The 60,948-nt window shown below is 46.7% G+C and overlaps 1 protein-coding gene across 2 annotated transcripts; it reads right to left on the reverse strand.

Annotated features, from left to right (window-relative positions):
- Positions 1–33,523: 33,523 nt before the first annotated feature.
- RPS28 (ribosomal protein S28) lies at positions 33,524–45,414 on the reverse strand. 2 transcript variants are annotated; one of them, XM_069649706.1, is made up of 4 exons: positions 45,260–45,370; positions 44,722–44,769; positions 42,484–42,638; positions 33,524–33,682 (listed from the first exon to the last, which is right to left on the reverse strand). In XM_069649706.1, the coding sequence occupies exons 1-3, from the start codon at positions 45,296–45,298 to the stop codon at positions 42,516–42,518; spliced, it is 210 nt and encodes a 69-aa protein (XP_069505807.1). In that variant the 5' UTR covers positions 45,299–45,370; the 3' UTR covers positions 33,524–33,682; positions 42,484–42,515. The 2 variants fall into 2 exon arrangements, with proteins under 2 accessions (XP_069505807.1, XP_069505806.1); XM_069649705.1 differs by lacking the exon at positions 42,484–42,638 and having other exon boundaries at positions 45,260–45,414.
- Between the last annotated feature and the right edge of the window lie 15,534 nt (positions 45,415–60,948).

The raw sequence follows: 60,948 nt of genomic DNA on the forward strand, positions 1-60,948 counted from the left end.
AACTAAAGGAAACTTAGCTTCGACTATATTGTTTAGAGGGCAAATGTCCTGTATAAATCTCCACAGCCCACCCCCTTTGATTTTTTCACAGGGTACACAGCCGTTTTACATGATGAATCTGATGGCACCACTATGCCCTGCTTCATTGAAGTGGAAATGGTTTCAAATATACATTCACCCACCTCTCTGGACAATGGGCATTACTTTACGTGTGGTAAAAGACTACTGGTTTTAATTTAATTTTAACTGGACCCATCCCTTTTAATAGTCCCACATCATATGGGCTTGTAGTCCATAATATTTCTGACACTTTCTCTAAGTCTTCCTGAAAGAATAGCGGTCTTCTTTTTACCAATGTGATACTTATAAAAAACACAAGTTCATCGTCAGAGTAGTAATCTCTAAACAGTTCTGCGTCTTTCAAATCTGTCAACCTGTATCCTTCACTAAGAGCCATCACTGTCCTCCATCCCCTTCCTTCATCATCTGTCCCATGAAGCATCACCCTTTCTTCTCTGACCACTGCCACTTCTAACTCCAAGGGAATGATCTGTCCTTCCTCATCATCCATAGGGATTTCTGGCCTGAACAAAAATGAGTCACGTATTCTCAGTATTGTATCTACCAACCTCGGTAACCATGACAACAGAATAGTCACTCTATACAAAAATACTTCTGGATCTAAAGATACTCCTCGTAATGCCTTCTGGCCTGTAAAGGCTAATATAGACTCTCCCACATTCATACAGTGTATCCTTGTGTCGGTGGTCGGTCAAAAAACCGAAAACAAAATATCGAATCACAAAAATATCGAATCTAAAATCTCGAAAAAAAAAATCTCGAATTATTTATTTATTTATTTATATGTATTTGTGGGTTCAGGTAAGTATAAAAAAAGGGTAAAATAAAAAAAAAAAAAGGGGGGTTGGGGGGGAACCCCCCCATTTCGAAATAAAAATGTATTAAAAAAAAAATTAGAGATTTTTGTTTTCGATATTTTGGATTCGAGATTTTTGTTTTCGATATTTTGTAATTCGGTTTTTTCACTATAAACCCCTTGTGTCATGGCCACAGGCCCCAGAAAACAAAAACCACACCATCTAGTGATGTGGGCAATGGGTGACTTGACTCACTTATGTCCCTTTGGGACCTATAACCACAGGGGCCTTGGCTAAACTCAGTCCTGGTGCCTTTGGTGCCAGGCTCATATAGAGATGTGAGCAGGAACACTTAATTTCAGTGCAGGAGTGCTTTTACTTTATTTCAGTGCAGGAGTGCTTTTATTTTACAAGAACTTTCCAGGAGCTGAAAGCCTTTATTCCAGAGAACATCCTCATGTGCTGACTCATCGGGTGTGGCTCCCTAGGCCTGCTCTTCATGTGCTGACTCATCGGGTGTGGCAGGGTGTAGCAGGCAGGCTGAACCTGGTGGACGTGGCTTCAGAAGTTCAGCTATATAAGCTGCTCCATCCTTAAGGCCGGTGCTTCGTGTTACTGTGCACTTGCGTGCAACGTGACGCTGACCGCCGCTTGGACCAGTTTACTTACCTTTGAAACCAGGCATTCTCCTGCATACTAACCTCCAGGAAACCGGTGCTTCATCACGTCATCTGGAGACTCATCTCCTAACATCCAGTGATCTCGATCCCGACGCCACAGCACCGCACTCCGCATCCACGAACTAGGACCCTGTGAAGAAGAAAGGCAAGGTTAGAACATCCGTCCTAGGGCAGCACCGCATTTGAACCCCACGCGCCCCCTTGTTAACAACTTACCAGCTACTGTACCGCTGCAGCTTCGTTCCTCATTCCCTCAGGCTGTCCTCAAGCTCCGCAGCTTCTGCCGGGCCAGCAACATCACCTGCAAGGGAAGAAAGCAAAAGAGCAAACATCAAAAGTGGAACGGACAGCAATACAAGACAACGAACTTTACAATACAACAAAAACAGACGTGGAAAGACAAAAGCAAACAGGAACATTTACCTGAAGTATAGTGGCTTAGTCGCAGCAGGACTGGACTACCACGTGCAAGGGACCAGTGAAGGAAATCGGTCCAGATCATACAAGCGACCCCGCTAGAAGCAGCAGGACGCAGTGCTTGCCAAAACTAATCAACAGGTGAGCTTTCCAGGGACAGCGCATCCCACGGGTACCACGGTTTGGGAGAAGGGGTGTGGAAGGGGATCAGGCACACAAGCTGGCATACTCACACCCCCTATTCTCTATGCAGGAGCAGTCCCGAGCAACATCACCAATTACCACCAGTCACTACATAAGCGCAGAGGGCGAAGTTGGACCCGAGCGACCGCACCCCCGGGAGGGATGCAGCCATGCCCCAATGCCTCCGCAGGGACCAGGTGAGCATAACAGAACGCGAAGCCTCTTCGAATCTCTGCCTGGGCGTTATGGAAACTTCTGGAATGGACCAGTTGGCCCGATTACTGGGAGAGTTAAGGGCTGAAGTTCATGCCTCAAGACAGGAAACCAATGCCCTAAGGAGGGATCTAATTGTGAACCGGGAGGGGACAGATGAACTAGCAAGGCAAATGCTCCAGGCACAGGCAGGCCAGGTCCCACTGCCAGGGTATGCTCCTCCTGCTGCGCCTCCACAGCCCACGCCAGTACAGGTGGTTCTTCCAGGGGGGGGTTCCCTGGTCCCACCAGAACGCTTCACAGGCGATCCGAATAAGTACACCACCTTTATGAATCAATGTTGCCTACATTTCTTGTGCAGACCTGGGGCATTCCCCAATGATCAAGCGAGAGTGGCATTTGTACTTTCATATTTGGGAGGTAGTGTAGCGGACTGGTCAATGCCCTTGGTAAACCAGGATGATCCTTTGCTTCGAGACTTCAGAGGTTTCCAGCATGAAATGGAGAAACTATTTGCACCGCATACTCAAGGGCAGGCTCTTAACAATGAACTGTTATCACTATGGCAGGGTAATCAAGACCTACTAACATATATTTCTTCCTTCAAGCATCTGATAGCACAAACTAACTGGCCAGAGGAGAAAAGAACTACGCTCTTTTCTTGCAAGGGGAACTTTAGGATGTATTAGCCCAAGCAATAAATCCCCCAGAAAGATGTGCTGAATACATCGACCTGACAGTGCAGCTCGATCTCAGATTGCAGGATCGGAAGATGGATCGGGCCAATGCCGAGGGGCAGTCGGTCTACGTGCGACCCCGTGAGAATCAAACCAAATCACACGATCAGTCCGAGCCAATGCAAAACGGAGGCTTGCGCAGCCCACTAACCAAGGCAGAAAGGGAGAAAAGGAGACAGCAGCAGCTTTGTTTGTACTGTGGTAAGACAGGTCACTATCTCCGAGAATGCCTGGTGAAACCACCCAGGAAAGCATTTGGAGCAACTGACAAGGGTGAAGAAGAACAGAACTTGGGAAACTCCAATGCCCGGCAAGCGTAGGGGTCCACTTGTCAAACGGTGAAAGTGAACCTATACAGACCTCACATCTAGTCACCCCTGTGCTCCTGGTAAACCACAAGCATCAGTCGAAAATACATGCCTTAGAGGCATACATTGACAGTGGGGTTGTGGGAAATTACATGGACCAAGATCTGGATACCCAGATAGGCCTTCCTTCCGAAGCAAGTTTCGGAAAACGTCACAGCAGTTGATGGATCTCAGCTATCATTCGGCCCAGTGACGCATTACACTGAGAAGGTCATGCTTCTGTGTCAGGACGGTCACCAAGAGGACATCATCTTCGATCTCATTGGCCCTCCTCAGTTCGAGATGATATTGGGAATGCCCTTGCTGGAGACCCACCAACCCAGGTTCGGCGAACAAAGAAACCATACTGGGCCTCACCAGTTCACTACCACCTGAATACCTGAATTACCAAGATGTCTTTCACAAAGAGCAAGCGGACGCTCGGTTTTGCATGAGTGAGGGAGAAGAGGCATTCACTATACCAGACCCCGTGGCCATCATCCGTGAAGGATAAATCCAAGGCATGATTGCCGCAACCACCACTCTAGACAACTTAAAATCTGACCTGCAACACTTGATGAGTCCACCAGCGCAACAGGAATGGCAAGGGAAGGGAGACTGGTATACGATTGTGGACAACCTACCATACTACCAAGGACGATTCTACATCCCGGATAAGAAATTACAGAATCAAATCATCGCAAACTATCACGATTCATTAGTAGAAGGGCATCTGGGAATAGCCAAAACCCAAGTTAAAATAAAGAAAAATTACTGGTGGCCAATTTGGCGAAAGGACATTGTCCAGTTCATCGCAAACCTGTGGCACCTGTGCACAACACAAGTCCCAAAAACAAAGTCCTGCAGGTCTGCTACGTCCTTTAGAAGTACCCACAGCACCTTGGCATACGCTATCAATGGATTTTATTACAGACCTTCCTTCCTGTAATGGATACAATACCATCTTAGTCATCGTAGATCTGTTTTCCAAAATGGCCCACTTTATTAACCTGAAAGGTCTCCCAACTGCTTCTACTCTGGCTACCGTGTTTTTGGAACAGATTGTCCGGCTGCACGGGTTCCCATCAATATTGATATCAGACCGAGGAACTCAGTTTGTCTCTGCCTTCTGGAAAAGGTGTTGTAAAATTGCCAAAATCGACCTCCGGTTATCTACAAGCCATCAAACCCAAACCGACGGCCAGACCGAATGGACTAACCAGACCCTTGAGCAATACATAAGGTGTATGCTGCAACAAACCGAGGATACCTGGAAGGACATACTTTGTTTAGCAGAATACGAATATAACAACTCCATTTACACCAGTACGGGACAAAGCCCATTCTACATAGTGTACGGTCGACATCCACGGAAATCTGTTTTCGACTCATTCGAATCATTAGAAATGCCCGCTGTAACGACCTTACACAAAACCATCACCCAGGTTTTTAAGGAAGCAGCAGAGCATCTTGCCATAGCCAAAGAGAAACAGAAGCAGTTTGCGGATCGACAGCGAAGGGAAGCTCCCAACTACCAAGTCGGAGACCAGGTTTGGTTAGCATCCAAAACATCCCCCTGAAAGGACCACAGGCGTTCCGTCCCAGATATCTGGGACCCTACACTATCAAGGCTGTGATCAACCCCTGCAGCCATGAAATTAGAATTACCGGCCCAGATGCGGATCCACCCGGTGTTTCATGTCTCCATCCTAAAACCATTGAGACCAGGTATGCGGATCGATACTCCACCGGATCCCGAAATAGTTGAAGGAGAACCAGAATACGAAGTTACAAGGATCCTAGACTCTAAGATGGTCCGGTCCAAGTTATACTACCTTATAGACTGTAAAGGTTATGGACCCCAAGATCCGACCTGGGAACCCAGTGAGCATGTCCACGCTCCACGATTAATCAGGCAGTTCCACTGCAATAACCCCACTAAACCAGGGCCAGAGGGGAAACCACCCATGAGGGGGGCCTTGAGGGGTAGTGCTGTCATGGCCAGAGGCCCCAGAATACAAAACCCACACCATCTAGTGATGGGAGCAATGGGTCACTTGGCTCACTTATGCCGCTTTGGGACCTATAAACACAGGGGCCCTGGCTGGACTCAGTCCTGGCGCCTTTGGCGCCAGCCTCATTTAGAGATGTGAGCAGAAACACTTTATTTCAGTGGTCTTCATGTGGGTTCCATGTGTTAATATTCCCGCAAAAATATTGCAATACAAAAATATCACCATATCTTTGCGGCGATATTGACCCATGGACCCTGCGAGGGACACCCCTGCAACGCCCACATTATTTTAAAATGTGCAGGGGACACCCCCGCAACACACACTCCCACAAAATATCCTCCCCAAAAATATTGCCTATGGCGAGACAAACGGCCATATCTATGACGATATTTTTGGTGGGGATATTTTGTAGGGATACCCTTCATGTGCTGACTCATTGGGTGTGGCTTCAGAAGCTCAGCTATATAAGCTGCTCCATCCTTAAGGCTGGTGCTTCGCGTTACTGTGCACTCGCAATACAACAAAAACAGACAAGGAAAGACAAAGGCAAAAAGGAACACTTACCTGAAGTACAGTGGCTTAGTCGCAGCAGGACTGTACTACCACGTGCAAGGGACCAGTGAAGGAACTCGGTCCAGATCATACAAGCACCCCTGCCAGAAGCAGCAGGATGGAGTGCTCGCCAAAACGAATCAATAGGTGAGCTTTACAGGTACAGCGCATCCCACGGGTACCACGGTTTGGGAGAAGGGGCCTGGCAAGGGATCAGGTGCACAAGCTGGCATACTCACGCCCGCTATTCTCCATGCAGGAACAGTCCCGAGCAGCATCACCTATTACCACCAGTCACCACATAAGCGCAGAGGACGAAGTCGGACCCGAGCGACCTCACCCCCGGGAGGGCTGCAACCATGCCCCACCGCCTCCGCAGAGACCAGGTGAGCATAACACCTTGGAGTAGAACGCACTATTCCTTCATCAGTGAAGGATGTTGTCATGTTACGCTGTGTCATTAAGTCACGTCCCAATATATTAACTGATGTCTGCCTAGAGTATAATAATGGCATTGACATATCATGTTCTCCTATAGGGATTGGTAATTCATCTGTAAAAGGGACTAAACTCCCCCAGAGAATCCTTGAGCATTCATGGCAGTACCCGACATTGGCCATTTTCCCACACAGACACAAGAACGAGTGGCTCCAGTGTCTACTAGAAATGAAAATGACTTGCCTCCTATCGTCACCTTGGCCCTTGGTGCCTCTTGGAGGCCTGGGATCACTGATAATACTGAATACATCAAATCATTCTATGGGCTGTCCTATTCCTACTTTTACAGTCGCACTCCCCAATTTGGGTGCGGGTGCCTGTTGTGCTCCTGGTGTCCTGTTCCATTGTGGTACCATAGCCTTCTGTATCTGTGCTTGCTGCAGTTGTGCCTGTTGTATTTGCATGGGTGCCTGCTGTGGTGATCATCGCAGCGATTGTATTTGCAGCGGTGATGGCTGCATTTGTTGGGATTGTGTCACATATGTCTGAGCATATCTGTGATCTTGGGCAAAGTATTGGGCATATATTCTTGTGTTTCTGTATTATATTCTGTAGCATAACCCATCCCACCTCTTCAAGCTTGCCAATTCTGTTGCATGCCTCCTCAGATTCTGCATGTCCTAGCTATATGTCACACATTCTCCCACAATTCCAACATCGTTGAAGCTGTCCACCATGAAATCCTCCTCTTCCCTGAGTGTTTTGAAATCCACCTCGTCCTACTCCTCTAGGCCCATTCTTTCTTCCTCTTGGCCCAAAACTGTACCCACTCTGGTCAGCGGGATATCCTGCATTATTTTCCTGCCCTCACTGCATCTCCTGTGTCACCCCTCCTTCAATACCACTCCCTCAATGGCTATTTTGTACAACATTTTCTGAACAAACTTTGCTTCCTCCTGCTTTCTGTTCTCAGCTTTCTCCTTAATTTTCTCCTGCATTAATCGGCAGTGATGCAATTGTATTTCTGCCCATGGCTTTGCTTCCATTCCCAACTGTTTTTTCAATTGCTGTTGCACTAGCTCGGGCAGCCCCTGACACAAAATGGGGCATAATAATGCTACCGTTTTATCCCATGATTCACAAGTCTCCTGCCGCCATTTGTCTTGAATATCTTGAATATAAGCAACAGGATCTTCATCCTCCCCATTTTACTAGTCATTATTGCACCCTTGTCTGATGTATCCGGATATTGCACTCTGAGCACTTACATACATCTGCTCTGTAATTATTAAATGGCGCTCCATCGCATGTCAGATTTTGCGCAGTTACACCTGCATATCCTGCTCACTTCCAAATATCGGCAGCTCTCTCCCCTAGGATAGCCACTAGCAGTCCTTTTATGTCACCTATAGCTAACGTCATTTTGTGATATCATTCTCCCGAATTCATGAATCCATTTTCCCACACCAGTAGTTGAACTCTGCAATTCACACTTTAAATTGTCTTTATCCATCTGCGGCCATGGTATATATTGTGGTTGTCCTCTCCTCTTCTCCAATAATAGTAATTGTGAAATTCCTGAGTCATAATCATATTTACCTACACTCCTTGTCTTCAAGGCAGAGCTAGACTTGCTCATTTGTTTCCTTCCTAGTATTGGTCTTAACCTGCTTACTTATGGCAGGGCTATATCCCCTGTACGACACAATCGTGTTTGTTTGTTTGTTTATTATTTATAATGTGCACCATACCCAGGGGTATCAGGGTGCAGCAATTACAAGACAGTGCAAAGCTTAGTTACAGGGAGTCAGAAGTGTGGCACATTATTTACAAGGCAGGGTATAATGCTATTTGCAGATAATACAGGCATTATGTACACAGTTGTTGTTACCTCCATGGGTAACATTAGGAAGGTCATGTGATGAAGTACATGTTTACACTGGCAGAATATACAAAACAATGTACAGATGTTATAGACACAAACACACTTTACGATGGGGGTGTTGTTAGTTGCAATTTTCGCACAGGCAGGGGGTTATGCATCATGTGAATTAGTGGTCATTAGATTTCAGCCACAGGATGGTGTTAGTTCTGAAGTTAAAGTAGGGCTGGTCCATTCTCAGTGTAGGAGGCAGGGAGTTCCATAGTTTAGCCACTTTAACAGGGAAGCTGTTACCTCCAATCGTGGATAGTTTAAATCTGGGAATGGACAGATGGTCCCTATTTACTGACCTGGTGGGTCTTATGGATGTCTGTTTGTGGAATCTCTCAGAGAGGTAGATAGGTGTGGCGTTATTAAGAGCTTTATGGGTGAGTGATAGAGTTTTTAGGAGGATTTTGTCATTGGTTTGGAGCCAGTTATTCTGACGTCTGCTCTCAGAAATTTGTTTTCTTTCTGAAATACCTAGTGCCGCTCTGAGGGCATTATTTTGTAGGGTTTGGATTTTTCTAATAATGGATATGTTGGAGCCGATGTACAAGGCGTTACAGTAATCCAAGCGAGACAGGATAAGGGCTCTGGCCAGGATGGTACAACTGTTGTTAGAGAGAAATGGTTTACCTGTTCTTATTAGTTTGCACGTAAAGGCCATAGAGGACGCTAACGTGTTGACCTGTTTAGAGAATGAGAGCGTAGAGTCAAGATAAAAACCTAGTGTTTTTACCTCCTGTGCTACCTTAATGCGGTTGCTGTCAATTATGAATGAGGAGTAGTCCGGTCCCATTTCTTTTTAAGTTGGTGGGGGTACCCAGGATGATGAGTTCTGTTTTATCATCATTCAGGCATAGACCCTGTGTAGCCATCCATGCCTGGATGATGATGTACACTCTGTTCACCAAGGCCAAATCCTTGTCATAATCCCCAGAAAGTGAGGATCTGGGTATCATCTGCATAGTTAGTGTAGGTGATACCAAGATGGTCCAGATCATTGAAAAGGGGCTACTTTTGGTCGCTCATTATATGGTGTTTGTTCTGGTGTCCTCTCTTTATGGTCCTCTAAATCAGACAATTTTACCCCTTTTTTCTGCACTCGACTCTTTTGAAAACCTGAATGTGCCCTCTCATTCTCCTCCCTATCTTCGTCTGACATCATTATGCCCCAGCTCGTGCGACTATTGTCTTCTTCCGCGTCGTCGAGTTATAATCCCTTTAAAGAAAATGTTCCGTACTCGTCTGTTATGACGCCACCTGATCTACCTTCAGCTCCCTTTAATAGGCATCCTTCTACATTCTCGTACCTACCTCCATCCCTCATTTGCCTATTGTAACGCTCATCTGGTATCTGCGGGGATGCCACCCAGTCTGGCTGGACTGCTTCCGACCTTGGACCCACTCCCTTGGCCTCTTGTTCGGCTGAGGACCAGGTCTGAAAACACAGGAGTTTGGGTTTAGCTTTATTGTCTTTTCTAACCTGGAGCCCACCTCCCTTGTGGACCCAATGACCCCTTAGTGCTCTCCTCACCTTGTTATTTGGTATGGTGTGCTCTCCGTCCTGCTGTACTGTGCAGGGGAGCTTTGTGGATGGGCACGTCGCATCCTTGTTGCTTCACTGGTGCAGGCCCCTCAGAGTCCAGACGTGCTGCCACTCCATTTGTCAGGTAAGTCTGCTGTTTTGAAAGTTTGTTCTTTATTTTGCAATTGCCCCTATTAAGGTCTTTCCTTCTTTCTTAGGTGCGGAAGGAGTTCTGGTGATGCCGTGCTGCTGGGGGTGTGCATGATGGTAAGTGAAAAGCGCGGAGCGCGGCGCTATGTGCCTTTCTTGTGCTAACCTGTTTGTTGTCCCTTTCTTGCAGGCCGCCGATGTTCTGGATTGTATGAAGCCGAGAAGTTGGAGAGCGGTAAGTAAAGTGTTGTGCGAACCGCCCTCTAGCACTTCTGCGTGTTAATCAGCCTTTTCATTCTCCTTGCAGGTCGCTGAACGAACCGGGATGGACGTGGACCAAAAGCAAGTCAAATTCAGGTAAGCGTGCGCCTTTTGGTTGTTTTTTCAAAGTTGAAGAATAAACGCTAATGCTGCTTTTCTGTTCTTCCCAGGTTGCGGCTTCCAAGAGAGAGCGAGCGTTCGCCGAGATGCTGGATGTTCGGGATTCTGAGCGGAGGACAGCAGGAAAGTGAATACTAACAGTGTTCTTGTTCTTGCAGGTATCGGGCCCGGAATGCAGAGGAAGATTCCTAAAGACCGTGGTGGACGTCACGCTGCAATCAGCAGAGTAACGCGAAGCGTGTTCTCCAGCCTTGGCATGGCTTATATAACCTGCAGGTATCCCAGGTGCCCCCAGGCACGACCACACCTAAAATGCTAGACCGCATGGCTCAGTTCTGGAACTGAGCCATGCAAAGGCATCCATGTTGTATAAATGCTGAGTTCCAGTTCTCTGACTTCTCATATGAGCCTGGCGCCAATTTCCCAAGCCTTTGCTCTAGGTCTTCTGTATCCTGCTCACTGGCCCATGCTGATCTCAGCATTTCTTGCAGCTCCATGCGGGGCTGCTGTGGCCCTCTCTCTTCCTCCAGTCGTTCTTGTGCATCAATCGGCACTATGCTCCTATGGCATAAATATCTTGTTGTCTTTTAATCCCCTACCCTTGCTCATTTCTTCTTCTCTTCTCCTCATCTCCCTCAATTAATCTTCCTCTCGCCTTCATTGCAACTTTAATTCTTTGGGCTCCTATCTCTTCTCGTTTCTTCTCTTTGAATCTCTCATTTTCTTTCCTTGCCTCATATCGTCTCTGTTCTTCCCTTTGCTTGCATTCTTTATCCCTCTCTTCCCTGTAAGCTCTTTATTTTTCCTGCTCTACTCTCTCCTCTCTTTCTCGAACCCCATCAATGCCCTTATCATCTAGCTTCAGCAATATCTGTCCTCCCACCCATTCATTCTGTATTAATGTTAGTCCCTTAGTTTTATCCTTTATTTCCTTCTGTTTCCCTGTCCTTTCTCTCATCACACGGTTTACTTTCATTGCGTGATGATATATCTTTGCGTTCTGTTCTCTTGCTCTCTTCTGCATTATCCTCGCTGCTATAAGCAGGGAGCGCATACGCTGGATTAACATACCCAGCCCGCTGCTTTTAATTCCTTTAAGGGGTAAATTCCCTTCTACTCTGTATCTGCACTCTTCTCTTCAGGAGGGGAAAGGGGAGCCAAAGGCACTTTATCTTCCCCTTTATGCTGATTGAGCATCCACTCTCCATAGGCTGGATCTTCTTTCTCACTCTGGTACATTTTCCAAAGTTCTAAAATGGCCAGTCTTTTCTGCAACTTTTTTCCGTTATATGTGGCATGCAAATATGTCGTCATATGTCATAATGCATCTTTCGACAACAAACCCTCCTGAGGACATGGCATAAGTGTCTTATTAGTCGTGTCTTGAACCCACTCCTAATGATATTTCCTCATCTTTGCTGTGTATATCAGTAATGTCCTACTTAAATGTAAATGTAAAAGAGGGGTATGATAATAATTATAATAATTGTTAATTTATAACGCGCTAAACACTAGGAGTAGTTTCTAAGCGTGGGATTGGGGTTCAATTTTGTATGGCGCTGCATTGTCTTGCTTCCAGGACAAACACATTGCCCCTGAGCAATCCTTGCTCCCCAGCTTTTTTAAAAATTGTTCATATGTTTGTATAATTGTTTTATAAGTGTATCCCCCATGATGACAGATCGATTTTGATCATCAATACTTACCCGTTGTTTTATTTGCTTGTTAATTTTATCAAATATACCACGCTGATCAATTGGTATATGCACCATCAATCACTGTTTATAATCCTAATCAAGATATATTTTAACTGCTCGCTTTTTTAAAAATCTATTCAACATTTTGTTTCCTCCTTCGTTTACACTTTCTATCACATTTTATTATATCGTTCTTTTATTATTAGTATTTTAAGAGTCTCTTCTTTACTTATATATTACTTTCCTTCCTGATTGACGTCAATCTCTTGGTCCAAATCGTTCACCAATCTCTTTAATTTTTTACTATCGTTTTTAATTCATCTGTCTAGAAACAGCAAAAGATTTATAGAAACAGCTTTATAACCAACCCTGGTCACCAATCTCAGCAAATGCGTGGTTTAGCTGAGGAAGGGAAGGAGGAGGACAAAAGGAAGGTCTTCAGGAGCTTCCGGAATTTAAGGCGATCTGGTTCAAGAGGGAGAGGGAGGCTAATCCATAGGAGGCAGCCTGCAGAGGCAAGAGATCGGCCACCAGCTTGCTGTTTAGTGAAGCGCTAGACACACAGAGAGTTGGTGCAGAGGAACGTAAAGATCTGGAGGGAGAGTATTTAGTGAGAGCTAGTTGTAGATCGAGTCGTCCCCAGGCAGCCTTATGGATGATGTAGAAGGATGTGAATTTGATCCTTGCAGCAACCGGAAGCCAGTGGGGATATTTTAGGGTTGGAGAAAAGCAGTCCTCGGGCTTTAGGCTAAGGATTGGTCTCACTTCCCTTCTCCATTTCACTCCATTCTGAAGTTTGATACACATTCTTCTGCATGCCTTGCCTCACTAATCCTTAATACCCTTTACTTTAGTGCGTACCCTTCTGTCACCTTGGGACCAGGAATCGAGGTATCTATGTCTCTTTATGATCCCCACAAGAAATTCTGTTATTTTTACACTTATTATTTACAACACAATCCCACCCCCTATTTTTCCCACCTTCACTGTTCTACTTACATCCGTTACTCAGAGTTCTCTGGCATCAGCTCTCCCTCAACCAACCAGGTTGCATTCCATCCACGGGGCAACTGCGGGGACCGGACAGGAATTTCGTCAAAGGAGGACCTGCCAACCAACTCTTCTTGCACATGACTCTGCGCGCTGATCTCCACGGGAAGCTCCACGGTTTTCTGGTTAATGGTCGGGAGTAGCCAAGCATCCGGAGGTCTGGATCTGGCCTAGGTCGACTAGACCGTATCCATCCGCACTGCTACCAAAATGTGCTCTAGCACCTTGAAGCATCTTTTGTGCTAGATGCAATTACAATAATGATCTCAGATTAAATAATCAGACAGACTCAAAGAATATGGCAAAGTACTACCTTATTATCAGTTTAAAGCAGGGTCAACGGCAGACATCGGACTGATGCATGCACTCTCACACAGAAGCTTGATTACATGGAGGTCTTATACCACAATATGCATCGTCTATGATGTCATTCTACATGGCAAAAGACACCCTATGTGCATATCAGACAGGAACTAGCAGACATTACCTGTCAACCTCTCACATATAGCCCAACCTAGCAGCTAGGCTACCTCTCTCTCTACCACCAAACTACCTAACTGCATGTGTGTCTCACCCACTAACTAAGTGACAGCCAGAATAATGACAAGTCTACTTAGCATCTACTGTATTATGGCTACTGCTACACTACATGCCACCAGTAATCAGGTCAGCCATACAAGGGCCTCCCTAGGTGATCCAGTACCCTTCCCACTCCCTTCAACTGACACAATTACCAATACTCCTATCAACACTGATACAAAATACCAGGCTATGTCAGCCTACGACTCCCAGCCTAGCTCCACACATGACAGAAACAATAAACTACGAGCTAGACTTAACAAACTCCACAAGATTCCGAGACGACCCCTCCCCTTCTCTACACGCGAGATGAAACCCCACATTGATAAGGTCTGTAATGTTCCCACTACCACCTCAGCCACCATGAACCTACAAATACCCAAATCCAAGACAAAATCCAGTGCTGAAAGTATTCCAAAGTCTGCACTTCATAAAGTAGGAACTAAGGATCAACCTTACAAGGGAGCACTCCTCAATGCTAGATCATTAGTCGCCCATGCCATTGACATAGCGGATTTAATCAGTGAGGCAAACCTGGACTTCATTGCAATAACCGAGACCTGGCTACACAAGGCAGCAGGCCCGTCACTCATGTTGGCCATCCCTAACGGCTATGCCATATGCAGACAAGACCGAGAGGGCACCCGAGGAGGTGGAATTGCCATTATTTCCAAATCAAATCTATCACTAAGGTTAGCTCCCTCCCAAACCTATCTATCCTGTGAAGCCCTCACCGCTAAACTCCTCATAAATAAGACTCAATCACTAACCATTCATCTAATCTACAGACCCCCAGGCCCACTTGGGACCTTTGAAGAGGATTTGCATATGCTACTATCTAACAATGCTAAAACGAACTCACAAGTGTGGGTACTAGGGGACTTCAACCTTGGATTTAACGACCAAGCGGACTTGCACGCCTTAACTATTGCTAATGCCATTAATGCCCTAGGACTCTCCCAAAAAGTTAATAACCCCACCCACTCGAAGGGCAGAATACTAGACTGGGTCGCTGACTAACTGCACAGCAGCCATATCGTCTATCTCACCCCTATCATGGACCGACCACTTACTAGTGTCCTTCAACCTTTTAACTTCCCGACCACCCCCCACAGCTATTCCCACAGCCCCACAATGCCTGACCAGAAATAAAAAGAACATGACTATAGACAAGGTCATACCTGCTATCCTCCCTACACTTAATGCATTACCTGATAATTCCGACCCAAGCACTCTCGTTCATGAGTACAATAAAATAATGACTGAGACTATGGACAAAATTGCCCCACTCAAAATGCGCACAAGTAAACCTAAAGCCCACTTAAATAAATGGTTTACACCTGAACTCAAGACCCTACGTCTAACTAAGAGAAAATGTAAATCTAATTGGAAACTTTGCCCAACCAATGAGAACAAGGCCACCCTGGCATCCATCTCACGCCAATACAAAAAGGAAGTCTGCCTGGCAAAGAGAAACTCCTATAACGATCGAATTGCCAACTCTAATTCAAGTATGAAGGAACTCTTCTCCGTATTGAAGGAACTTGAATCACCTATAGCCATACCAGACACTTGCACCAAGGACCAGACCTGGTGCACAGACATTCAACATGCCCTAGCTAACAAAATATATACCCTCCAAAATAAAATCCAACTAAAAAAAGACTCGCTCAATATCTCTAATTTGCCTTTACCACCATCCAATACTACCCATATTCCACCAACCAACGCCACCCATAATCCCCAAATTAGTAAATTTTCCTTCACCAAAACTACTACATTAGAGGTAGAGAAAATCATCCTCACCCTCAAGCCATCAAACTGCAAAGGTGACATGTGCCCACCACAGTTAATAAAAGACACTGCCAGAGATTTATCACCTTTTATCTCCAAACCTGTTAACGCGTCCTTCTCCACCGGCATCATCCCTGCCAACCTAAAACAATCCTGGGTGCTCCCATTGCTCAAAAAGCAGATATTAGACCCTCTTATCCCCACTAATTAACGTCCAATTACCACGGTCCCATTCCTACTGAAGATTTTGGATAAAGTGGCCTACACGCAGATTCAAAAACACCTTGGGGCAGAAACTGCCCTTATTGACTTAAAGACCCAAATTGACGAACTGAGAGATCAAGGCAAGACAGCTCTCCTCCTCCTTTTGGATCTCTCAGCCGCCTTCGATCTTGTCGACCATAAGGTCCTCTGCAGACATTTGGACACTGCCGCTCTTTTCTCCACCCAAGCAACCAGCTGGATAAAATCCTTTCTGAGTGAGAGAACTATGAGAGTTTTTTCCCCTTCAGCAGCAGCAGACCCCATTACCCCCATACCTATTACCTATCCTGCGTCTCCCCGACTCTATACAATATCTTCGCCAAACCCCTGTCCGATGATCTGGATAATCTAGGTATCACCTACACTAACTATGCAGATGATACACAGATTCGCTTCCCGCTTTCTGGGGATCATAGCAAAGACATGGAGTTGGTGAACAGAGTGTATCTTATCATTCAGGCATGGATGGCAACCCATGGCCTCTGCCTGAATGATGATAAGACAGAGCTGATCATTCTGGGCACACAGGCAAACATCAACAAACTGGGCCCGGACTACTCCGCCTTCAGTATTGATGGAAACATGATCAAAGTCTCGAGGGAAGTGAAAAAACGTGGTTTCTACCTCGACTCTACCATGTCTTTCACTAAACAGGTTAACTCCCTCGCCTCTACCACAGCCTACACCTGCAAACTGATAAGAGCAGGCAAACCCTTCTTATCCAATGACAGTTGTCTAATCCTAGCGAGAGCCCTAATACTCTCCCGACCCGACTACTGTAATGCCCTCTATAGCGGTGCTAACAAAGCCATTACTCAAAGACTTCAAACATTACAAAATAATGCTCTCAGAGCTGCACTCGGCATAAAGAAAAGGGAGCATATCTCCTCTATTAGGCAGCAACATAAATGGCTCACTACCAACAATAAAATTAATCTAAAAAATTGTCCCCTTAACTCATAGGGCCATCAACAATGCTGCCCCTTGTTACTTGACGGATAAAATAAAAAGAAAAACGTCCAATAGACCCATAAGAACTGCTAACTCTAACTGCCTGTTAGTACCCAGATTCAGACTTGCAGAAATTGGTGGTACCAGCTTCCCGGTGAGAGCTGCCAACCTGTGGAATGCCCTGCCTCCCAACCTAAGAACTGACCAACCTTTCTCACAGTTCAGAAGGAATTTTATCAAACACATTAATGCTAACATTGCCTAAACACTGACCACTCCCTTGTACGCTCAACCTCTCTCTATTGTACACAGAGACCATCAGCGGCCCCTCTAGACCTATAACCGCTTTACACTGCATGTATACTTGTGCACACTACTGATCTCTCTTGCAACCACAGCTAACATACTGTCAGCTTGTAAATGTACATATATGTAACCTTGTAAATGTTATTCTATTCGTTACTGTAAATTGTATACATCGGAAATATTATTCATGTAACTATGTAAATGTACATACATGTAACCTTTGTAAATGTTATTCTATTCATTACTGAACATTTTATACATTGGAAATACTATTCATGTAACTATGTAAGCTTTGCATATACTTTTCTGCTGCGCCCGGTAACCTCTGGGTCTGGAGCGCATTATAAGTAAGTAAATAAACAAACAAACAAAACCTCTCAAGGGAAGGTATTGGTTAAGGGAACATATTTACTTATAGAACCTATAAGGTTTAGTGCATCATTGGCTACCCCTTATTTGTAGGGCACGCCTCAAACTACCTCCAAATACATATAATACTAATTATAGCAGACAAAAAAAATGTGGATTTGTCTATGCTACATTGCATGTTAGGTTTTCCTTTAACCCCACTGATTGGTTGGCTTACTATCCCAACCTTGGACTTTTGGCTCCTTAGCAGCTGGGACGTGAAACGAAACCTAGGTGTTTGAATCCCATCAGACTACTCCCCATTTCCCAATTAGTCCATCATCTCCCATCAGTAGGCCACAAGCCAAAGTCTCCCTTTTGTAGTTCACCTTGCTGCCTGCTCACTGTCCTGGAACATTCACGGGAGCGTGAGGACACCACTATCTTAGCTTAAGGCTCTAATGAATAGCCTTTGCTCTTAACTTCTGAGTCACATGAGAAGAGACCACAAATTTGATTTAAGAATGCAGGGTGCTGTTGCTCCTCTTGGCCTCTAGAGACTTGCTCACCCTCTCACATGAACTTTGCAGTTTTAATTGACCAACAGTTTGGCTCTCACAGATGTTTTCATCTTCCATCAATGAAGAACGTCCCATATTCAGAGCTAATCCACATACTCCCTTTGTGCTCTGTGCTTATCCTTTGAAAATAGCATCCTTAACTCTGGGCCAACCTTGACCCATCGTCGGCTCTGCACACAGAGCTGTTTTCCTGCATCTCCCGATTCTGCAGTCTCTGCCTGTCTCTAAGGTAGCTTGGTTAGGTTCAACGTGAACCAGCATCCATTTTCCTCCTATGGTGTCCTTGTCACATTCTATATTCCTCTATAGCAAGCTTCTATATATGTTCGTTCTACCTTGCGTTACAGCGTATTTAGTTATTGGTCAGTAAGTTATTTCATCTTCTTTAGATCCATGATTAACTTTAGGCACATGTTACTCTTGGTGCTTCCGTTACAACATTACCTCTAAGTATTTCCATATCGTTTCAGCATAGGTTCATATATCTACTTCATGACATCACTTTGTCCTCATCAGATTTCATTTGAACATTCATCCATATTAATTGATGCATTCTGACATCTTGGCAGGAGACATCCTTCGTTGTAGCATACTTCCATGCGACATCCTTCCACACCTTCAGTGCGAGGGTACATTTGGCTGAGTGTATAACATCTCTCATACACTCCATGCAGTATGGGAATTATACATGGGGTCCCATGTATTGCTTTTCTCAGACTGTTCCAATAGGACGGCGGTGAGGTGGAGGGAACTGGTAAGATAGGGTCTACCTGCTCCTCTACAAAATCATGTAAAGATCATACCTATCAAGGCAACAGGGCGAAATGGTTGAGGCTTCACTTACTTGCATGCCCTAAAATGTAAACAGGCTGTGCAACAAAGTTAAAGAGCACTTATGCAGCAAATACCTGATAAGGTACTTCTCCAGGAGTCACACCTCTGGCACAGGATGTGCTTTGCTTGTTCTCTCTTACTATCCAATGGCCTTCCATCCAGTCTTCATATTGGGGAACCTACTCATTAATAAATCTCATACATTGGTTACAAATGGACACCGGGGAAAGTTATAGACATGTCTCAGGAATGCTGTGTGTAGTATTGATCGCCTTGTTTAACATATATGCTTTCCCCACCCCGTATGAAAGGACTTTAAATGCAGTAGGGGAGAAGATCATCAGCACTGGGGAAGGTCAGACAATCATTGGAGGGGATATCTACAAGATGGAATTGAACTAGCAAGAATTCCACGAGTCCGACTATACTGAACCAAAGGTGTGGCACTCTGCGTCTGGTGGATGCATGGCAGGCAATGCACCCTAGAGGTTTGGGTTACTCATTTTATCCAGGAGCACACCAGTCAATATCTAGATTAGATTATTTTCTCCTCCCTGCAATGGATGTGCATAGAGTGTTAAATGTTTGTTATCTACTTTAGGAATCTCAGAACACTTGTCGCTTATGCTCACCCTGGGACTACCAAGTCCTAACCCCAAAAGGCAATGGCAATCAAACCCTCATCTCCTTGGGGACCTCCATATCTTGTATACGATTAAAAGGGGCACCATCTGAATATTTTGGTTTAAACAAAGTGATGGTAGGTACTAGAAGCACTCGGCAGAAGGGCCATAAAGCAATCTTGAGAAGTGTAGCAAAATCCCCCGACAACAAAGAAAGCAATTAGACAAAGGCGTCATCACAAGTTTTGCGCAAATACGGCAGTAATTCTTCCACAGTAGTATTGGTGTTACCAGCAGAATTATACCATATCATGACTTGAGGGGCAAGTGCACTCTCCTCTGGTGGGAACCATAATAATACTGCCTGACCTACAATGGCCATCTGGCGGTAACACCATCCAGATACAACAGTAATACAGATACCACCAGCACACTCTGCAGAATTACCGCCAGCGGAAATAATGTCACTGCCAGAACAGGAAGCACCACAGCAACCACCTTTAAAAATTCAATCCACTCAAACTCCCATTTCCGGTTGACATCCAGACTCAAGAGTAAGGGAAAATATCACAGGGAAAGGCTCTCGTACCTGAACGGAGGCTGTGCAAGTTAATGTTCACAGAAGAGCTGAACCTGCTGTCAGAATTGTGCATCATGCAGAGGAGCTGTTTGGCAGTAAGCAGCAGAGGACCTCTGCCCAGAGGAAGGCTGCAATGTGGTCCTCCATCAAGAACAAGGTGACAGCTGTGGGCAGCGTTGCACATGATGCAGAAGACTGCCGCAAACGGTTGAATAGCTTGAAGTCCAGGGTCCACTGCCTCATCTCATGCCACAGGAGGCTGAGTGCAGCCACAGGAGGTGGCACTGTGGAACCATATATGCCATGGGAAAAGGCCAGCTCCATCCTCCACATGGAGGGAATTGAGGGGATCAGGAGCAGAGGCCGGAGCAGGAAGCCGCGGTAAGTCTAATAGGCCCCACGTACGTGTTAATGGACTAACCAAAGCCATGCGTCCCCAGCATAGATGAGCGCAATGGGCAAAAACATGGCAATCGCAGCAAATGCACAGCAATTACACGCATGTGCAGGGCAGACAGAAACATTTTATGCACATGCAGTTGGTGAAATGTGCATGCCAACACATGGAAACATGAAAAGCACCCATGTGTGACATGATGGTTCATGTTGGCAAGTGAACAACCAGCGCACCCACAAGTGACATTGGCAGGTCAACAGGCAAAATGCATGCACAGTGTAAACCCTCAGCAGGCACTACTTCCACCTAGCAGTAGCAGCACTCATTGGCCTAATACCACCCATGCAAATCATACAATGTGCATACGTAGAATACACACACAATGTGGCGGGATTGTCTTGTAAGCCCGCCAACATGTCTGCAAGATGACTGACAGCATGTCATTATGCTCCCGATGGGCACACAGTCAGTGAAGAGGCCAGATCCACCACTGATGCCACTCTATCTACCACCACTGCACAGGCCAGACCCATAGGCAGCGGGAGTAGCAAGGCCACAAGATACCAATGCAGTGGAACCTCTGACAGGGACAAGGAAAAGCACCATCCCCACAGCAGTGCCCAGTGGTTCCTCCACCAGCCATGCAGGTGGCACTGCTGCCACTGAAGCAGCCACTCCACAGCCGTCCCATGGATATCCACACAGCTGCAGTCCCTGCTCCACCACCCATACGTCAGGGCAGCAGCACACCCTCACGATCACCATCTTGGGTAGTGCATCAGCAATCTCAACACAATCATTGCACTGGTTGTGACTGCACCACCAACAGGGACAGCATGGGATTCCACTCCCCGTGCTTCAGCCCCAGCCCTCCCTCACAGCCCACCACCTCTGCCCATGCACAACATGGCAGCCATTTGGGCACAGCTAGATGCAATAGAGCGGTACCAGGCCTCACCCGAGATACTGGCGGGGCAGCAGTTGGAGCATATGCATGCGACGAGGGACTGCCTGCAGGAGTCATGCCACAGAATTTCCTGTTCCATCTGTCAAACCACTGCTGGCATCACCACGGTCATGCAGAGGATGAGGGAACATACAGAGTGTTGCGGACCCTGCAGCACATCCGGGCCAGGGGTTTGAGCCCTCCTCCTCGGTCAACCCTACAGAGGGGTCACAGCCAAGCACGCAAAGGCACCACTCGCAGCTCCACCTGACACTGAGGTGCTGGAGCAGGCTACCAAGGGCAAGAGGCACCAGAAGGGATTGCTGTTTGACATTGCAAGGGTGTCCTGGGGAGGGATGTGTCGTAGTGATGGTGTTTTGGGGAGGGTGTTGTGGGGATAGAGTCTTGGGGAAGGTTTCTTACATTTGTGCAAGAAATAGTTGTTAACTTGAAGCGATGCTAGTGCATTAGTCTGCAAGTGTTTAATTCATAATGTGACTGTATACAGAGGTGCGCTGCAAGTTCAGCTCAATTGGCCTAAAAAGAAATTGTCAATCAGTACTTGACAAAACAGACATCCACCCTACCCTCTTCCTGCTCACTGCATCACAGCACCCGTAGGTAGTGAGTCGTCCTCTTCTGGATCTGGCATTTCCTCATCTCGGTCAGGGGTACATTCCACCTGAGGCAAATGTTGTGCAGCATGGGACAGGCAAGGACAATGTGTCCAACCTTCTCTGGCCTGTACATTAAGGCCCCTCCAGACCGGTGTATGCACCGGAAATGAGCCTTCAACAGCCTGAAGGTCCGTTCAATGCAGAGCCTGGCCCGGATGTCTGCCTCATTGTAGGCCACCTTCTGTGGATTTTGAATGGCTGTCAGCCACGGCAGCTGGCAATATTCAGCTGCCGGCAAAGGTCATAGGTTTCAGAGCATTGTAGATAATTTGCCCATTTCAATGACGTGTTGACAATGCATTCATTTTGCAAGTATTGTTACAACATGATTTACTATGGCAGTACTTGCATGTGGAGTCATTCACTCAGGGGGAACATTTGTTCTGTTGTGTAACTTCACACACACAGCCGTCATTCGTCACTTTCAGTGTCTGTGATTGACAGGGCAGAATGCCATGATGCCCGTGTGTTTGCTCCCATGCACGTGCCCGGGTGGGCTATTGGTTGTACTTGTGCAGGTCGAGTCTATTCCATAAGGTCTTCACATACATGGTTACCAGATTACATTGCGACAAAGGAATGCAACACTTGCAGGAGTAATGCCATGTTGAAGCATGTCATTCCATATATAGGGATGTTTTATTTTGCATTGCGGTTCCTATGCGTGTTGCTAGCCTGTTGTTGCAATATGTATTGACAATTTACTTCAGCATTGCCACTCATGTCCTAGAGCGGTCTTGGGGGGGAAGAGGGCAGCTCCTACATGCACAGGGCATGCATTCTTTTGTTATGGTAATTCCCCTTCCCTTCACATGGCATATCACGTGTGCTGCGAGAATAGTCTGTGTAATGGCACTTGAATGCACATCCATTTCCCCATGTGTCCTCATGTATCCAGGCAGTGTGCTGTTCCACAGGATCATGGGTGGAAGCAGGCACAGCAGTGTTTTATGAGGTCAGTATCACATGTGACCTGGACATTCAGGCAGTGGTACTGCTTCCGGTATACATCTTCAGATAACTCGGGGGCCACCAACACCATATGGGTGCAGTCCAGAGCAGCTATCACATTGGGCATGTGTGCCACTTCATAGAAACATGCCTTTGTGGCATTCTCCTGTGCCGAGGTGGTGGGAAGCATGATGTGCTGAGAGACATGGCGCAGGAATACTTCCAGCACCTGCACATTTGAAAATGTGTCCTAGGATATGCCATGCAACATGCCCAGTGTGCTGGGAGTTGCCAGTTAAGAAATGCAGGACCGACAAGCTTCAGCAGCAGGGTTAAGGCTGTACTGATGTCAATTCTGCTCTCCATGTCACCCTTGATCAGGCTAAGCAGCTCAGCGTTGTGTGCCTGTTCAACTGGTACAGGGTGATTAGCTAGTTGTCAGTCAAGGTCCAGGGTGAAGGCCTGACCCAGGGTATGGATAATCTCCTTGTGTGGAGCCTCTCGTCCTACATTGTGTTCTGTACCCTCGTTTGCTCTTCCAGCCTCTGCAGCTCAGTGCAGAGCTGAAAAGCTGCATGCTCACCAGAGCTAGGTCCAACAAGATGGTTTTGGAGGAAAGTGTTCGAGTGAAGTGTGGGCATTATGTGCCCTTCCAGAGTGGATTGGGTGCACAGGTGGCTTCATTTCCATCGCCTGTATGCATTTACCTCAACCTTTTACGCAGGAGACCAAAAAGGACAAGATAGGAGGTGCTTAAACCCCACCAAAAAACATATGAACCGATGGTGAACAAGATGTGGCAATAGGCATACATTTCCAGAGACACTGCATCAGTCCCCTTTCGAGATGAGGAACCGAATATCTACGATGTCTCCATCTTTGATGGAATCTTCCCCACAAAGGTATTCACATTATTTAAGTCAATCAGCAGTCTGAACACCCATCGAACACGAAGTTCCTGGGTACCAGAAACATGGCGGAGTAGCTGCCACCTGTCTTGTGGCAACATTTCCAGAATGGCAGCACTTGGTCATACAGATGTCCACTCCCCCTGGAGAGATGAGGTTTCACACCATTACAGGATGAATAGGGATGATCCTACATCCAGTTTCGAGAGGCAAATCAGAATCCAGCAGCCTTCCCAAGTGACAGGAGCAACATAGGGGGCTGGGGGGATAAGACGCAAAAGAAAAAAGGTCTGCCTGTAGGCGCATTCATCGATCAGATCAATGCCAAGCCATCCTCCATCCGATCAAAAATGAAATCCTGAAGTAGGGATTTCGCTGTATAAGGGTGCAGGAGCTCAAGGCCAGATGAGCACCAAAGTTCTTTTTTAGGGCTGCATTCACACCATCATTGGTCAGGACCCTTACTGCTGCTACCCGAAGGAGCTCCCCATAGGGCTAGCAGGTAATCAACCTATATGGTAAACAGGAGCATTTCATCTGGTTCCAGAGTATAAAGCCTTTTCAGGGAGCAAGGAATGTTTCCCAGATCCCCAACTCCTTCTGTAGTCTAATAGAAGGGAAGAGAGGCCGCCCTCTCCTTCCCTTCAAAATTGTAGCACAGTAGGGTCGTCCAGTTTGCCTGTTTGGAAACCTTCAATGAAACAGGAGCGGGAGAGGTCTGGTTCTTCCTACAGATGTTGGACAGACTCTTGGCTACTCCTCCCAGATGGTCTCCTTGACTAGGGATTGGAGCAGATCTGCTTTTATTTCAACCCTCCATATCTTTTTCGGCATGTGGGGACTCCAAGAACATGGGGCATTTGTCCTTACCCACTGCAAGCCAAGCATCACGGAGCGTAAGCAGAGAACCACCATTTTAGCAAAACTGGTAGTGAAGGCTCCTTCATTTTAAAAAGCAGACAACAGGAATCCCAGTCAGGAAGAAGCCAAATGGCCCAATGAGTACCAATGAAATTCCCACTCAAATCAACACCTCCACAGGTGAGGGGCAGTGTAGCGTAATGGAGTAGAACATTGAAAATCCATGTGGGGGTGGGGAGACTGCTTGTCAGATCCTCATCTCACTTGAGCAATTGATGAGACAACCCAGGCATGTCAATCAGTCTCACCACCACACACAGTTTTCCCCAAAGCCAATCCACAGGAGACCACTGCCATCACCAAGCCCAAGGAACCCAGGCTCCTGGTGGATACTTGAAGCCCTAGCCCAGCTGAATCCATATTTGCTAGAGTTCCATCCCCCCACCCGTCGCTTATCACCTTCCCCCTAAACACTTGTTCACATCGCAGGCGATCACAGTGTGTTGCACCCCGAAAGGTATGGGCACACCACCTGGAAGACTGGCCAAGGAAGCACATCTGGAAAACTGAAGAATTCAGGAAAAATCAAGAAGTCGGATTAAGGCAGGGTTGGGAGGAATTAACGGAATTGTGAATAGCTGTGAGGAAGGCAGATGGCCTTCGTGCAAGTACTGGGACAAGGAAGTGGCAAATGGGTTGCAGGGAGGTAGACATAGTTGGTAGGCAAAATAAGAGGTTACTGGTTAAATGCATTTGCCCCCCTTCAGGGTGGGAGACTAAAAAAACTACTGTATATAAAAGGCCTAACTTGTAGAGCATCATTAGGCTGTTTATATGCGAACAAAGCTCAGGTTTAAAGCGAGGATGTAGGTTATAACGCCCACATATTGTAGCAGATGGAGTTTGCAGTTCCAATTCTAGTTTTCAAAAGCAGACTAGCAACATGTGGGATTGAGGAGAACATGCTTCATGTTGCAGCACTTCTTGCAGGTCCTCCGATCCACTTGGAAAAGCACTCCCCGCACACTTCTACCAGCCTCACCATTCTCCCAACCCCCATAACTCGGATGTAATTTTCAAAGGCGTCAAACTAATCACCTAGAATGCTCTTAAATAAAGGGGCTGCATTCAGTTGGTGGGGGGGTGTTTTGGGGAGGGGGGGGACAAAGGAGGACAAAACCAACTTACTAGGCCTTGTGTCATTCGGATCGCGCATGTACTTGAGAAGTGCAAGATGGGGCCAGGGGAGAGGGGAAGTGCAGGTAACAAAGTGCAGCCAATGTTAAATCTTAAAGGTATTAGTACCGCACACCGTCATCAACAGAGTTGGTCCCTATGCGCTTTGGCGGATCTGCAAATGAGAAGGTGGGACGGGTTAGTAGGTGAAGCAGGAGTAGGATAGTGAGGAGTGGTGTTCCGTTGGCAGCATCAACTCGGTATACACCGGGTGCTGAGCTTTGGTGCCATTATCGGATCAATGTCAGTCCTTGTGTGCTGTTGGTGAGGCTTATGTGTTGTTGCAGTGTTGTGAAGTGCGTGCGGATTGTTGTGCGAGATAGGTCTGCAGAAATGCTGAGTTTTTTGTTAGTGGGTTATATGAAGTTTAACGTGCCAACATTCAGAACTCGTGTGGCGCTTGCCAATCCTCCCAATATCATCAGGGTGGGCGAAGGGGTTGCACCAGATAGGGTTTTAGGTTTGTGTGAGGCGCTCCCTGTGCTGTTCTAATGCGCTCTGTAAGTGTTCTAATTGCTCCGTGCCATTCTATTCTAGCAAGCTCTGTAGGAGTTCTAATGCTGATGGATTGATTAGTGTGGGTGGGGTGTCTATTCTCCTCGCTGGGTGCTGGTGTTGTGGTCTCCTCTCACAGACTTTCTATCTAAATGTGTCTGCTGGGAGTTTTTGGTTATAGTATGGCCGGGAGGCAGTGGATGAGTCATTTAAGGGCTTTTGTCTCGGTCTGAGTATGTGATCAGTCTATGGTGACCTTTTGTGGCCATTTCCCATATCATCTTATGGTCTGTCGTTGGTCCGTTCTTGGGTTCTGTGTACGTCCATTTGGGGGGTGACCAAGGTGTTATTTTCATCGTTTAACAGGGTGGGCATTCTAGTGCGTCGCTGTTGTAGTTACGCTGTATAGAGCCATGATTTGAGGAGTTTCCCGATTGCTAGGTGATTTGTTGTGTTCTGTATATTCTTAGGTAGGTCATTCCAGGTTTTCAGCGCCTGGTGAGAGAAAGGATACTCGGAGTTATCTTCTGCTATAGGGTTTTGGTTCCAGGTGGATTTCGGTGCTTGATCTGTGTTCTTGTTGGTTGATGTAGGTGTAGTTTATGGCTTAGGCATTCTGCACCTTGTTTGTGTATTGCTCTGTGCGTGATGCATATGGACTTGAACTTTATTCACCGTTTTAATGGTAGCCAGTGTAGTATTTTTTGCACGGGTGTGATGTGTTCTCTTCTGGGTAGCTTGAGGAGGAGTCTGGCTGCCGCACTTTGTATGCAGTGTAGTTTTTATTTTTTTTTTTAGAAGTCATTCGGGCATGCCCAGGTATAAGCTATTGGAGTAATTTACTCTGGACATGATCAGAGCCATGATGGCAAGTGTTTTGTTGGCAAACAGGAACATAATGATCCTTTTTGCTGCTCGCAGGAGGAAGAAACATTTGAGTAGAGCATTTACTTGTGGCTCTAGAGTGAGGTAGTTATCCATTAGGACCCCTAGGTTTTTTACAGTTGATGGTGCTGGTGTGGTGCTCTCTTGGCCAGGGGGATGTAGCTGATGCCTGCTCCCTTTTTTTGAAACAATCATCTGTTTTGCCTGGGTTGATTTTGAGGTGGTTGAGGTTCATCCAGTTGACTATATCACAAAGGCAATTCTCTAGTGTAGTGTTTTCTTCTCGGGTGTCTTGTATGTTGAAGATTTGAGTATCGTCAGCATGGATGTAGCATGTGAGGCCGCATTTTTTTGATGAGTTTGATTAATAGGTACATGTAGCATAGAAGCCGGGAGAAAGATTATCCTTGTGGTACGCCGCACATGGTGTCTCTAGGTTTGGACTTTTGACCCATAGTAGGGCAGTGTCTGTTATTCCTACTCCTTCTAATCTCTTTATGAGGATGTCGTGGTTGACAGTGTCAAAAGCTGCGGATAGATCAAGGAGAATTAGGGCGGGGTTGTTGGAGTTCGTTTTTAGGTCGTCCCAGATTGAGAGGAGAGCCGATTCTGTTCCCCTCATTGGTCTGAAACCAACTTGTGCCTGGTCTAGTAGGCAGTGCTTGTCTATGAATTCTGGGGTTATTTTGTAGATTTACATTTCTAGCAGTTTAGCTATGTAAGGTAAGTTGGAAATGGGTCTGTAGTTGGATAAGTCTTCTACATTTCCTGTTGTGTCTTTGAGTAGCAGCTTGATGTAAGCCGATTTGAAGGCATGTGGTACTTTACCTGTTGAGGAGATTCCAGATGGATGGCTAAGTGCTGGTAATCAGCAGGTGCAGCCAGGGGGTGGCTAATAGTGCAAAGTGAGTACACTGTAGGGTTAGATACAGACCAAATGCTAGGAGGGCCAAGAGGCAGTGTGAGGCGCAACTGGACAGGCAGGGACCTTGACCCAAGTTCAGAGGGTGGCCAGGTAAGCCAGGTGTGTGGAACAGATGACTCATCAGCATGGGAGAAGGCAGAAGCAAAGATGAAGGTCTTGAGTTGCTTCCAGAACCGTTCTGCTCAAGCTTGAGAAAGGCTGGGATGCTGTTCCAGAGGGATGCCCCAGCCAAAAAAGGATCTGCCCGCAGCTCTGCTCGCAAAAGCATCTGACCTTCAGAGAGTTGGAGGAGAGAGTTCAAGACGAGAGAGGAAGACAGTTGCAGGTAGTGTGGACCCAGTCCCCATAAAGCCTTGTGGACAATGCAGGGGATCTTGAACTTGATCCTTGCCGCCACTGGGAGCCAATGAAGATATTTCAGAGCTGGAGAGATAGGATCCCTGGGCTGGGAGGCCAAGGGCAAGTCTGGCAGTCCTGTTCTGGATGATTTTTAGAGGACAGCATAGAGGTAGGGAGACTTAGAAAGAGGCTGTTGCAGTAGTCCAGCTTTGAAAAGACCAGCGATCTGGAGAGACAGCTTCTGGGGGAAAGTGAGGAAGGCAAGAATCTGAGGAGGTGCAGCCGATAATGTGACTTCTTGGAGACATCAGAAATGTGAGAGGGTGGAGCCAACAATTACCAAGGTTCTTAGACTCACAGGTAGAAGGAAGGGGACCCAGAGTGGGCAGCCAGAGAGAGGGAAGGAGCTGGTGTACTGATGAGGATCTCAGACTTACTGGCTTTGAGGCAGGGGTCATTAGCAGCACACCACTCCTGAATTGCAGTCAGGAATGAGAGGAGTGGAGGCGGCCGAGGGGAGCCAGATAGCGAGCCAAGTGTCATCCACATAGCACTAAGTTGGAGCAGAGAGCAGCTATGCGGTGTGAGAGAGGAGCCAGGCATCGGTTGACTAGCCAGCAAGAGAGGTTAGACTCCTGGGAAACACAGATATGAGGAAGGGCTCCAGTTGTACCAGAGGGTCGGTCAGCCAGGCCAGGGCCTGATCAGTGATACCCATGTTATCACAGAGGAGCTTGGGCAGGATGGTTGGTGTCGAACGGAGAAGATAGATCAAGGAGAATGAGGACAGAAGGAAGGTTAGAGTCAAGGTTGGAGAGCAGATCCTCACGGATGTTCAGGAGAGTAGTTTCTATGCCTCTGGCCAGACTGATGGTCACAGAGACAGCCAACAGAGTCAGTGTGCAGGTTAAGCTGCGAGACAGCCAGCTTCTCCAGGAGTTTGCCCAAGAAAGGATGGATCAAGATTGGGCAAGTTAGCCGGAGAGGAAGGATCGGCCGAGGCCTTCTTGGGGAGTGGGTGCATAAGGGAGTACCTCAGGTGGGAAGGGAATATGCCACAGGGAAGCTCAATGTGCCATCAGGTAAGGAAAGCTTGGGGTTCCAGGGAAGGAGAGCTCGGAAATCATGTCGATTAGAAATAACTTTACAGGTGGTGGTTGGTAAGGCCTTGCCTTCATACAATTAGGATTCCAAAGTAATAGTTACTAGGGAGACCACAGCTTCCTAGATGCTCCTGCCAAGAGAACATCATGTGCCTCTCGAGTGGTGGTCCTTATGTTGTGGTTCCTTAATGTTATCAAGAATATTGCAAAAGGTCTATACAGAGAGCATCTGGTGAGGAAGTAGCAAGTTATTACTTTATACATTCTGCTCACAGAAGCCCAGAAACAGTCGTAACGAGCAGAACATGTAATCTGGTACCCAGAACAGCAACAAATGTTGGGGCACAGAACGGATAGTGTTGCGTGGGTGTTAAGGCTACACCAGCCCAGAGGCAGACGCACCCACAAATTGTCATATGCCCAATATATAGAAGTTACCCCAGACGTGAATTTCTCTCCGTGAGAAAGATAATTCCCTATAAACAACAAAGTAACCCACATTCGATCAAACCCTGCAGAACATTATGTTGCTTATTCAAGGGACTCAGGCACCCTGTAGGCTGGAAGAATTGGACTAGCTTTTAGTGGGAGAACAAGGCAAGTAAATTTCATTTGGTCCAATTGTGCGGCTCCTTTTGGAGGTTGTGCCAGTCCCTAAAAAGTTCCACTGGTTGCTTTGGCAAGTAACATCAGTCTTCCAGGTGTGCCCACCAGGTCTATTTCTGAGAGCAATTGCAAAGTGGGGTGGGGGGGAGAAAGGAGGGAGCTACGTGATCAACAAGCTAGCAACGAGTGTCCATCAATGACGCATAGAAATGGTAGCCCTTCGTGACTAGCAGGCCAGCACAGGGAACCAAGACTCCACTACCAATGTGTAGGCCACATGCAGGTTACCTTTTAAGGATACATGATCCTTTAATTTCATATATGTTATTTTATTAACCAATCAGTCCATGCATTATACATTCTCATTCGAACAGAACAAACCAGTAGTGCTGTTCAGATTCTATAAACCAGGGCTCATTCATACAGCTAGGTTTCATAGTACTGTGAAGTGGTCTTATATAGTGCCCTTCTGCCAAGTTTCACCTTGCTGCACATGGCCCCGTAAGCAATTGGGCAGGGTGCGTTAGTCACATAGCAGGAAGGCAAATGCGCAAACCTGTGGTGTTGATTGATGCACATTTTAAGTACCCAAGTCTTTCTGTGATTGCTACAGGACTGTCTGGCTTTATAGCAATCCCAGCAGCTGTGGAGTGCAGAAACAGACAGAATGATTGCTGACAGAAAACTGATCGGGTGAGAGTTAAGTACACTAGACCTGCTTGGTAATCCAAAGGTGTGGGATAACATTTAAGCCTTCACTAGCAAGTTGGTAATGGCTTCCTGGCTCTTGGAGACTCCTAACCAGAGGATCCTTAAATCCAACCGATTTCCCAAATTAAGATAGCAAGGGGTTCACATTTGGCTTTAAGTAGCCCAAATTTAGTCAGTTGCAATTACCTTTAATTTCTTGTGAAGTGATTGAAAAGCTAGACCTTCAGCAGGTCACCTTCCAGTCAGGTTTGTGGGTAGGCTTTCCACCCAAGTGGACGTGAATAGTTAACCAAGCTTTGTGTCCAAAACAGGACTGCTCTCAACATTTTGATAACCTAGAAAAGAAACCCTATAGCCAAAAACAGGCCATTCTCCAGCACAATTTCAAAACTACACCCATTGCCATAAAGAAAACCACTCTTCAGGATAAAACCTGCCCCTCACAAGAATACTTCTCTAGCCTATCAGCTATAGACCACAAAGTATCTCCTAAAAGACTAGATATTTGGCTTTAGGGCATACACTGGAGCAGTAGCAAAAAAATAAAGTAAACCCAGCCCTCGCAGACCACCCCAGCACTTCACAATTATAATACAGCAGACTAGCTCCACGATCTATGGCGAATGTAAGACATTCCTATGCACCACATGGCAATTCTGCACAATAGGCCACGGTCAGACTACTCTAGGCAGTTTTCTGCATAGAAGAATGTTGTGTGCACCACCCTTCAGTAGCTAGCATATCTAGGAGAGGGTCTCAGAACAGGCACAGGGGTATTAACATACAGCACATCAACCTCGAGCGGTGCTTCACTTGCTCACCCCAGGGTAGACCACCTCTGGGGTATTAAAATATATATTTTTTTTAATGCAGTGTAGCAGCTTAAGAGCTCAACCTAGATTGTCATTGTAGTTAATTTCAAACTCATTAGCATGCCAACTACGTTCTACACGATTTATCGGATACACTATTGCAGGTTTCAACCTTTGCCTCTCCAGGTAAGATGTTCAACTACAACTCCCACCAGGCTGAGCCAGTAAATTCAATAGCGTACAGTCATGAGATTAATGAATATATGCTTCATACCCCTGAATGAACTAGGTCATCTACACTCTCCAGCAGGTCATTATTAGAATTGGGATAGTATAGGTTGTAATGTTGGTGTACCCATTTTCTAGAGCTCCATAATAATAGAGTACCATCCTAATCTGGCAAAGCGCATTCAAACATGTGGCAAGATATTTAATGTGCCTTAATTGGGAAGCAATGAGTGCAGAGAACACCCATTGCCCTCTGAGCCAACACTCAAACGAAATTGTGGCATCCGGTTTAATGTGTCATGGTATGGCATACCATAGTAGCGGATCTGCTTTGAAGGTTATGGTGTGGCTTCTGTTTCAATATTCTTGCAAGGAGGTGGTAGTCTACCAATCACTTAACTACCAGTTACGCTGAACCATGATAAAACCCCCCAAGCCATAGCACAATTCAGTTAACATCCTATGCAGCAAGGGGCACAGCAATCCTTACATGCAAGCAAGACAACTAATGTAGTCTGTACTGCATACGTACATCATGCACATTGCACTGCTAGTTCTAACATTTATAAGTTTGTTTAAACTGTACTACCATTTCCCTTGTAACCAAGTACCTCGATGCCCAAGGGCTGTTTGTATATACCGCACAATGAAAAAATAAAATATGCTCAATGAAAAAATAAAATATGCTCAAGGGTATTCTTATATAGTGCATAACTATAATGTATGTCGCTAATGCACTGGACAATTCCTTGCACTAACTGGTGAATTGTTTAACGTATGCATGTACAGTACTGTCTAGCAGCAACATTTAACTGCAGAGCCCTTGCCTGCAATCAGTTTTAAGGAGAGGGATTAGCAGATTTACATTTTGCTTTGTAACCTTGCAGTGCTGCCCCCCCTCCACCCCCCCGCCCCAACCAGGACACCTCTCAAACGAACAAAAGACGACACTCTTAATCTGTTAAGAGTACTAGCCATCTCTGCCAAAATATGATTTGCCTGTAAATTATCATGTCCTTATCCAGCAATGTCCACTTTGTGGCCATGCAACAAAAAATAAAAAATACAACTCAACCATGGAATGCAAAGCTTCCCATTCAGATTTCCACTGGAACAGAAAACAAAAACCTATGACCAGCAGACACGATTCTGAACAGAAGTCAACCTTAAGGCTTGTCCAATGCTGGCTACTGTTAGCGCCTGCCATTTCCTAAAGTGTACTCGAAGGTTAACCAGTGATCAAGCAGGCTCTGCAATAAGTGCCAATTCAATATATGAAATAAAAGATGCAAAGGACCGCATGATAAAATCATCACTACTAGATTCATCAGAACAAACATGGAGATTAGGTCAACTGCATTGCCGGCTTGGTTAGGAAGTCAAAGCAAGAAAAGACACTTCAACTTGCCAGTTTATTTTGGTGAAATTGGCAATCGTTAAAGTCCAAATGAACGCACAAAAGGTACAATAAATCTGCAAACAAAGTATTCATTTTACAGGTCCCAAAGCAATAAACGATCCGAAGTTCCTTCTCATCGCCTGGGTTCAGCATCTGGAAAGATTTTAAAAAAGGATTGGTTAGTAAAACAATCTATGCAACTTTTAGCCCTTAAAAGATGTACGCATTCAATACAGCAACACCTTCCCAACATCCCGAAACCGCTGGTATCAGCACAAGCAATATCATTTACAACACCAAAATAAACATTGCATCATGGAAGACAACAGGATAAACACCAATGCAGATGAAAATCTGGGATCATGCTCTAGACCAAAAATCTAAATCTCCACCTGAACAGTACAAAGAATGGTACCAGACTATTTTGAGAAGAGCACCACTGCAGAAAACGATCGTTGAATACGATTTTAGTTGGAGCCTGGTTCATCTTAATACTAGAGATACATTCTAATACGGCCAACAAGACAGTACAAACTCTGATGGGCTACAGCGAATAGGTTTAAGGGAATGACAGGTACAATGACTAAATATGGATTGCGTTTTGATTCTTCCTCCAAGTTTTGGCGTTACACGGCTCAGTACTTGGACCTTACCCGCTATACCATGCCTCTTGGCTTGCGACTTATAATGGTCTGCATTTCTTTTACACAGTAAGAAAAACCATCAGCCCCTGAGCCCTTTCTTGGCCATTTCGGAATGTTGGCCTTCAAACCCTTGTTAACTTTGTTAGCCGCGAAAACCTGGAACATCCCAAAAGTAATAAGGAACACCAAAGATCACCTTAAATTCCGAAAATTACTAAAGACCTGGCTCTTCAACACCAGAGACTAAAACCGAAACAATAACACAAAATGACTCAACAGGAAAGGACATTGACAAGCCCTAGAACCGACAGAAGTACTCCGAGCACCAGTAGGTCTGACGCTGGACACCGGGGTCCACCTGACACCCCCAGGGAGACAGAGGCAACAACTCCAGCCAACCCTTACCATCTCTCACCGCCCGTACAGCCACAACTAGGTACCACGGGGTTGTGGAACGGACGAGATACCATCAATCACCACACAATCGGAAATATGGACACTAGCAGGTGCGCTAGTCATGTGGTGGGAGTGAGGAGCATGCAAAGTTAAGGGAGAGGACACAGGGGACAGCTAAATGCTCAAACGGCCTCGAATGCAAAAAACGGGCACGTACCCCCTGAGGCACAGGATGGGCAAGCACCCAGTCGTGTAAGATTACACGAGCCCAACCGATCAATCCAGGATAGAGATACCAACTAACCAATACCACTAACAATTTCCTTCTCTGCATACACCTCTCAAACTCCAAACCAAAACACAACCACAAACCTCCAGCACAACAAACCGCACAAACTTCACTACACTGCAACAAAAAACACTCGCACATCAGCACACAATGACTAGCGGCCGCATACACCCCAGGCCCAGCCGACGGAACCACCGGGCTGAGGCTGCCAACAGCACATCACTGCAATCTTGCACTTTTCCAGCCTCCATCCACTAACCCGCCTCCACCCACTAACCCACCCTCTTTCAGAGCCGCCAGAGCGCCAGGTGGTGATCGTGCGCGGTACAAATGTCCATTAACATTACAAGTGATCGTGGCCATGTTTGCACCCTTCCCACATGGTCGAAACTTGTGGTTGGCGAGATTTTCAGAAAATGGCAAAAGCAGCAGCTTTTTTTCTTGTAGAGATAGGCAAAAGCTTTGCAGTTCCTGTAAGATTGGAAAATGGCATATTCAGAACAGGTTGAGTGGTGGTAAAAAAATGTTTCACAAGTGTAGCTTCCGTTTTGAGAGGCAAGTGATTTTTTTCAATTTTTGTAACGGGAATCTTGCATGGAATGGAAGAGGGTAGGAAGATGTTCCATTGCGAAGATCATGTAAGAGCCATTTAACCACACTTACAGTAATTTTCCCCAAAAATGCAAAAATACCTGAAAAAAAATAAAAAAAAAGCAATGCACCATTTCAGTCTCCTCCCCCAGCGATGGTGAATGCTCGACCATCGATGGGTACAAACACAAACTCAACCCTAGGGGCCAGGACCAGCCGATCACAAAGTATGCGCCTGCCAAGAAAAAGCGCTTTGGAATAGCCCAGGGTGGAAAGGACAAGCAGCAACAACCAAAGCCCAAAATTGGGCAGGGAGGACCTTTCAAATAATGACTGCACGGATCCGGTTTTCAGCCGAAAGAGTGTCATTGATTTGAACTCCCAGATCCTTCGCTAACGACACAGGAATAAGAAATGGTCCAAGAGAGGTGGGCCAGAAGAAAGGGTTCCAAGCAGCTGCCCCCACGCCCCGCCCCAAGCAACTCAGTCTGGTCACCTCCAGCCCTTTTTTGGCCATCCACTCCACCACGGACGCCAAACAGACGCAGAGTCTAGATGTATTTTAATCCAATAAGCGGTCCAGACACAAGGATTTGAATATCAGCCTAGGGACATACAAAGCCGTAGGATGGGCTGGGTCTGATGATCTGGAACAGCACAAGACCAGGAGAATGTGGACGCTTGTGGAACACTGCAGGTAAAAGTAAAAGCCGCAGAACAAAAGAGGAAGAAGCAGAAGAGGGAGACCAAGTCTGGTCCGATAAAAAAGACTTGAAACAGGAGAGAACAGCATCAGATGTCAGCCACAGCAAGGCACTCCAGCAGGACCACATTTCCGATCGTATCAAAGGTGGCTGAGAGGTAGAGTAGGATCAGAGCTCCCACGTTGCTCGGTCCTGTAGCTGTGCAGAATCGGCAACCACAGAAACCAGCACTCCGTTGAAAAAACAGACTGAGGGGTCAGGAAAAAAAAAGAACCCTCCAAAAAGGAGCAGCGATAAGGAACCAATAAGGATTCAAATCGCCTTCCCAGGAAGGAGTGTAAATAAATAGAGCAGGAGTTGGCCGGCACAGAAGAATCCAGGGAAGATGTCTTCAAGAGGAATGACCAGCGAGTGTTTCAGAATGGCAGGGATGTGGCCAGAGCTAAGATTAACAGCCCGTGTAACCTGGTAAAAGGCATCGCTGCCTTTAAAACACAAATAGGGATAGACTCAGCCAGGTATGCAGATATAGCTTTATAGACCTGTAGCGAGGGCCGTACTGGGCGTTATGGGCCCTGAAGACCGAGTTAATGACCAGAGTGAAGGGCCTTTAACAAGGTATGAGGGGCCAAAACAAATGGTACGGCCTGAGCTGCAGGTCTATACAGCCATTAGAACACCCTCAGTGTTAGACAAATGTAGTGCCAAAGTAGTTACAAGTTTAAATATATTATTTACATAAAGAATATATAGTGTTTAATAACAGTTCACAGGTGTGCATTGGGAGGAATCAACACTGATATTTACTTAGTTTTGTGGGCGTTTCTTTGTGGCGTTTCCCATATGATGCAGCCTGACAGACAGCGTTTAGTTTGCTTCTGTGAGGGGGCCATGTTACGCATGTTTGCACAGCATTGTGGCATATAAACAGCTGCCGGAATGGGACTAGGGTGAAATATGAAAGCTGCGCGATGGGGCGAGGACAAATTAGACATGCTTAGCATAGCAATGCGGCATATATACAATTGAAACTACAGATGCTAGCAAAATGTGCCTTTTTCACAATGAGGCCGTCCAGATTCAGGTACCGAGCATGAAATACAACGCACACTACAAACACATCATTGCCACCCTACAGAAACTACTCCACCAGTCGCATTAATGGGTGACCTGCGCATTCGGGGCAACGCTATAACAAAATGGAACTGAAAGATCTTCATGGTCTGTTTGATATAATGCATTACATGAATGCTCAGTGACCGCTGAGACGCGTGCTCAGTCCCCTCAGACATCGCCTGTGGCTCTTCACACAGTTTGCTCATCTCCATAAAGAATGGCCGTTTTCTGCCCCGTCTTCATATAGCCCTCAACAAGTCTCAGCTTGCAAACATCCAATGTGGCAATAACCAGATTAATGTTTCATATTATGGTAGAAATAATGCACTCAAACTGGGTATTGTGGTCTGATATGCACACGACAACTTTTATTTGTATGTATCGACGAGATTCTTGGTGCACCGCTTCAGCACGTCGTTTGGTGGCTAGGACATGGGGGTGCAGGGCCACGTCAAGCAAGCTTGCACAGAAATGCAAGTTCTGAAGGGGTGGAGGAACGTTTTAATTTGCTTAAAGGCGGGAAGGGCGTTTTCCGGGCTGTAATGGGTGGCAGCAGCTGAGGTATGTGGCTTCATATTTTCCAGGCTACATTCAATCTGCAGGCTATACCAGTTCGTATAGCCTGTAGATTGACCAATCAGGCTTCTGGAAACACCACTATGGTGTTCTAATTAAGGTTTGTGGCTATAATTATTTCCTGTGAAGAAAAAAAAAAAAAAAAAAAAAAACACAAAGTGGCTTGAAAGTCGGGACCACACAAGAGAACTCATTAGTCTGAAGCCCAGAAGAGCGGATCGCAGACCGAATGTTTTCAATCTAAAAAACAAAAACAAAAAAAAAAAGGATAGGGAAACAAAGGATTAAGAAGGCACAATAACCTCAGGAGAGAGAAGAGAGCACACAACTATGAACAGTTATCTGGATTAAGGGAACCTTGAACCAGGTTTGCAAAATAGGCACACTTGGCTTCATGAACGGCTTTATGATAAAGGGAGGAGATTTGACCTAATACAGCTTATCCTCGGGACCATAAGTGGACAGGAATTTTTTCATCCAGTCTCCTTTGGAGACGGAGAGCCAAGATAAACCAAGAAGCGGGCCCTGGGATTAACAGGAGCAAGATTGTCCGCACATGCCAAATAGGCGTGAAAAATAAAATCCCGACCTGGCATGGGGTGACCCTCAATGTCATCTTGGCGATAATATCAGCACAAGAAATTAAGCATCAGTTGCAGCAAAGGGCAAGTGGCATTGGACCTGGAACAGAAAGTTGACGTTACCACAAGAAGGTTACTATGGAGCAGTGGACGACGCAAGGCCAAAAGTAAGGTCGATGGTATTTCCAATCTGTGGGTGGGCCCAGCCACCAGCTGAGTACGAGGAAGGTCATGCATAGCAGAAATGAGACAGCTAGCACATGGATCTTTGTGTTTGGAGTTAGTCGCCAAGCACCCATCAATGGCAAAACGGGAGCTGAAGAGCGCCAAGCACCCACCAATGGCAAAACAGGGCTGAAGATCAGAGATAACTCCAAAAGGGAATCATAAGTTCGAATCAAATCCAGGGGGTGATAATATAAAAAGCAAGAGGTGCCTCAATTTTAAAATGAACTAAAATGATAGCAACCCCAGGGTTGACAGCAGCCCAATCTGCACGGAGAACATAAAAACCAGCAGGTAGAAGTAGAACCACAGATCAGGCCATAGAGCCATGGTCTCCGATGAAGCTAAAATCGGAGAGCTCTCTTCTAAAAAGGCCATGGCAACCGGTAGCGTGCACTACAAGTGAACGAGCATTGCGCATAGGAGACATTTTAAGGTATAATGCAATGAAGACATGGAGGTCAAACAGGGTTCCTCGCCCAGCACAAAGGCAGGTGGACATCTGGTAAGAGGGGGTGCAAGCTACAACCCTCCTCGTCCCCCCACCCCCAACTAGCATCAGTATTTAACCAGTTATCCTGTGTCGACTCCCCGCTTGAGCCATGGACGAGTTGGCCATTAACACGACTTCGGCGTTTCTGCATCTACTGCGTGTCAGCTCCCCTGGCACATAAGTGCCTGCAATCAAGGGGAGGCAGCCTGACTTACACAGGACATTACTCAAATGCAAAAATTGAGCCGTTGGAGGCTGGAGTAGCTGTCTAAATCTAAAAGCATTACAAACAGCGTGCTAAACGAAATGGCCTCACTGAAGGCTGCAGCCCTACCTCTTCACGCTGCAACAGGTGTCCAAAGTACCTCAAGTACGTCTACTGGCCTGGGTCGAAGGGAAAGGGCTCAACTGTCAGCATGCAAATGGCTCAGTGAAGAGCATAGTTGGGCTTGAGGCAAGCACACGCATCGAGACCTCTTGCATCACAACCAAGGAAAGGTGGGAACCCTTGCAGTTTTGAAAATGAGACCCTGAGGAAACTAATACACCTTGCTTTTGTTGATGGTCCTCGTTTTTGTTGATGGTAGAAGTAATGTATTTTACCCAAAATGCACAGCAAATGGGAAAAGTTTGAAAAATATTGATGCATTAGCCTTCGGGAAACCACAGTAACGGACGGGGAACAAATTCACACATGTGACCAGTTGAAAAGGTACCTCATGTGTGGGTGCACCAACCAGGTGGCAAAGGGGAAGGCTAAACCCATACACCAAACGCCCTGGGAAGACCAAACCCATACTGTATTGGGCCTGGGGTATCAGCCAACCAGGAAAACTGGGAACCCTGTGCATTTCTAAAAAGCTACCCATGGGAATCCAAAGATTTCACACTTTTGTGGACTACGCTAAAATGCCATACCCAGAATGCAACCAGACCTCACATGCATCAGTGTGCTTACCCGGGAGGAAAAGAAAAGTGTCAACCCTGCCCAAGCACAGCAGCAGTCCAGGGGAATCCCAGCAGGGTCCCTGTCCCTTTCGGGAGGGAAATGGCCCCATGCAGCAAAGCTCAAGGACTGGCAGGGGTGCTGCCCCCAGCATTGGGTGCCTGTCTCTCATATGGGAGAAGCGGTAGTCCCGGGGAGCCCTGGCGTGACCCCATCAACCAACAGAGGGAAAAGCTTCAATGCAGCCCTGCCAGAGCTCCTTGACAGCCGGGGGGGGGGGGGGGGGGGGGGAAGAGGGGGGTGCTGCCCCCTGACCTTGGGAGTCAGGGTCATGTGGGTCAACAGTACCCCACAAGTGGGTCAACAGTCCCCAAGACCAGCAGCAGTCCCAAGGGCCAGGTGAAGTCCACCCCAGTCCTTGGAACTCCCGCCCTCTCTTACATGGGCAGATAGCCCAGAGCAGAGCACTGGAGGTGACTCCCACCCATCCCTGCAGTGAAAAGCAGATGGTTAAGCCGCGGCAAGAGCTGAGCAGGATGGTCACACCCAACCCCTTGAGCAACAAGGAAGACATGGACAAGGATATGCAAGACAGGAGCAGAGTTTGGAAGCAGAAGACAACTGATGTTCCATCTTAGACCTACAGAGAGGCATCCAGAAGGCGGAAGTACAACACGCTCACCAGGCTCCTGCTGGAACAACTCAGACAGCACTGTGGACAGAAGTGGGAGGCCACAACAGCCAAGCTGAAGGGGACTTGAGAATGACTGGTCGTCTGACTGAGAAGTAGCCAAGCCCACCAATCCAGGGACGTACCCACTTTGCATGCAGCAACAAGGACAAAGAAGTCACTGGAGGCTTCGTTTTCCCCAAACAAGGCACGCAGGCTTTCAGACTGAGTAGAGGAAGAAATTGACAAGCGTCTTGCAGAAGACCAAACCGGGATGGGAGTAGAAGAGAGCAAGGTGTGCACAAGCTACGAGTTAAGACTTGCAGAGAAGCTGTTGAACTGCAAGGCACCAGGGAGTGATGGCATAACCAACCTGGCAATGAAGAACCTTGCGCCAACATCCATGAACATCTCTCAGATGTTCACATTAACAGCACTCCCTGAAGAAGCAAGTGGCATCGTATTCCCAAAGGCCGGCAAGCCACTGAGGGGATCCTGCAAAATACCGACCCATCAGTCTGCTCTGTGGATTACCCAAACTCCTGGAGAAGGTCCCCTCCTCACCCGCCTCAGCGACTTCACATCCAAAAGAAATTACCAGCAAAAGGAACAGTTTGGATTTCAAAAGGAGCATGCAACGACCCATCAGCCACTGATTCAACACCAACAAGCCCACTGGAACAGTCCTCTTGGATGTTGCCAAAGCAGTTGATAGTTGTCACAAGGGACTGCCGCACAAGATGATCTGCCTTGAATTTCAGAACTACCTGGATAAGACTAGCAAGCTACCTGGGAGAGCACCTCCCATGTTGCATGCTGTCTGCAAAGTCCTCATCCAATCCGAGTAGGCGGCCACAGGGATCGAACCTTAGACCCTTCCAAACATCTTCACCAATGACATCCAGACAGATCTCTATGCAGACGACGTTGCAGTCATCGCCCAGTCTTTCCGCAAAAAGTGGCAAGAACCTGCAAGCTTCATTGGATGCCATCTTGGCATGGTACAGCAATTGGTGGATAGAAGACAGCTGCCATGCTGTTAACCAGAAAGATGTGAGACCATGAAGAGGGAGAGCAGCAGCCTCTACCTCAGCGACACCAACTGGCAGAAGCCTTCAGGAAAGATGGCGGCACTGTACCCATTCTTCAAGACCCAAGTCCATGGCCCTTGCACAAACGACCTACAAGTCGACCATCAGACCTACCCTGATGTATGCCCACCTCCCCCCAGCACGGATGAGCTGCCATGTGCGACACTGAATAGTCTTAAGAAAAAATATCTATGCCGATTCATAAATCGGTCAGCAAGAAAAAAGCATGCGAGGTGGCCAGTGGCACAATAGTCAGATACAAATGGCAAGGCGGACCATGTAATCATCAACCCATATTCAAAAACACAGACATGGTTAGGGCTGGTGGAGGCTCCATATTAAGTGTTCCACAGTGAAGGATAAAAAAGGGGACCACAGGTAGGAAGGTAATGCCTTGCAACATAGGCAGTAGGTATTAGAAGATAAATGGGCCAGACGGTTGACAACTGGCGTTCACTTAAACCAGACGAGTGCAGCAGTAATATCGTTGAATACTCATTCCCCCAATAAATTATGTACACACCATAAATATGACAATCAAGCCATCCATCCATCCATCAAGACTTATAAATACACTCCTAATTTTACGCAATCATTACAGCAAAAAAAAAAAAATAGAAAATAAACTATACCTTTCAATGCAAATCATGGTTAGACCTTTACGTTAGCGTAATCGTCGAGCTTCACGCTCAGACTCCAGCAACGTAAGGACATCCCCCTCGCGGACTGGGCCTTTCACATTACGAATGATGGATCGGTTGCTGTCATCCATGAATTCAACACGAACCTTTAAGAAAAATGTGTATGCTATTTTACCAACATTATCTGGCAACGTAAACACCAATAGGATAAACCTGCAGGACTACTGTAGGTCATCTCTGGCAAAAAATATGCAAATGTACATTTTAGTAGCATTACCAACACTTGCGCATGTGCCCATAGAGGTTACAGGTCAAAAAGTACACATGGGTCACTAGGACTACCATCAAATGAGCATTTATCTCAAACAAGAGCTTTCATACATTTTAAAAATAAATGCACTATATAGTATTTAGACATTTCTGAGACACCCATAAAAAGAAAAAAAAAAAAAAAAAGGTACTCCTGGACAAAGACGACCAGAATATGCTTTAAACATATTGGATGTCACTTTCATGAAGTTACACCGCAGTTGCTCCTGTCGCTTGACAGTGAATTGCTTTTATGATTTTAGTATCACACTCATACACAAGTGAGTCAGAGCGCGAAGAGGCGAGGGAAAAAAAATGATTTTACGCGGCCCAGTGACATTGAGAACACGCAAGCGCAGGGGAAGAGGAGGAAAGTGCTGAGCAAATGATAAACTACAAGTGGTAGTGCATCCAGCAAGGTGTTAAGTGCTAGGTTTAAAGCACAGAGGGGGTGTCTGATGGAGAAAAGGGGACTGTAGGATTACAGATACAGACCCAAGTGCAAGGGCTGCCGGGAGGCAGTACAGGTGCATGGCAGGGTTGGCATGTACCTAGGGTCGAAATCAGAAGGCAACCAGGTGCCCAGTGCCGAAGCAGACAGATCAGCTAGGGAGAAGGCAGAAGCAAAGAGGAAGCTATTTAGGTGCTTCCGGAACCGGAGATGGTCCTCAAGTTTCAGAGCGACAGGGAGGCTGTTGGAGGACCCAGTCTAATAAAGAGATCTACCCCTGACTCGTTGCTTGGAGAAATGACTGACCCTGAGGGAGTTGAAGGTGCGAAGAAGAGCTTGTGTGGGAAGGTATTTACAGAGAGAAAGTTGAAGGTATTTTGGACCCAGGTACCAGAAAGCCTTGGACAATGCAAAGTGTCCTGAATTTAATCCTTGCAGCCACTGAAGAGAGATACAATCCCAGAACACGTTTTGCAGTCCTGTTCTGGATGAGTTGCAAAGGGCAGAGTAGAAGCAAGTATATTTAGAAAGAGACTGTTTAAGTAATCCAGCCTAGAGAGAACTAGGGCCCGAGAGACGGTAAGCTTGTAGGGGAAGCAGAGGAAAAGCAGAATACCTCAGAGGCGGTGCAGTTGGAAGTTTGACACATCGGAGGTGTGGGTAGAAAAGGAAAGCATGGAGTAGATGACCCCGAGATGGGGTTAGGAATAGGGCCAAGAGAGGCCGGCCAGTGTGACGGGAAAGGAGGGTGCAGGTGTGCTGATGAGAATCTCAGTCTTACTGGTATTAAGGCAGAGATAATTGGCAGCACATCACTCCTAGATAGTAGGCAGACAGTCTGAGATGAGAGTAGAAGCCGAGAGTCATCCGCATAGCACTAGAAAATTGGCGCAGAGAGCAGCAATGCAGTGGGCAAGAGGTGCCAAGTATTGGTTGAAAAGCCAGGGAGAGAAGTTAGACCCCCCTGGGAAAACCCACAGGTAGAAAGATAGAGGAAAGGAAGGATCCAAGTTGGACCTGCGAGGGTCGATCAGAGAGGAAAGAAGTCAACCAGGCCAGAGCTTAATCAGTGATACCCAGGTTATCACAGACCGTTGACCAGGATGGCATGGTTGACCGTGTCAAAGGCAAAAAGAGTAGGATGAGGACAGAAAGGATGTTGGAGAGCAGTAGGCGCTATAAAAATGCATGTCAACAACCAGTCAGGTACGACTGTACATTTTGTTACAAACTATGCCTAAAGGGCTAGGCTTTGTGTTTTGAGACTTCCTAACAGGCGTTTTGCGGAGCATAAAATCCACGTTTAAATAACAAGGATGAGGCAAGTGGACTACATGACTAATTAACAGCGAAAGTGTAAGGCTCTTGACTGACGCATGGTACAGGCGGGCACGGAGCATGCAAAAGACCCATGGGGTGGCAGACTAAACGATACATGTGCCTATCCGGCTACAGCAATGAACACTTACTTGGGTACACTGGCCCTGAGAGCCGGTCCTGCCGAGGACTTTGGTAACCTGGATGAAAAAAAAATAAAGTACATCAGCTCAGGGTCTGCGCGCACTTGCACCCACCAAGTGGCCGTAAACGGCTAGTACAATACTCCTAACCAAACAGGAGTCAGTCGCCCTGCCACGAATGCCAGTTCTCTACAATCAAAGTCTAACATTTCACTCCTGGTCGGCCAGCCGTCCCACATCAGAAACGAAAGCCTCTCTCCCTCTTTGAGCTGCGCAAACGGCAGCTATCGCGCTAAGCACCACCACAGGGGCACATTATACTCCGCCGGCCCCGGATAGCTTCAAAGCTCACTTCGCAGCGTAGTCGTCAACCTCCCCCGCCGTTGGCGACGTACTGCCTAGCCGCATGAACCCTACGCACTCTTTTTACACGTCAATAGGGTTGCCTTCCAGAGAGAAAGGCTTCGTACGGTATCACGAAGTCCCTCTTCACACAAAAAACGTACTGCTGTAGCCCGGTACCTCTAGATTCCATACTTTCACTCACCCGCGCAAGCTTGATCGGCTGCACGCGGCTGGCTTCCATGATGGCGGTAGAAGGTAGAGAGGGTCACGTGGGTCTCACGGCTCTTTTATACCGCCTACAAAGCGCGTGCACTTTTCGCAAACACACGTCTCGGGCAACGATTGGACATGCGATCGGTTTCTTGGGGCTCTAAACTGCAGAAAATATCAGCATTTTGAGGAAAAAAAACGATTTAAAACTTGCCCGTTGATAAATTGAAATAGAAGGAAGACTAGAAAATGGCGTTTCCGTGAATAAAAAAAACTAGACTGTGCTACGGCATACCAAAATCCTCTCAAGATGGCCGACAAAAAAAAGCAAAAACAAGGGGTTTTGACCTGATCAACATCATTGCCGCCATACCACCAGTAGCCGTCACTTATCCGCGTTTACCTTCTTCCTCAACCCTCAAAACACCATATGAACAATTACATTAACATATTAAATTATACGAACCCCGTTTGCTTCCCATAAATTAGGCAGACGTATAATGAATAGACACATATTTGTTTTATTGAAATATAAAATGAGGATCCACAAGATACCTTTCAACCTATTTTATTTGTGTTTCAATGGTTCAACAATTGTGTTATACTATTCAAGGTGGGTCAGGTGTGATCTGGCAGGTATCAGCGTTGCCACTAATCCCAATGACATGCATGCCAACCTCATACATGCCAACCCTCCTGATTTAGGCGGGAGACTCCCGATTTTTCTATCAAAAAAGTTGCTATTTTTTACTGCCTAAATCTAAATATCCCAGACTCCAATGCTGTGCAATGGGGACATTTCATTCTCCCGCTTCCTGTGTTTAAAATCTCCCTCCCGGGGGATCTAGAATGTTGGCATTAGGGTAGCCAACTGTCTTGTTTTTTAGGGGACTGTCCCGTAATTTGGAGCTCTGTCCCGCAGTTTGCAGAGTGGCTGTGCGGGGCGCAGGTTGTCCCGACTTGCGTCAGGACAACCTGCCTCCAGCACAGCCACTCTGAAAAGTGAAGTGGCCATGTACACAGCACGGTGCTGCCGCCTGCTACTTTCTTTGTCTGGGCGACTCTGCAGCCCCGGCTCCTTTTGAGCCTGCAGGTTGAGCTGTAACGCTCTGACACCTGGCTTCATTCAAATACTAATGCTTTTTTCCTGGGGTCGTGATGGTCATGATGGCAGTAAACAAATGTGACCATCACCTCCCAAGGACAAACCACTTGCATTTTAATTAAGCCATGTGTTAAGAGCCATTAACAAAATTAAATTATAAAAAGGGGCGGGCCAAACGTGAATGGCGTTGTGAAGTCATCACCGCCTTGTGGGCAAGTGTCCCGCAAAAGACTATCAAAAAGTTGTCCACCCTAGTTGGCATTTATGCAACCCTCACGATTTAGGTGGCAGACTCCTGACTTTTCAGTGAAAAATATTGCTATTTTGCACATTCTCCCACCAAATCTAATTCTAGCTTCAATGCATTCCTAAGGGAAAATGTATGTCTCCTGATTTCTCTGACAAAATCTCCCTCCCTGGTGCATCGGAATGTTGGCAAGTATGCAATGAAGTCAATAAAGTGATGCATTTTTGCCAGTTGGACAAAGTTTTCCTGGGCAGTTAGTCCAGTGAAGTCTATGGAACAGACCTGCCTACATTTGAAAATCAAAAACGGATGATTTTGCTGGCCGTGGTCTGTGCATGCCTCACTCTACCCATAAGTAGGCTAAACCTCTGCCCTTGTCCCACCCAGATGTAAACAAGCATTGGCAATGACAACAGATTGAGCTTTTGTGAAGGCATGCGAAAGGCACTTACCAGGCACTGCTGTAGTGATATTATCTGCCCATTTATGGTAGCAGGTGCAAAATGGTGCGAGTACCTTGGCATCTAGTAGCAGTGCTTGGCAAATGCCTAATACTTATACACAAGCCAAAACTGTTGGCTTTGCCAATGTTCGTCTTTAACAGGAGTTGAGTGAAGGGCATGCATAGTGCTTACAAATAGAATGGCTGAAGGCCGACCCGGTTAAGACATTGTTCATACAGAAGTAGTGTGGTTACAACTCCAATTAAGTGATGGGCCTCGTTACCAGGTTGGCAGTGCAGGAAAAAAGTGGTAGTAATTCTGCCACTTTTCCTGCACTGCCCAACTACACATTTCACGTGGGGGGCTGGAAATTCCTGCAACCCACCAGCAAAAAATGCCTGTATAACGGGCACCCATATTAACGATGCCCGTTATACGAGCAATTCCCCCATAGAGTCCCATGTATGCCATGGAAAGGGGAATTACATACACTTACCGGCAGATCAAGTGTTGGTAACGCCAATACCGTTTGGTGGTATCCCACCGGATTTACCAGTGGGATACCACCAAACTAATGAAGCCCATTAACTCTCAGAAGACTGCTTTGAAAAACACTGGCAGGCTTTTCGAGTGTAAGGTTTGATGGTAAGGTTTGATTACAGTGACCTGAAAGCATAGCTCTCAACCCTTTGTGTCACCAAGGCTAGTGAAAACACCAGATGTTATTTTTGGCGGGTGAGATCCCATTGAAGTCTATGGGCTGTGAAGGCATCATGACGCAAGACACCACAGACAACAGCTTCGGAATTATGATAAAAACTTTATTAACTTAAAGGTCAGGATGGAAAAAGGCCTAACTTTCCCTATGCTAAGTCGGGATTCCCCTACCTAAATGAAACTAAGGAAAGTATGAGTCTAAGAGTTCAACTTAAGAATCTGTCTGTGTCCAGAACCTATACTTGCCCTCACACCTAAATCTGTACAATGTGTAGGGATGCATTCATAGTCAGGGACACAACATGTTATAGAAGACCTCTCTGGGTACAAACTCCATCCTTCTACATCAAATATCTGTTAACACACAAAAAGGGGTAATTGGAGATCAATAGAGTTATCTTGCATACTTCATCTAAAAGCTAATCTGTTTTTCACAATAAAACTATCCCTACATGGATGCACACCCTGTTCCTGTCAGGGAGTGCTTACCCTAGGACACCAGTGGTGCGCCGCCTATCTAATAGAATAGAAAAGAGACACTATCCCTATTGCTATTTCACATACAACATATTGCCCTTAGACTAAGGCTCTGAATACAAAAATTAAAAAAGCAATGAATGGCTGCCTTCAATACCCAGAATTACAATATCGTAACATCGTGTGCATTTACAGAGGGGACTATTTCTTTTGCATATTAATGCCTAATTTATCCACCCACACTGGAGTATGTACAACTGATGCTGGGTAAAGTGAAGCCACTATTAAAAAACACTGGGTCAGCCCACAGTTAAAGCCATCTGATTACATAAACCTGCTGCTATCTCATTAGGCACGTATAACACTGGCGTTATTTTAGTCGTATTATAATCCCTTAGTTAATATCGGCACATAAAAATGGGTCGACCAGTTTCGATGATTGCCTGATGAATGTCATCTTCCTCAGGACCAGCAATTCGTACAATTGGACTCAATCTCTGTCATCCTCGTAGTTGGACTGGCAGCCGGAACGTGACCTAGAGTAGGGGGAAACAAATTACTAGATTCACGTGGGGGTAGTAACGTGAGCTTGTAAGTGATTCCAACCTGGCACTTCACCTAAGTCAATGCCTAGCATGTGATGCACAGCTGAAACCCTTATTTATTTATGTCTATGAGTTCTTTTATTTCTGAATGATGTACCCTTATATCACGCCCCTCCCTTTGAATCCCTCCGGTCACACTGAACCAGGAAGAAGGCTGGTTTGCAAAGTTACAAATATTAATTTAATGTATTTCACAATATACATATCACACTACTTTACTGGTTATACAATGATCACCAATGGGGTGATGTCACGCTAAACAATCTCTTTAATCAGAAGGTGTAAGGATAGGAAAAATAATGCAGCATAGAATAATACTTTTGTGTGGGTTCAATCAAAATGCAATGTGATTACTCCTTCCCCCTGTGCACTACTTAATCACCCCAATATGCAATATAAAGAGATGGAAGGAGAGAAAACAGGTTTCAGGAATACAGAATTCAACAAAGGAGTATCAATCCCAATTTCCCCCCAGCAAACACAGAGTGAGAAACAGGAATGATTGCAAACTTGTCAAAAATGGTTTTGAATGTGGCTTTGAATGGAATAGTAAAAACACTGAAAATTGATTTAATTCACTAAAATGGTTTCAATACTAGTGGGAGCCGCTCTGTATAGTTTCAGACAAACGGTAGCAATGATTATTGAGTAACTAGCAAATTGAAAACTTAATTCTGAGGTCGGTTGCAATAAACAGCTATTTCACACGTGATAGATTTGAGCCAAACGAAAAATTTGCGGGCAAACTTTTACGCGTGCGATAAGCGCAATTGCGCGATTGCGGAAAAACCGTTAGGAGTTGGCATACAGTTTTGGATTCGTTGGACAGCTGAGGATGTTGGCTTCAGGTAGACACTTACATTTTGTTTCTAGCATAAACGGTGAAGAAGTTATGAAGGTTTCTGTGGAGGTCGTTTTTTCAGAATGAGGCAAAATTGCAAAACAAGAATGCGCTTTTTAAAATTACAAAAAAAAGGTTTCTTTACACTAGGGAAGACTATGAAGATGCAAACTACATGACAGCGCAGCCACCAGCCCAGGATATCACTGGTTGGTTTGGCCTGCCGAGACGCTCGCCTTTCTTCAGAAAATATATCAGTGCAAAGATCATTTTAACACTACTATTACAAAGGACTATAGGCTAAGAGAAAGAGTTCAGGCAAGACGAAAGGATTTCTAGCAATACCGTTCTGGATATAAGAGAATAGGTTTGGATAGGATGACTTATGAACAATACATATGCTATTGACAATCCTATACTACAGATACTCACTACCAGTGTTTGGAATGGACCCGTCAGGGATCTGGTCAGGGATACTTTCTGGGCAGGAATTCTGCTAGCACACCGGACTGGACTCAAGGCGCTCTGTTTCTGCAATCATCACGGCACTCTGGACACCGCACGGTAGGACTGGACTGGATCTCAGGGGTTCTGGTTCACAGCACGGCTCTACTGGGTTGGATCTTTGGATTCTGGCAATTATTTGGAGCAAGAAAGCAGCACAGCACAGCCAGGCTGTTCTTTTGTTCCCCTTAGAGGTCTGGGGTAAAATCTGGTTTCTGGATTTTTAAAGGCCAAGCTGAGAATGGTTCAGCTTTGGAAATGGGCCTTTCTGCTTTCAAAGTTCTGGAGTCTGGAATATGGATTTCTCTTGCATAGTGCTCCTCCAGCAATCGGTTGGTGGGTGAATGTGTGTGTCCTTTAGGTCCTAAAATGTCTCTATTTATGTATTTTCTAAAGAGGTGGGTATGCTGAATTATACTAGGCTCACCCCTAGGTATCCTATTGGTTAGGGTCTTTCCTCTCCCTTGATTTGAGAAGAAATGTGTTTTATGACGATGTGTTTTATGATCCAGGGAAATCTCCCCTTTGTTTTTGCACATGAAATCTACTTTTCATACCAGACATATTTACAATTTTACAAACTTGATAGCAATAGCATATCTCTATTCCATATTTTGTAGAGCAAGTATTCATCCGAGCCCCGTCGCGGTGAGAGCTTGGGTCTAGATTTGACAATTTTTCGCACTTTTGGTCTGGTACCCAATGTCAGATTTGCCCACAATTTTACACATATGTGCGCATGATATCTGGGCATAATCGTATGACGTTTCATGTTTCTGACATCACTACAATTGCTACAAAACCACAAATTCTGCAGTTATGTCCCTGAAAATAGTACAGAGTTCTTTTTTAAAAAAAACTATTTTTATTAATTTATTCAAACCAACAACAATACAAACCAAACACGCAGTGCATATATCAACAGTTCAATTGTTCATCGTTTAATTCCGGTCACTGCTCCCCATATCACACCCCCCATTATGAGCCTGTTTATTCCAAGCACTCTGTGTCTGCATCACGTGGTGGGGTCTCACTTTCCGTGGATTCCGACAGATCTTGTGTTGTTCCAAACAATTCCGCTATGAATGATCTCAATGCCATCAAGGTTCCCGTCTCCTCCTCTCCCCCTACATTGCTCGCCTCTTGCCATACCGTGATTTCTGCCTCCGCCCATTTCTGCAACTCCTTCCACCACACCTCTAACCGTGGCCTGTGACATGTCTTCCACCCCATGGCAATCCTCCTTTTTGCAAGCACATATGCTAGGTCCTTCAGTTTACTGACATGTTTACGTTTCTGTGCTCTAGGAAACCCCCCTAGCAGGCAGGCCCAGGCCGTATCTATGACAATAGTGATCCCTTTTTCCACCAGTCTCTGTGCTACTTCACCCCAGAAACGTTCAATCACTGGGCATGACCAAAATATGTGTACCCTTGTCAGCATTTTCCTCATCACATTTGGGACATGCCCGTCGTCCGGCGTTGTCGAACCTAGATATTTTTTGAGGTGTCAAATATGCCCTATGCGTAATATACAGTTGTATCTGTTTCAGTCTGGCGTTCCTTGAAACCTTCTTTTGGTATCCCAGGGCCCGCTCCCAAATCCCATCCTCTATCGAGGCCCCCACTTCTGCCTCCCAGTCTAGTCTCAATTGCGTTAATTCTTTCCCGACCTTTGACATCATCATCTCGTACAGTCTAGACATTTCATGTCCCCCTTCCGTTATATCATATATTACATCCATAATAGCGTCTGGTTCTTCTTCCAACACTGTTTCAGGCCATGTTTTCCTAATTTTATGCAAAATTCTGTGATATGTAATATACTGGCCCGTATGTAATCCCGTCTCCTCCCCTAGTACTTCAAAATCCATAATAGTCCCCTCTCGCCAGATAGGCTGAATTCTCAATTGCTTATCTCCCTCTGCCAGTGTAGCTAACGGTATCTGCGGGGAGCATGGGAGTGGGTTCCCCATCATCCGGCACGCCTGGCGCCACATCTTCCACCCAAGCCTCATCATCTCTGGGCGCCCTCCCATTTCTGCCTTGGGCAGCCAGATCATTTCTCTTAAATAAAATGGGGCACAATCATGACCAAACAGCCTAGATTCGGGGGTCACTTCATCTGAGAGCCATTTGGCAATGTATTGCAGCTGGCTTGCTACACAATAAACCTCATAATTAGGCAGTTTATCCCCCCTTTTTTGTAAAAGTTCTGCAGCTTCCATAGTGCCACCCTGTTCCGGGTACCATGCCATAGGAAGTCCCTACACAAGCAGTTCAGTTTAGTGAAAAACTTCTTGGGTATCAGGTATGAAATGTTACCAAAATAATGCAGGAGCCTGGGTAGGACCACCATTTTCAGCATTGCCCCTCGTCCCATCATCGCTAGGGGCAGCTTCACCCAAAATTTCATACACTTCTCAATTTTCACAATGGCCACCTCAGTATTGTGCCTATGTTCTTCCTCAACCGTATGGTACACATCTATCCCAAGGTACCGAAAGGTACTCACCGCCCATGGTATTTGTAACACCGGCAGTCGCCCCCCAGGAGTCCCCTTGTAACTGCCTTGCGGGAACATACTAGATTTTTGAGGGTTCACCGCTATCCCAGACAGCCCCGCATATCTCTCCATCACCTCTAGGATATATTGAAGATTTTCTTCCGGGTACTTCAAGTACAGTAGCAAGTCATCCGCATATAAGGAGATCAAGTGTCGTTCCCCTCCCACCTCAATCCCGATAGTGTCGTATTGCTGTCTCGGGTATATTGCTAGGGGCTCTAGGGCTAATATATAGAGCTTTGGGGACCACGGGCATCCCTGTCTGGTGCCTCTGCTGAGTTGCCATCTTTCAGATATCACTGCTCCTGTTCTAACCTTAGCCAGTGGTTCACTGTATAGCATTTTCGCCCATCTTACACATCCTGGTCCCATTCCGTAACCCGCCAGGGCTGCTAGCAGCCATGGCCACTTGACCGAATCAAAAGCCTTTACCGCGTCTAGTGACACGGTCGCCATTTCACTTTCATGCTTAGTTCCCCATTCGACAACTCGGTGGAGGCGTCTGTGGTTATGTGTTATATTTCTGTTTGGGACTTAGCCCGTCTGATCGGGGTGTATAAGTTTGTCAATAACTCTCCGCAGTCTGTTTGCCAAGACCGCAGTCAATATCTTTCTGTCTTGCTGTCTTGGTTCAACATCGACGGCAGTCTGTAAGAGCCACAGCTATGCCCCGGCTTGTTAGGTTTGGGAAGCAGTATTATGATCGCTTCCCTTAGTGACTCCGGCAACCGTCCTACCTCAAACGCCTCATTCAGCATATCCAACATTGGGGGGAGCACTTCTGCCCTATAAACCTTGTAAAACTCACTAGGGAATCCGTCCGCCCCCGGGGTCTAACTCGCAGGCAGCTGCTTCATCACCTCTTCTAACTCTTCCAAAGTGATGGGTGCATCCAGCTCTTCTCTTTCCTCAACACTTATTCTAGGCAGTCCTATGTCTTCTAATGTTTCCATTATCTCCTCATGACTACTTCCCTCCTCATCCCCATATAATAATTTATAATAATCCGCAAACTCCTGATTAACTCCCTCTTGGGTGTCCGCTACAGTACCATCGTCTCTAGTTATCGTTCTGATCGTGGGTCTGGGAGTTTCACTCTTATGTAACCATGCCACAAGCCTTCCTGTTTTATCACCTACCGCAAGCTGTCTCTCTATATATTTTTTATAGTTAAGGTTGCACAGCCTGTCCCATTGTTCCGCCTATTTCTGTTGCAGTTTGAGTATCAGCTCCGTCTCTCCGCCCCCTTTATTTAATGCCCTTTCTAGTTCCCTTTCTGTTTCTTGTAGTTCAGCCACAATCCACCCTTGCAGGCCTTTTGATTTAGCTATGGCTACCCCTCTCATCACTACATTGAAGGCTTCCCATAATGTGCTTGCCGAGTTAACGCTACCCATATTCTCCTCAAAGTAATTTATAATCTCCTCCCGTATATCCTCCCTGAACACCGGATCCTTAAGCGCCTCCGCCCGGAGGCGCCATGTCGGAATCCTTGCTCTCGGAGGGCAATATTGCCACCTGAGAACCAGGGGCGAGTGGTCTGAGAGGACCCTCGCTTTATATTCTGCCTGAGTAATCTCCATTGATACTTCCGCCGTGGCAAAGACATAGTCCAGCCTCATATGTAGCTGCTATGGCGCGGAGTAGTTTGAATATTGCCTTTCTTGGGGGTGTTTCGTTCTTCATACGTCTGCCAGACCAAAGTCGTCTAGCAGTGTTTGCAGTGCTTTTGCCGCTGGAGTTGGTCTCTCAAACTCGCCATCCGACCTTCTACCCTGGGGTTTAGTACACAATTAAAATCCCCTCCCCAAATCACTGCACTACCCATGCACAAGCTAAGGTTGTTGCATAAAGTCCTGAAATACGCTGCCGTATTCTGATTGGGGGGCATATGTATTTATAATACTGATCTCTTTATTCTCTAATAGTCCCCGCAATATTACCATCCTCCCATCCATTTCGGCCACCTCCTGCAACAGTTGAAACGGGACGTGCAGTGCCACCCAGATGAGTACCCCTCTAGCATAAGCAGAGTATGTTGAGCCCCCACAACCCCTTTCCATTTCTTCGCAATCATTTCCATTTTTTCCCGTGTCAAGTGAGTCTCCTGAAACAGTGCAATATCTATCTTTTGCCTGCGCAGGTACAACATCACCTTGTTCCTTTTCAGATAACTGTTAAGTCCCCTGACATTCCACTTAATTATTTTAAGATCCCCCATGGTCTATGAGAGTTCCCTTTCCCCTCCCACCAGTGCAGTCCAGATCCCACTTCCGTCTCAGTCTACCTAGGCTCGTTCCCCAATTCAAACTTCCTAAAACTACAAACACTCCAAACTTCCCTTCCCTTCTCCCCCCCGCTTCCCTTTCCTCAACTATAACAAACCACTGCACACAACCCCTTCCCTCCCCCCTCCCCACCCTATTCGCCGCAATGGGTTGTGCTCTCCCACAAAATCATATGAGTCCTCTCTTCAATTCCTTTATGCATCCACGGGGATGCCCTATGATTCGTGCCCGGATCACCCGCGGGTAACTGCTACAACTGAAGGCCCCAGTGTCAGTTGTCAGGCCACACACATGGGCCTTGCAGCCTCCATTCGCATCCTGATTCCACCCTACACCGGGCTTGCTGGCCGGCTAGCGCGCCGCCTCTTAATCATGGGCCTCTTTGCCTATTGTCATTTCCTTGGGCTATGCGCCCAATGGAAACATTGTATCCTCGATGGCCTGCTGGTCTACTCCCTCCCTTCTTCCTTGCTGTTGGGGCAGTGCCAGGATGCTAGCGATGGTCATGCATCTGGCCTTATGATTTGCACCATTAAATGTATTGTAGTTGTGCCAAGGGGTATTATGATACAGTACAGGTTGCTATAGTTAATTCACGGATCCAATACTGGCCTTCTGAATACTGCTTATTAAAGTTATTGTATGCAAGCGTGCGTTTATCCCATTCAGTGCACATTTAATGTCATGCCCACATTTGCCTCTGCAGCTCCATCTGGTCGGATCCCTTCACCTTACCACTCACTATGTGGGGCGCTATGACTGCTCTGTTGCTCAGCTGCTCACTTGTGCCCAGCCCGCAGGCTCCGCACCATCCAACCGGGCCGATGCCCGTCATGGTCCCCTGCTCAACCTGAACCTCAGAACGGAGGCTGGAGAGAGCCTGCGGGTTCTGCCCGACTCCGGCGCGGTCCTAGCACCGGCAGCCCCTCCGTCTCGCGCTGTCTTCAGAGGTTTTTCACCCATTTCAGGGCTACCCGGAGCACTTGTACACGCCGGTGGCACGCCTCAGGGTGCACGTTCCTAAGGCTCCGCTTGCCCCAGAGTCAATCACCCAGTAAGCGCCTCCATCGATCTGCTCATCCCGTCTTCTTTGTCTTGGAAGGTTGCCATTTTTTATTTTCCGGTCCTCATCTCCTCCGGACTTCGCGCACCTCTATCAGCCGTTCCAAAAGTCATGCGGGCTCCAGACTAACAACGGGTGCGCACTATGTATTCATAGGCGGATGCTTATATTTCCATGCTCGCCAGGCCAGTGCAACTGCACTTTTTCCACGGATGATTGTAGGATCACCAGGAGCCCCACGACAAGCACGTCTGCTTACATGACCTTGTAGACACGCCCGCACAGAGTTCCGAGTACTTTTAAGACATGCCCAAAAATTTCACATTAACAATACTGTAATTTTACAATTTTTACAAATTCGCACCATCCTGTGTCAGTCCTTTTCAAAAATATACTTTTCTGTGCTTTAAGAATAACCAAAACTGTCTCTTCCCGCCCCAAAGTTTCTGGTGGCTCAGGAGCAATCCCTGCCTCTTTCCTCTGGCAGGGGCTTCTGTTGACACTTGCAATCTGCATATTCTTTTCAGCCAAGGAAGTCCCTTGTCTCTCCCAGGAGCAGCAGCCCAAATCCCCTCCCCTCTTCATCAACACCTGAATGTGAGTTCCTGGGCCAGAGAGCAGAAGGGAGGTGCCTTTTGTTGGGGCAAGCTGTGGAATTTGCTTTGTAGTTCTTTGGCTTGCATCAGGTTACTTTAAAACTCAATTTGTTAAGTTTTTCTTTGATGAAAATAAACTTACATTTTCAAAACAGGCAAACAGAACTCTAATTCCAGTCTTTTAAAACATAGAGATTACATTGTTGCAACCTATATTACTTTTGATGGCAAGTCACTTAATTCCAACCATGTGATTTTAACTGCACAAGTTTAAAATTCCAATGCATTTAAATGACAGCTGTCATACAGGCGGCCGGTGGTACTGCGCCCATATTTTGACTGATTTTCACAGACAAGCACATTTTTTAATGTGGGTATTCTTATGGTGGATTCTCCTTTTCCTGACTGTCATGCCTGCCACCCCAGGATCCGTTACTTACCCCAAACGCTCCTATTTTTCGGCATCCTCAGCCTGCAGAACGGCCAGGCCGTTCTATACACAATGGAAATTGGCCGGGAGACGCCACTGATGGAGCTTGCTTCACATGACCAACATACGCGTCATTGCGTTGGTCAGGTGCACGTCAGCTGACATTATTTAACGAGGCTGATGCCTTACAGCTGCGCTTTTGATCGTTTTCGGTATCTGCGTTCCGGAGCTTGCTTCTGCTGTTCTTCGCAGATGCTCATCTTTCCATCGCAAGGAACGGTTGCCTTCCCCTGCGTTCCTACGCAGTTTCAGGCAACCTCCCAGCTCGTCTCAGAGCTACCCCTTTCTTCCGCGTTCTTCCGCAGCTTTCTACAAACTTACTCTAGTTCCAATACGGAGCACCGTTGCGTTCCTATGCGACACTCTTCAACCTGTTGCTTCGTTCCAAGACGGAGCCCCGCCACGTTCCTACGTGACATAGCAATTTCCACGGACTGCATGTCATGGCTCGTTGGCGCCGCCACTTTCTGTGGCAACGCTGGAGGTTGCGAGAATCGTCTATTTTTCCTTCTTCCAACATGGCTCCTCTTACTCGGGGTAGCAGTGCAGCGTTTCTGCGTTTGGAAGGCAGACGTCCTCTGATGTCATCACGTTGTTCCAGGGATTCCGGATATGGCCCAGCGGATCCAAAGCTCAGCGCGTCGCTTCTCTCCCCAGACGCTACGTGAGTTCGCAGCTAGGGTGCATGTTACCTACATCCTTGCTTCTACTTACCATTTCCTTCTATTCCTTCCCACAGCCTTGTGCCTTTATCCTGCCATTTATTCCCGTCATCCAAGACCCTTCAAGAACCTTTGTTAGGCTCTTCCTCCCGACACACTGGGTACTTTTCCACCCTTTTTCTTCTGATTTAACTACGTGTCTGTCCCTCAGCTCATATCCTGTTTGTTTATTTAGAGTCCAGACTTTTTCGGGATCCCGCGACTAGAACCTGGGAGCTCCTTACCGTATTGATGAGCGGCATACAAGGGACGAATTGATCCATCCAGCTACACATCCGTTCCAGCAGGGTTTTATTCCCCAGGAGGGTTTCCCTGGGATCCCTCGCACCACCCCTTCTTTCCCTTTTAAGGGGAGGGGAAGTGTCAGGGTCCTCAGGGGACTCCCCAAGTGCCTTGTTGATTGCTGCACAAAACAGGTTAGTTTTGAATTATTACAGCAAGCGACGCCCATACGTGTATTACAACATGACAACGCTGCAAGCAGCGTTAGATCAGGTGCAGCAATTAACGACAGCAGTGCAAGGATTGTCCCATGAAGTACAAGCCTTGAAGCATGAAAATGCTTATCTAAAACAGCAAATGTTAATTAAGCCCCCAACAAGCTCTGAGATTCCTCCAGGACCATTACCAGGTGGGAACTACAATGGAAATCCTCAATCTTTAAGGGAATTCCTGGATGCATGTTGTGATGCTGGAAATGCATCGGAGGGACAGGGCCTCCGTATCCTTGTCCTTTACTGCTTTTTATCATGTGTTCTGTCGTGTTTTCCACGCAGGAGTTCATGGGGGACTCCTGGCGGTGCAGCTCTCTTTCTTTTGGTTTGGTGAACGGACCCGTGGGATACCCTTATGGCACCCATGGGTGGGGGTACAACCCTGTGCCCCTAGTGTATGATTTTGGGCACCTGTGGGTGGCCCACAGAGCAGGGTATGGGCTGGTGGCAGCTCCATGCTGAATTTGACAGGTGCGCAGAGTATCCTCCATTTTGGGATACCCCAGCCCTGACATTGGGATCTGTTGATTCCTGATGGAAAACAAGATGGCCCCGGTGGCCTCTTGCTTTCTATTACCCATTACCTTGTTTTCCCAAAGTCCTGGGAAGCCCTGACTCTGTCCCATTCCCCTGACTGGCTGTTGGGTGGAAGTGCCATATATGGTGTTGTTGTGAAGGCCCAGTTAGACTAGCTGGAGCCTTCCCGGTGATGTATGTTGTGGATACCTCCTGTGGGTGGGACCTAGGTGAATAGAGTGTGTGACGAATATGCATTCTGTGTTGTGGGTGTCTAGTATCTAGTGGCTGACAAAATGACTGAGACAACCCTGCCCGAAACCGGTATGAATGCAGCTTGGAGTGTTGAATGGCTCGGTACTTGTCCCAATACACATAACTTGTTGTGAGTGTCTGGAGAGAAGTGAATGGCCTGAATACCTCGTGTGCCTGATTGGCTGCCTGCCTGCATGAATGCCCGTAGTCGTGATTGGATGCTTGAGTGTGACCCAGCGGAATGAATGGGAGATCAACAGTATATCTGGGGACCTCTCACTGCTAGGAATCATGTTCAGAAGCTGAAGTCCACTATGACGAGTAACTGGATTAACTGACGCTTGACCTTGAAGCACTGCTGGACGAGAAGAAGTGCTGTTGCTCTCCTTCACAATCTGAAAGCTGCTGTGCCTCCAAGGACTGACCCAGAGAGGACCTGGTAAGGCGCCCTCTTCCGAAGCTACGAGGGACCATCGTGCACAGCCGATCTTTGCCAACGCTCCCTGGTAGACAGACCTACGACAGGCTGCCGACCCGATAAGGGGGCTGCTGCAGAACTCCAAGGAGAAGCACTCGGACTGTTGTCCACCACTGTCGACGACCGCCGTCGCCGACCGGAGCCGCCGTGCTCCCGTTTGCCTAAGAACTTTCATTGATCATCGGACGCTCTCGTCTGCATCTTCATACGCTTGTCTCCCGCTGGAGAAGGCCCGACCATCGACGCGCAGAGGAGCATCCACCGGTGGGTTTCCCGCCACCTACAGACCGCAGAGACGCCGACGACTCAACGCCCTTGCTGGGCCACAGTTCTTCATCATCTCTTTGCGGTCCAGAACTATTGTCACCGAGGTGCCCCGCATGCCTCCTCCCTGCAGGACACCAACGCTCTGTCGTCGACGAGCACGAAGCTGCCACTTCCCTGTCATAGTTCACCCTGTTCACCGTCGGACGTCCGACGACCCGTAACTCCTGCCTTAAAGGGAGGGCACTCAAGAAGGGCCGTCGATTCCCCGACACCGAACGCCAAGTTCCCCGACACCTCTCGACGATCCGTGGCTCCCGCCTGAAAGGGAGGCACTCAAGAAGGATCGGTCGGCGCATCGTCGGAGAACTCTACTCCACCAGGTACATTGGGGGGTAAAACCTTAACAGAAAGAAGTAAGACTATTGAAAATTTGGACTGGGCTTGTGCTATATATCTTTATCTACAGGTTGCCCAGGTGGGGGGATATCCACACAGAACTGTGCCTAGTGGTAGGGGTCAGTATTCTGCCTATTGTTTCAACCATCTTGCGTTCCTTCCTATCTCTATTGCTGGTTTACTCGTTATTGATCTGTGTGACATTTTAACCGTACAGTTGATGCACTTTAATGAGATTTGATAACATTAGTGGTACCACTCTAGACGTGTATATATTTATCATTATTGACTTCCAAGTACAAAGTGCGTTATTGTGATTGTGTACATACCTTTGAATATTAACTATATAAAGACTGTGTTTTCAGTAATACAGTGTGTGGACATTCCTTTGTGGGGGTTCGGGGACTACACTGTACTTAAGAACCAGCCTGCATCACCTCCTGAGAAGCTAGGCCATGATTGCTCGTACATTGCTACCTTATAGAGAATCTTGGCTGGGGTCCGCTGTGCCTCTCCTCTACCATATAGAGAGCGGAAGTACAGACACCCCCTACCGGTCTTTACACATGTACCGTGCAATTTGCATTTAAAACATCCCTTTTTCCATCAGAT

This window comes from Ambystoma mexicanum, chromosome 1p (assembly GCF_040938575.1).
Source record: "Ambystoma mexicanum isolate Mex_15411 chromosome 1p, UKY_AmexF1_1, whole genome shotgun sequence".
In the NCBI taxonomy this organism is placed as follows: Eukaryota; Metazoa; Chordata; class Amphibia; order Caudata; family Ambystomatidae; genus Ambystoma; species Ambystoma mexicanum.

Excerpts from the sequence above, each read along its gene's own strand:
- RPS28 (XM_069649705.1), bottom strand. The coding sequence starts at position 45,298 with ATGGAAGCCAGCCGCGTGCAGCCGATCAAGCTTGCGCGG. Across the intron at positions 44,770-45,259 it reads AGCCGATCAAGCTTGCGCGG|GTTACCAAAGTCCTCGGCAG; the intron begins GTGAGTGAAAGT and ends TTTTTCATCCAG. Across the intron at positions 33,683-44,721 it reads CTCAGGGCCAGTGTACCCAA|ATGCTGAACCCAGGCGATGA; the intron begins GTAAGTGTTCAT and ends AAATCTTTCCAG.